The sequence below is a fragment of the Artemia sp. Qi Xiang Cuo genome, chromosome 5 (assembly GCF_049724085.1).
Source record: "Artemia sp. Qi Xiang Cuo chromosome 5, ASM4972408v1, whole genome shotgun sequence".
NCBI classification, from domain to species: Eukaryota; Metazoa; Arthropoda; class Branchiopoda; order Anostraca; family Artemiidae; genus Artemia; species Artemia sp. Qi Xiang Cuo.
In genome coordinates this window covers 84,554,343-84,626,431 of record NC_142798.1, presented here as the reverse complement: position 1 = coordinate 84,626,431, position 72,089 = coordinate 84,554,343, and the positions used below count along the sequence as shown (strand labels likewise).

At 34.8% G+C, this 72,089-nt stretch overlaps 2 protein-coding genes across 3 annotated transcripts; one reads left to right on the top strand and one right to left on the bottom strand.

Moving 5' to 3' along the window:
* Window positions 1–36,099: 36,099 nt before the first annotated feature.
* On the bottom strand, window positions 36,100–64,517 carry LOC148952646 (uncharacterized). Of its 2 annotated transcripts, XM_089089053.1 has the most exons (4): window positions 64,478–64,517; window positions 43,136–43,415; window positions 39,988–40,108; window positions 36,100–36,355 (listed from the first exon to the last, which is right to left on the bottom strand). In XM_089089053.1, exons 3-4 carry the CDS (start codon window positions 40,103–40,105, stop codon window positions 36,213–36,215), a joined length of 261 nt encoding a protein of 86 aa, XP_088945179.1. In that variant the 5' UTR covers window positions 40,106–40,108; window positions 43,136–43,415; window positions 64,478–64,517; the 3' UTR covers window positions 36,100–36,212. The 2 variants fall into 2 exon arrangements, with proteins under 2 accessions (XP_088945179.1, XP_088945178.1); XM_089089052.1 differs by lacking the exons at window positions 43,136–43,415; window positions 64,478–64,517 and adding an exon at window positions 41,518–41,649.
* On the top strand, window positions 58,672–63,431 carry LOC148952647 (uncharacterized). The gene is made up of 3 exons (XM_089089051.1): window positions 58,672–58,742; window positions 61,802–61,922; window positions 63,250–63,431. Exons 1-3 carry the CDS (start codon window positions 58,722–58,724, stop codon window positions 63,384–63,386), a joined length of 279 nt encoding a protein of 92 aa, XP_088945177.1. The 5' UTR covers window positions 58,672–58,721; the 3' UTR covers window positions 63,387–63,431.
* Window positions 64,518–72,089: the final 7,572 nt, after the last annotated feature.

Sequence of the window (72,089 nt, the reverse complement as noted above, 5' to 3'; positions counted from 1 at the left end):
TCATTCAACCACCTTCCGCACCGTTCATGGACAGCCTTCTTTTCCTTTAGTCCTAGACGGTTTTCCAAAATAGTGGTCTTTGACAAATTGTTATCCTTCATTCTGAATGTATTATTGCTAACTCAGTTTGTGCTAAGGATTCTTCTTACATGTAAATTTTTGATTGTGTTTTGGTCACTTCCTATCTGTCTTTTTTTTCAATGACCTGGAAGTGGGGTAGGTGATGTTCAAAACTTAATTAGCAATGTTGATAAGTATAATAGAAACTAGCCTGGTAAATATTTCTGTAGGTAAAGAAGGAAAAAATATTTGGATTTTTCGCTTTTGGTGAGTTGTCAACCCATTTTCAACTGAAAATGGGCTACTATATACGGTGACAAGTTTTATTTCTTTTAAGTAATTGATCAGTTGATCAATTAATTAATTGATCAGTTGATCAATTAATTAATTGATCAGTTGAGGCAAATTTTTGGCACTGGATTGACTTAATTACTAGGCTATGGGATAACTTTTAGTACATTTTCAATGAAATGCTTCATTGTACAGCCGGATGCGGAATGGGGCAGACCAAATTACAGGGTAATGACTAGAGGTTGTCTCACCTTGTATATACAAAATCACTTTCTAATTACTATAAAAAATTAGCTTCAAGTAAAGGGCTTGATGAGTCCTTGATTATTGATATAAATTCTAAAGCGAAGATTTTATCATGCGTAATATGTTGCGATCTCCAATTGGATCTCTTCATTTCTTCAGACTTTTGACGATCTTTTAATACCATATGAGTTGCTCTGTGTGAGCTTATCAAAAAAAAAAATATGTAACCTGAGTTTATAAGATCTTGCTTCTTCTGTCACAAAGGATTCTCCATCAGCTTTGCTTGCAGCTGAAACTTTATTAACAGTATGTACACCAGCATTTGTAACAATAATTAGGTGTTTTTTATCCAAAATACTTTATTCTCTCTCAATTTGGTGCAGAATTTTGTACTAATGAGTGATCTGGTGGACAATTTTCCAGTCTTTTCTGTGTTCAGCTCTAACAAGAAGGAAACGAATCGGGATACCCCTACCTTAGTCTCAGCTGCTTTTAAATTTGCTGAAATTGAGTTAGCCATTCTCGTATGGCAATTACAAGAGACTTCACGGAACAATTTTGACAAGGATATGAGTTTTTATTCACAGTTCGAGTTGTTTTTATGAACCAGAGGGAAATTATTTACTTTATTTTTTTTTTGGTTTCAAGCTAAAAAAATTTACACCTTGAATCAGTGGTTAACAGAGGCTGAAAAAGAAAAATAGTCGTTTTAAACCTTACAAGTCAATAAAGTCAATGCAGCTGCTGCTCACCTTAAGTTTTCTAAAATATAAGTAGAGAGGACCCTAGTACTCCCATTGCTCACCCCTGCTGCCATCTAAAATTTAGTTCAACGCTGACAGTACATAATTTATGGTTTTTCTCACTGAGAATGAAAAAACAGGATTTTTCTCACATTTATGTATGTTTCTTGGATGGTTATGACTGTTGGTCAATTTATTTGTTGTTTTTCTTGGATGTCAACAGTTATTTACGTCTGTTTTATGTTTTTTTTTTTCAATTGATTACATAATATCTTCAACGAGTACAGCAATTTATGGATGTCTTATGGTTTTTCTCACTGAGAATGAAAAAACAGGATTTTTCTCACTTTTATGGATCCAGGAATGGGAAAAAGGAAGTACATACATCCTTCTAAACCAATTAGAGAGTCGGTTACATCTCCTTCTAAGCCAATCAGAGGGTCTCTTACATATGGTTTCCCCGTTACATCGCAATTCGCCCTTGAGATTTCATATATAACGGACCTGCATTGTGATTAAATTATCAGACAATTCTTTGACACTATGGGTACAACAATGAATATTATTGATGAGTTAGAAGCCTTGGCAACCTCAATTTATCATGTGAGTTCTGTTTTAGTACATTTTCATTTTTTATTTTCAAAATAAAATTATTTTCCTTGGTCACCCTCCAGTATATTCAGGTAAATCCCCCCTCCCTTCCACTCCAATACAAACTCCACTATGCTATCTTTATAGTCGTTAGAAGACTATAAAATATACTCTTTTTTACCGTGTAAACCCCAAACTGTTTACAACTTCAATTCTTTCATAGGAAATAATTCTCGTTTTTCGATAAATTCTTGCTTTCTGCATTGTGATCTAAAGTGACAACTGACTTCTGTCAGCTATTAATATAAAGTTTCCATTTAAGCCTTCGCCCTGTCTTTTATCGGTTCCACAAATATTTAAATATGGGTTAATTATCGCATCTTGTCAATGCTCATCCGGTATCTACGAAACCAGGGGATTAAGCTTTTTGTAGGTTTCACAGACAGAAATTTTTTTTCAGTCGAATTAGCGATAGGGTAAATCTTATAAATTGCAAGGGGAGCTGGTAACAGTTATGATAAATAGTTTCATATAGTATTTGTTTTTATTTTGAGTACTCAGTGTTTATATGGGTAGGAGTGGGTTTAGGGTTACAATGCCTCGCTTCTAGCAGCTTCGCTGCAAGGTGAAAATAAACAGTTTTTTTTTATTTATTTTCTAAATGACAAAAATAGAATTTCTATGCTTTTTGGGTTTTTATTTCTCACAAGTTGTGTATTTAATTTTTTCTCAACAAGGTAAAAATAGGAGCATTTCTCGTAAATTTTACTTTTTGCTTTGCATTTGGCTTAGGAGGAGGGGGCTTCTTAGAGATAAATGCTTTCTATACAAAATTATGGTTAGGGGGATGGGGATACTAATTTTTCTTCTGTAAAAAACGGGAAAATTATTTCAATACTAACTTTTTCTCTTCTTTAAGGCAAACTATGAAGAATGTATTGCGGCCCCTCCATCGAAGAGAGCAAGGGAGGATGATGCAGCCCCTGCGAAGGTGACAGTTAAGCAATATGGTCACTGGCCGAAACCCCCCAAACAAGTGTTGCCCGCCCAAGCCGCAGCCCAATCTGCGCTCGCTTGCCCATCCGCTCTCCATGGACCTTTAATAGCTGCCCCACCTATGCTAGGTCATGATGTTACCCTCCAGCATGCGATGCCAGGTCCATCCGGTACCCAAATACAGCCTGAATTTGCAAATGTAAGTTTAAATTTTATTTCTCGTTATTTTTTCAACCTGATAAAATATAATGTTCTCTCTTTGAATCATAACAGGTGCATGCATTCAGTCTGCTGAATTAGGTTAGCGAAGCCAAATAACAAGTGCATGCATTCAGTCAGCTGAATTAGGTTAACGAAGCCAAAAAAATGTACTATATCCCGCTCATAATAAGTAGCAAAATCCTTTGCGATATAAACTGCTTTATTAACGATTGGTTCACCTTGCCTCTACAAATATTATAAAAACAACTTTCTATTGGAATGATAATAATCCAATTTTTTAAAAATAGGGTGATTTAGACACATTAAAAATAAGCTATTTTTCATTTATAGGTTGTCCTGGTTCCATACTCGCCATCTCCCCCCTGCTCGTCAGTTGGAGAAGGAGACAACGCACCTATGGAGCTCTACAACAATGAAATGTCACAGCAGGGTACACTCGTTAATTCACTTGATTTTAATACTAACGATTTTTTAAGTGATTATTTTAATGTAGATAATAGCACAGTTGAGCAGGGGGACTTACCTTTGCTGAGTCCAAACACCTTGCAGCTTTTAGATGATTTTACCCGGGAATTAACAGGGAACCCTCCAGAAGCCCCTGATAACTTACTTCCACTTCAATCGAATGAAGTGGCTTCCCAGAGCCCAAATATTGAACAATGTGGGGGAGGGGGTGTTGATAATATACACGCGGGGAAGGAGGGGGGTAATATCCAATTTACGACTTTTCCCGAATTTCAGCTATCAAACACAATATTAAATACAATAGTTGTCTACACTGCAACTTTTGGAGATCCTTTTAAGTCACTTTTGTGTGGTAATTTTGTTGTTGACCCCGTTGAAATTGTGCAAGAATACGTGGATAGAGTTCAAGCACTTCTAGAGAGCCAAATTCAGATTTAGGGTGGTAGGGATTCAATTAAGGTTTCTATTGTTTTAAAGGTATTCTATTTAAATGATAGAAAAAGTAACGTTTACCATCATTATGCACTTACCGAGATGCGTGTGATCTATCCAAATTTAGAAAATTTTGAGGGTGCTTTTTCCGAGTGGGTAGGTCATATTATTACGCATCTTGAGAACTTTAATGAAATTGGGAGCGGCTCTGTAGTTCTATATGTTGTAAATTTAAGTGTGAATATTTGTAAATTTAAGAAAGATTTTATTTTAAGAGGGGAGGACAGGGTATGATAGGGATACAGTTTTAAATTATAATCCAGATTTAGTAGCTTGTCGTGGTGTCCAACGAATTTGTTTTGGAACAGGTCAAAAATGTTTCAAGTATGCTTACCTAATATCAGTATTCGAGCCTCTAGCACGTGACGCTACCAAGACGAATTTAGATCACTGGGCTGTACATGGGAAGGAGGGGTCCAATTTCCCCATTGTAGATTTCACTTGTTTAATGGGAAAATAGCCAGTAACGCTTAGGTCCATTGATATTTTTGAAAAGGGCCAATGCCCATTTAAATATCGGCGTTACTGTGGTTCAGTATGAAACTGCATTTGAAGATGGGGTTCGTTCTAAAAAGAACGGGGTGGTGTTCCCCGTAAGAGGTTAGTCGATTGAATTGGTCAAACACTGGGTTTGGTTGTTGTATACACCACTATCTAGTGACTTTGCCAATTCAATTGGCCATTTCAATCTAATTACAGACATCCGTAGAGTTCTGGGGGGGGGGGTCAGAAAAGGGAGGTATGTTTTTACTGTCCGACATGCCTGTCTCGATTTTTGACAGAATTAAATCTGTAAAGTCATACGAAGCATTGTAGACGGCATGGCTATCAGACAGTGCAAGCAGTTCCAGAGAATAGGGCTATCTTATTCTTCAAAAATTGTCAAAACACCCTCCTCCAGAGCAACAAAATCTCATTGGATTGTGAGGCTAAGCTGGTGGAAGTGAACGATCCTCGATTTGCAAACCGAATCAAAGAACATCAAGCTATTGCAGTGTCCTATGCCCACGCCCAAAGAGACAGTTCTAACACCATTTAGTTGTTAGAAATAGTAGAAACATTGGATGAGGGAGAGTGCATGATTAAGGCACTGACTAAATTAATTGGCACCGCGAATGGCGCTATTTCTCGTTTGAGAAACACGCATTATCCTATGGTCTTGTCTGCAGAGGATCGTCTCGCGATTAAAAATAAAAAAATATGCTGGGTTTGTAAGGGGGAGTTTGAAGAGGGAGTAAGGGGAAAGGGACTAGAGGGAAAAGAGGGGGAAGGGGAAAGTCAGAGACCATAATCACTTGTGGCAGGAAATATCCTCTGGGGGTAGTAATTTTAGAGGAGTTGTGCATCGATCGTGTAACTTAAACGTTAGCCAACAGTATGGTTTTCCAATTTTTATCCACAATGCAAATTATGATTTAAAATTTATTTTACCGGCACTGGCACGTATGCACAGGGAGGGAGGGGGAGTAGATAGTCCATGGGTAAATAATTCATTTATCTATAACATCATTCCCAAATCGGCCAAGAAGTTGGTGCTTCTCGAGCTGAAATGGAAGGTAGTAAATAATGGGCATACGTGTTGGAATAAAATCAGGTTTTTATATTCCTTTAGTTTTTTTCCCAAGGCATTGAGTCAATTGATTCAAGTGCATAAAAGTGATAATTTTAATAGTTTTCCTTTGCTTAAACAACACTTTGTGAAATGTATGACCTATTGACCTGTAAAGGTGTATACGCATACGACTATAACTGTTCTGGCGCTCGCTTAAGCGAGGTGAAACTACCTCCAATTGAAGCTTTCTATAATTCACTCACCAACAGTGAATGCACAGCTGAGGACTATGAGTTTGCCAAGAAGGTGTGGTCTAAGGGGAACTGTAAAAATGGGTGGGATTATTGTAAACTGTACTTGACCAGTGACGTTTTAACTCTGTTAGATATAGTCTGTAAGAACACAGACCAAATCTATTCAGAGTTCGGGCTAGATATAGTTTATAATTTTTCTACGCCACATTTGGTAATGGACTTGATTTTAAAAATTAATAGGGAGGAAATAGGCTTAATCACTGATTTAGATCAACACCTTTTTGTAGAGCGTTCAATGAGGGGAGGGTATTTTTTTCATGGGGATCGCGTCTTGTCAACACATCCAAGCGAACAAAACAGCACCGGTGCAAAGTCAAATGCAGTGTTCTTGGACATGAACTCATTGTACCCTTCGGCAATTTCTTACTAATATTGGCCGTATGGTAGCTATCAATTGCTTTAAAATCATTACATCTCCCCTAAAATTACTATCATCTAAGACAAAAGACTAAAAGTATAGTTCTTTGATATTGATGGGCATATTCCACTGACGCTTCACGATTCAGTCAGAGATTTTGCTTTTCCCTGTGTCAATCGACGAGTGAGCAGGGACTCACTGAGCCCCTACAATCGATCATTGGTTGAGGATATGGTGATGCACTGGACCCCCTCTAAGCAAAAACTAATTGCTGATTTGGACCCTAAGGAGAATATTGTTATTCATAATTTGCTTTTGCACTGCATTTTTACCAGTGCTTACAAGAACATCAAAATACATAGGGTCTTGTAGTTCAATCAGCAACGCTACTTAAAGAAGTTTCTCGACACTTTTGTTGATAAACGCTTTTAAGCAAACACCCGAGTACAGACGGAAATGAACAAATTCATTCTAAATTCAGCGTTTGGCAGAATGTGTGAAAGCATACGCAACAGATCTCGCAGCGATGTCGTGACTGACCCTCTAGAGTGTGCACGAATTATTGCCGACCCCAATTTTACATCGTTCACGAGCAGAGAGGCTGGCCTGGTCCTTCTACACAGGAAAAACCGAAAGGCGGTGATGAGCAAGAACATAGCACGAGATAGTTCAGTGATAGAAATTTCCAAAAAGCTCTGGCTGGCGTTTTTTTAAAAATTTTGAAATGTGCAATGTCCCCGGGAGGGGGAGGTTCGAGTTTAAGGTGGGACTACAGTTTCTCTGCTGTTAAATATAAAAAACGAGGCTGTATTGGGTGATTTAGAAAATGGGGAACACATCAGCTCGCGGATGGATTTCACCAACCGGAATCCGTCCCTCTGCCCCGAGTTGGCAAAACGTCAAGCCCCCAACCAACTACTAATGTTAAAATCAGAGATGGGGAGTGATTTGATATCCAGGGGGGTGTTCCCGGGTCCTAAAGTCAATTGCGTAGAAACTCATAATGGGGATGTAAAGCAGGCGTGTAAAGGGGTTCCTAAACAGTTTTTAAAGAGCAATTTTAACATGAGCGTGTACAGAGACCTTGTAAAAAGTATCTTAGTGCCGAGACCAAAAGTGCTTGCAATTCGCTCTCTACAGTATAAAAATTATACTGTAAGAGTGGAAAAGAATGCAATGTCATGTATATCTGACAAAGTCTATGTGCTCGAGAATGGTGTAAGTGTACTGCCACTTGGCCACTACCTTATTTCAGACCGGGTTGAATGCATAGACTATCGCAATCAACTTGGTCTGGATAAATTAACCTAGCCACTAACCCTAACCCAACCACTAACCACTAACCTTTCATAAATTAAATGCTCTAACCACTAACCCTAACCTTTCATAAATTAACTAACCCAATCTCACCTTAACCCAACCCAACCACCACTGACCCAACCTAACCTGCAGTGACGACGACTATTGTACTGTTTCACCCCCAGCGGCTCCTGGGGGGTGGGGGTGGGGCTGGCAGGGGGGTGGGGCAGCTTGTGGCCAGCCCCACGGCCCCAGAGGGGGGGGTCCCATTTTAAATTCATAAGGTTCAACTGTGCTATTTTTTTTTTAAGTTTATGTTCCAAGTGTTTTTTTTTCATGTGTTGTACAAATAGTGTGTGTGTTTGTTTGTATAAATATTCATGCTGGACAAAAAGTATTTTTAAGACAATAAGTGTTGTTGTTGTTGTTGCTGTTGTTTTTGTTGTTGTTCTTAATGAACAAAAGTGTTTTTATAATAAATGTTGTACATAAAGTGACATTTTTATGCTGTTCATGTTTGAACAAGTGTCTCCATTTTTATGTTGTTCATGTTTGAACAGAAGTGTTTTTTTTTGTTGTTTTTTTTGTTCTTGTTGAACAAGTGTCATTCTTATGTTGTTGTTGTTCATGTTGAACAAATAGAGTTTTCATGCTGAATAAATGACCATGAAATATTGTTTTTGTTGTTCTTGTTAACGACGTACTAGATAGATCTATTGGAAAATTATTACTAATACTACTTATTCACTGGACACATATGATTTACAGTTAGTTGTAGTCCGACTGTTGTCAACAACAGCAGCAGCAGCATGTATCAATTTAAAACACCCTTCAGATCGTTTCTGTGTGGTCCATCAATGTCAGGGGAAACCACACTTTTAGCTAAAATAATTCAAAATTGTCAGAAAATGTTTTTGGAAAAACCAAAGAAAATTTATTATTGCTATAGTATTTGGCAGGAGCCCTACGATCAAATAAAAGCCATTGCCACAACCATACCAAATCAATTCATACGGGGACTTGATGTTTTCAATAGTATTGAACCAAACTCGTGGCTGATTATTGATGATTTGGCTGAATCCATTGAACAGTTCTCACAGGAAATGCTACAGCTGTTCACCGTTCGCTCCCACCATGAACAGATTTCCATAACCCTAGTTCTACACAATCTGTTTCATCAGAACAAATGTATGTGAACCCTTGCTTTGAATTGCACCATCTATATTATCTATCGAGTTTTTCGTGATTCTAGCTCGCTAATAACTCTCAATAAACAGATATACCCCGGCGCCCCTTAATTTCTGCTGTCAGCGTACACTCAGGCGACTAATATACCTTACGGTTACATTTTGCTGGATCTTAATCAGAGCACGCCCGAGGATCTACGTGTAGTCACCGCCATTTTCAACAAAGAAATCACAGTATATCTTCAGGTGAACAGTAGAAAAGGCTATTAGTTGACATTATGACACTGAAGAAACTACACGAACAACGGCATTTATTTTCCGTTTTAGGCATTTCAAAACCTCCTCTCAGGAAGGCTATACTCAAACATGGTGTTGACAATGATTTCATTAATCTAATATTTGAACTTTGTTTAAATTTAACCGAGGGCAATGTTCAACTGCCAGAAGGTGTTAGACAACAGACAAAGCAACATCGTTCCACTGTACGCGCCTTGGCTTGTAAAAAAACGGAAAAAATTTTAAAAGAAAACGTCTCCTTCAAGCGGGCGGTAGCTTTTTCACACTTTTACTGCCAATAATTGCAGGACTTGTAAACAGTTTTCTCTAGAGAATGGCTAAACCCTATAAATTGACACCATTTGAACTTGTACTCTCGCCCGTCGAACATTTTGAAGACAATCTAAGCAAATTCATTAATGATCAGAACATTGCCGATGGCAAAAAACTGCTTTTACTTCAAGATGCATTGCGACGTGTGGAAAAGCATAAACCATGTCTTTAGAGACCCGCCACTGTCACCGATCTCTCCAAACAGGAAACATCTCCTCAAGAATTTGCAGCAGCAGTGCATTCAAAGGAGAAGGAATTGAACTCGATTGTATTAAAAATTGCAAAGCTACTGCCACTGACCTATCGAGAACAAGGTAAAAGAGTATTATCATACCTCATGTTGGAAACTGATGAACATCAAGTTCAAGTCGACAGCACAGGGAAACGAATTATAATTCAGGGAAAATGTTATAATCTAGTTGATTTAATTTGTGATATGGTGACGAATCGCAAAGAACTTTTATCATTTGACAATAATCTATACACCTTTCTAAGAGTATCAAACTTTCCCAAAAGTCTTATTGGCAATAGGCAAATTCTAAAGAAAAAAAGAGAATATAGTCCTCCAACAACACCAGCACCAACAGCATTTAAAAAAGAAGAAGATTCAATATTTGAAAATACTAGCAGAAGCAGCAGCAGCAATGATTTTATAACACCTGTGGCTGCTAGTCAAAAGCAAAGACGAATTGATTCACCCTCCAGTGTGCAAAAGGGGAGTGGACATTACACTACGTGTTTGCTATCAAAATGGATGAAGTTCTGAAACATGTCTATGAAAATATTGGTGAAGCAGGAAGTTTAAGTTCTCCAAAAACGCTTTCTATAGTTGTCTCTGGCAGCACATTATAGAAGTCAAAAGAGTATATACAGAATGAACCGACTTACACATTGCATCGGAGTCATAGGCTTCGTGGCAAACAATATCGACAAACTAAAGCCTTTTTCCCTCTGCATACAATGCAAACGGATCTTTTAACTTTAGACGCAATTCAACGGCGTCACAATGCACCCTACAAATATATTTTGGTGGCAATCAGTGTCTTTAGTCGCTATGCCTATGCCATTCCATTACGGTCAAAGAGAGGTGTTGAAGTTGCTCGGGCCATTGAAAGTATTCTTGAACAGGATTGCTAAAGAAAAATTTAATCGGATCGTGGTAGTGAATTTGTTAATCCCCATGTGCAAAAGGTTCTATTGAAATATAATACAGTACTTTATCATAGTCACAGCCGGATAAAGGCTGCATTGGCTGAACGGTTAATAATAACGATTCATCTATTAATTTCAAGATATTGTACACTGAAAAATACATCTGCTTTTATTTATGATTTAGATAAAATCATGCGAAAATACAACCATCGACCTCATCGATCTCTGTCCAGCTCAAGCCCTCGGGAAGTTCATTACAGTGAAAATACATTTGATGCTTTTCTAAAGCAATACTCCAATGGTGAAAAAGAAAAAAAAAATGTGAAGAAGAAATTCAATGTTGGTGATACTGTTCGAATTAATAGAACCACCAATATTTTTGAAAAGGGGAATTATTTATGAAGCACCGAACTTTTTAAAGTGTCCAAAATCCTGGACACCGAATCCACGACATATCGACTGCGAGACACTAAAGATGATGAGATTCTCGGCGGTTTTTATGAATATGAACTGCAAAAAGTTAGAAACACTAGTGAAATTTATCAAATTGAAAAGATATTAAAGAGTCATACTCAGAGGGGCAAGAGACAGTTTCTTGTTCGCTGGCTAGGATACAACTCAGATTTTGATTCTTGGGTCAGTGCTGAAGACATTAACAATGCCCAATGATTTCTATGTGACTTTCATGTCCAATATTTCTGATCCTCTCTACAATGACCTGAATAGAACAAGTGATTTTTGGCCGAAACTCTCCCCCACCATCAAATTCGACGGAAAGTATGAAGTGACTCTTGTCGACTTCATTCTCAAAAATACCTACGACATCCTGAGAAAGGATCGTAAATATGAAATAAAAATTAGACCCTATGATTGGCCGCCACCACCCTCGGGTGATCAAGAACAAATTCAAAAGATCAATTGGATGGATTATCCATATATTGAATTACCCTACGAAGAACTCACCTGTATGAATGATTTATGTCGTTCTATTAATAAAAGAATTTCCGCTCGTAAAAAAGGAGCTTTTCATTTCAACTATTCACAGGAGGAGGGCAAGATCTACATTAGTTCACCAATTGCCAATGAAAAGGTTATTCTCAATGATAACCTAAAGGATGTTCTTGGCTTTAAGCTCAATATAATCAACGGTCAAAGTGCCGGAAACACTAATTTCATTTTTGCTGACTACCCGCCTGCCTTCTCCACGGACACTTGTATATTTCTCTACGCCTCATTTGTGGAAACATCTCGGGTTGGTAATTCAAATGTTCCCCTCCTACGAGCTCTTGAATGAAAAACCAATCGAGAACATCATCACCACTACAATATAAAGCATCTTCAATATATTCCCGTAAACACTTCCTATTTGGAACTCTGTCAGTTAACACTAAGAACTGAAGTAGGTGATCCCATAGCAATTTCAAAAGGTTTGGCTGTGATTATATGCCATTTTCGGCCCATCGTTCAACAACAACAAGATTTCTAATAGGAAAGTGGTATTCACTTGTCCTGATATTGACTGCTAGGTTAATACGCTTGGCCCAAGACAACAGGGCAATGGAATGGACTATTACAAAGGGCGTACTACAATGTCTGGCTATGGTCTTGGCAGCTGGTTTGCTAAGCTGTTTCGCTCTTCGTTACCACTGGCTAGAAAATATCTTTGACCGGCTGTGACAGATTTTGTATCCTCTACACTATACGATTGGGGCTCTGGCAAGGATTTAAAAAAAAGTGCCAAGGAAAATCTTAGGTCCAGTGTGCAAACCCTTGGTAAGAAATTAAAACAAAATGGTAAAGGTTTAAAAAGGTAGAGAAACAGTGCATCATTCATCAGTCTCTACTCAGGTCGGACACGAAAGACATCACCCCTGTCAAAGAAAAGAAGGAAAAAGCCGACACGTACTGTAAGCACTAGTAGAAGAAGAAGACCCAGGAAGAGAATTGTTAGATCGAAACTAGATTTCTTTTCCTAAGATGTCCTTCCTACCGCATAAGGATTCTCAACCTTCAGTCACCGCCTCATTGAATCTATTCAATGCAGAAAATGTTGATGTGAGTGTCAAGCATGGATACTATGAACAATTTCATCCTCAACAACCCCTCACCGATAATATTCACTTTCAAATTTATTCTAATGAAGACTACTTTATGGACATGTTTTCGACATTTATAGAATTACAAATGAAAGTCCGGAAATCCGATAATACTATGACAATTCGGGGCGATGGAATAACCTTTCAAAATTGTATATTACATAATCTATTTAGTCAAATCAGTGTCTACATCAATGACAGACTGATGAGTACAAGCAACAATTTCTAAAGTTATACTAGCTATATGCAATTCATGCTGATGACACCCAAGTCATACAAGGAATTGAGAGGTACCTCCAATGGATATGAATATATTACTAATACTGATAGTACAGATGCACTTAAAAATGCTACAACTAGTGAATTACATCTAGTTGGGAAAATATATCATGAAATATTTAATATACCCCAATGGCTGCCACCCAATGTTAAAGTGGATATAAAACTGACGCTTGCACCATCCAATTTCAAATTGAGAAAAGAACTTGCTGCCAATCCTGATGTTAGTCTCTCCCTCACCTCGGCAATACTTCATGTACGCAAACAACAGGTCATGAGTTCTGTTGCTTTGGCAGTGGAAAAACTGAGAGCCAATAGAAATAATATTAAACTACTTGTTCCTCATACAATCACCAATCAAGTTCATATTGCAATGGGGTCACGCACCTTCACTGACTAATCCTTTATCAATGGTTAAATTCCGTCAAAACTCACTTTGGCATTTGTAAAAAGCGCTATTGCAATAGGATCGTGGACTGGATGCCCACATAAATTCGAGATGTTTGGACTTTCATCTCTTGTGTGCAAAGTAAACGGCATCCCACTCTACAATCTATCTTTTCATAAATCCTATAGAACATTGTATGAGTTTACCATGCAAACCGTAGATCATGATTCGCAACTATTTGAAAATAGTATAACCGAAGATATGTTTGCTAAAACGCAAGGTATCAATGTACTAGATTTTTCTGGCACACAGGATATAAGTATACTACGTACGGGGAGTGTGCGTTTAGAATGTACATTTTCCGACCCATTGGCTGAGGGTATTGTACTAATCTCACGAAATCTATATAATACCTATTGGGAAATCAATACCGAAGGCAGTGTTCTACTTGACTTGGCGCCAAGAGCACCAATCGAATAATCAATGTATTTAATATGGACCCCTTCATGTCACAGTACAAATCTTAATGTCTGCTCTTAAACTATCTGGAGAAAACTCAAAGCGCGAACAATACCTTAACTATTGTTAATAGCATTCTATCAACGTAATTGATGGGTCATTGGTTGTGCATCTTACAAACAATGAAGACGATTGATTTTTTTGATCCTCTTTGTCTACCCTATACATTTCACACACCCCATATAAGCAAATGTATTGAGAGCAGTGGGAAGAGTATTATTCAAAATCGAAAGAGAGTGCAGGATCTAAAGATTAAAAGCTGTGGCTTCCATGCACTACTATATTTTGTGTTCCGAAGTCGCGGCTATACTTACGAGCAGTACATTTATGTTGACAATCCACGTCTGAACGACTTTCTAGTGGAAAATATCCTCTCAGACCTATATAATATTGATTTCAGTGCCCTAAGAGTAAAGTGCTTAAAAAATGTTTGTAAATTTGTTTATTAATAAAATGCATATATACAACAAGGTCTTTAAATCTTCACTTTAGATTTCTTCATCGGTGTATAGGCAACTGTCGTGAACCACTAATGCCGGTAAATCATTTGGATTCACTGTATATTGATCTTGATTTACTGCAAAGTCAGGGTCACATTTTCTAAAGTACAATGAAACTTCAGTCTTGTCATATCTGTTTGTATAGTCAATGATACTATTTGTATTCATATTATGAAATTCACGAGTTTCAATCTGTCTATTTGAAGCAATATGGCATACAGTCTTTTCAAATGGTGAATCACATTCGGTAACTGCCAAATAAAAATCACTTGGCTTATAGTCATAATAGGCAGCGTTGTCACAACGATGATGTAGAAACCAAATTGTCTTGTTACCCCAACAGTTGAATCGTAGACCAGATTCCTCTTCCCAGAATAATTTAAATCCACGACGATACCAATCTCGTAGAAATAAACTAAAATCACGTTTGGGATTCTTTCCAATTCTAGCGGGGTAAGTATTCGCCCACTGATCATACTTATCACAGTGACACTTAGACCACAGATTTCCTCCAGGGTGAGAGTTACACAACTCTTCAAGACATGAATCACATCCTTTCATTTGTACTGCATATCCTATATATAATTTACAAGAATTACATAATTTACACTTTTCACTATAGTCATCAATAATTGTACAATTCTAACATTGAGTCCAACTGTCAAGAGTGTACATGCATAATGGACATGTATAGAACATTTTTTGGTTTCCGATGTCAACTCTCTCACAGCTAAAACAAAACTGATCGTTCCTGCCGACAGATAAATTCAAGGTGGAGGAATGGGGGAGGAGTAGCTCTGTGACGTCACCTCTTTCGAATGGTGGTGGGGAGCCATCTACAGTGAATGCATTGGCAATGTTTTCAAAAGTGTATCCACGATATGATTCTGCTTTGTTCCAATTAATACATCAATAAATTGAGTATAAGCATTTGAGTCACATCGGTAAAGCTTCATACAATAGTCCAATGAGGGAGAATTAGTTTTCATTATATTGTCAAGTGTTCCCCGAGAGATTATCCTGCGTTGAAGAGATAACTCAAGAAAATCGTCATCCAAAATCAAATGTTTTTCCATAAACACTAGATTCGATCTAATTCTATCTCTCTCAAATTTATTCATTTTTTCAATCCTTTCACTCTGACTGTTGAATATAGACTGACCATGAATCGTTAGCCCTAGCATTCTAACCTGACCCGAAAAGAAAGGGGACATTTTCGATTTCGAAACAATTTTATTGAATAATTACAACAACAATAATACTAAGCATGTACAATTAGCGATACAGTTTATTGTCTTCAATATGTTTCACTAATGCACTTAAAGCACATTGAAGTCTATTCACATGTGCTATATCTATTTTAGCAGCGAAACATAATTGATCCTCCATTTTAAATTTGCTCAAGGATATCACATATCTTGCAAATACTTCATCCCATTCCAGACAAAGTCGTGATCCTCTCGTGATTTCCACCCCAATATTTGGTGATCTTGTATTATTACCATCAACTCCACTATCAACTTCTAATAGGGTAAACATTCCACTCGTCATCATCATCAACACAAATAAATATCCAAATGAGTAAAGTCAAACTGTTCTTCTTCTCACTCCTATTAATTCTATTCAAGTACTAATAAAAACTACAGTAAAACTTAATTCCTTAATTTTTCGCCGAGTCTTTACAAATATTATTAACCCAGTCCTATTTGTGTATTAGAAATTGTAGTACTTTACTCTCTGATTGTCTTAAAAGGAGGCATTAATTTACTGTTTCATACTCCTGGGTCCATACAAGTGAGAAAAGTCCTGTTTTTTCATACTCAGTGACAAAAATCATAAAACATCCTCAAATTACTGTATTCGTCGGAGATATTGTGTAATAAATTGATAAAAACCATAAAACAGACATAAATTGCTGTTGACATCCAAGAAAAACAACAAATAAATTGACCAACACTCATAACCATCCAAGAAACATCCATAAAAGTGAGAAAAATCCTGTTTTTTCATTCTCAGTGACAAAAACCATAAATTATGTACTGTCAGCGTTACACTAAATTTTAGATGGCAGCAGGGGTGAGCAATGGGAGTACTAGGGTCCTCTCTACTAATGTATAGGAGTATCTATACTCATATAGTCTTCATACATCACTCAATCAATCAATCAATCAATTTATTCAATCAATAAACTCAACAAAATACACTTCAATATAAACTCCCCCGTAAGGCTCTATGGCCAGTAAAAAAACAGGGGAGAAACAAAAATGAAACAAATACAGAAAAAAAAAAACATTTTTCAACATCATACATTCACACCTTTAAGAGACTCGACACAAGAAAGAAAAAAAAAATCAATAAATAAAAAAAAATAATAAAATACAATGATCCACATAAAAATAAAGAAGCAAATAAAAAATAAAAAATCAAAAACTAAGCAGGGGACTAACAAGCAATCAATTTATTCCGCGTGGATCACCCTGTGATCAATCAATCAATCATTATATTCAGCCAATAAATTTACGACAAAAACACATCAATATAGAACCCCTCGTAAGGTTTTATGGCCAGGAAAAAAACAGGGAAAAACTTAAATGGCATTAAAAAAAAGAAAAATTCAATATAATGCATTGCAATTCAAACTTTCAAAGACGCAACGCACACACATAAAACAAAGAAGAGAAAAAACCGATAATTAAAAAACCCAAACAAAAAGCGATTTTACCCCCCCCCCACAAACAAAAAATGATGAGACCCCCCCCCCCCAAACAAAAAAAAAGATGTAGGACAATCCAATAAATTAAACCAAATTCTAAATATATATTTGAAACCAAACCACAAAAAATATTAGACAAACACAGTACCCCTCACAACAAATTTTTCCAACCCAGGATAGTATCACCCCCCCCCCCTCCCAAATAATATTAATAAAATTAACAGAAATATATTTAAACATGAAAAATCAAGACATTAAAAAATTTCTTAAGATTCTTTTGAAAGCACCAAACGAGTGAAATTCTTGAGCTAACTCAGGTAGGCTATTCCAAACGATATGACAGCGGTTAATGGATTAAAGTCAGACCTCACCGATGGAGTAAATAAAATATTAATATTCCTTTAATTGTGAAGATGATGCGAAGACCTATCAGTGACGAAAGAAGGAGTAGTTTGAAAGGCTGTGGGAACATCACCATGAATTTGATGAAAAGTGAAAGACGCACACGAAAGAATGTAGAGAGACTGCAAATCAAGTAATAGGCTAGTTGGGTTAGTTTTAGAACACTTTGTTCCCTGTTTCAGCTTTCTTGCCTTATCATATAACTTAGAAAGTGTTTTAAAAAATGAAGTGAAAGTTGACATTCATATTGTAGGGCAATTAGAGACGTAGGCCTGAACTAAGCAATGGAACACAATTTTTAAAACTGATACAGGAAAAATGTGTTTTAGCTTCCTCAAAATTCCAAGACTCCTTGAGATTTTCGTATCAATTAGTCCAATATGATGCTTGAATGAAAGGTTTTCATCGAGAAGAATACCGAGAAATCGGACATATTGATACTCAGGTCTACTGAGAGAGCCCATTGAAAGATGGACTTTCGTTACCATAGATCACGTTGTAGATATGCGGGAAAAAATTAAAAAACTATAATTGGTGCAGTTTTTGGCAAAGCAATTTGAATAAAAGAAACCAACAACTCTCTCAAAAAAGTTAGATAATTTGGGAAGTTTTTCAGACTCTGTTCCTACTACAGTACCCAAGGCCGTATCCAGGGGGGGGGGTTACCCGGTTTGAACCCCCCCACCCCGAAATTTTTGACCGAGTCGAAAAAAAGTCGAAAATTAGTAAAACCTAGGTAAAAATCAGTAAAAGTAGTCGAAAACTGAGTCAAAAACTAGTAACCCCCCCCCCCCGAAAAAAATCCTGGATCCGTCCTTGACAGTACTAATTTAACTGTCATCAGCGAAAGCAACGAAAGTGTCCACATCCTGCGAAAACGATGGATTTTTTTTTAGCATTGAAAGATTCAGGATTACATAGGCGACAACGAAATGTAGGTTTTTGATTCATAACCGCAACTATAAGGTCATTAATATAAACCAAAAAAAGAAACGGTCCAAGAACAGAACCTTGAGGAACACCAAACTCAACTTCAGACGAAAAGTGGGAAAGGGAATCTACGGAGATAGTTCTACCTGACAAATAGGAATCAAACCAAGCATGAGCCTGTCCTCTTACACCATTGTGTGATTGCTTATACAGCAGAATCTCATGATTTAAAGAGTCAAAATCCTTACGGACATCTAGAAATATAGCTGCAGGAATCAAAACAGAGTCAAGCACGGTGTGGAGAAAATTTAAAAGAGTTACACACGCATGCTCCGTAGAATGTTTAGCTCAGAAGTCAAACTGAAAATCATGAAAAAATCTTTTAGCCTCTAGAAAAGCAAGTAGACGGGAAAGCGGGAAAGCATATACACTCTCTATTCCTTATACCTCATAGTCTACACTCCTTATGCACTTTGATTATGAAGGGTCACCTTTCTATTTCAAGGAATGTTCAAGCTGTGGGAAGGATATTCAAAAAAAAATTGGCAAGAGGTTCCTCTTGCCAAAAGTGATTACACTTTTAAAAATTTGCTTCCATATTCTTGTATAATTCTACTTCTAAACCTTGTCCCCATATTCTTCCATACAATAAAAGGCTCAGAATATTCTGCTCCCCATTGCACACCCGCCAAGGAAATCGAATTTTTTTCTTCAATTATCTCTCGTATGACAAGACTTTCAGATTTGTCTTTCATATATTTTGTAAACAGAATTTTTCCCAGTTCCCTTCAGTATGCTCGAGTGAATAACTTCTATAAAAATAGAGTTTGTAGCAATAAAACTAAATAGCAACCATTATTTAAGTTTCTATATTTAGCTAATCTTTATAAAAGTGGTATATTTTCACAGTCTACTTACCTTTTCAGAAGTAATGAATTTTTTATAAATGCCATTTTGGCTTTTGAGCTAAGCACACATAGGCTATTCTTTAGAATTTTTTCAATTTCCGCCCTTAATTTTTATGGAGATCCTGACACTATATTTGTTGCCCTTGCTAACGTATAAAATTAGTTGTTTGGTTTGAAAGAGTAATTATATGGTTCAACGGTAACTTCCTGGCTCCAAATTTTACTGAGTCAAGCTTCTTGATTTTCTCTTGAATTTTCAGGCTTTCACTCAACAACTGAGAATCTTTTCTTAGAGAGCCCCACATTGAATTTTTTCAGTGAATTTTTTCACGTCCGACCCATGATCCACCAAAATACTACCATGCCACACCGCTGGTGCCTGTGGTGCCACCGGTGGTGCCTGCACTCCACATTGTGAATCATAGGCGTATTTCATTCAGTGCATTAGTCAGATTAGATTTCAGCACTCTGACTGTTTCAGATACTCTGCCTGATTCAGATAAAAGGGGTTACCCATTTGGTGACCTTAGAAAAATCTCATAAACTTTTTGGATTTCTATTCCCTTTTTTCAATGTCCCCATGGAGCGAAATAGCATAAAAAGATCTTCTGGCATCCAGTGTTTACTTTTAATTGCCATCTCCCCCCTTCCAAATTTTATTCCCGAATGTTAGACATATAATAACATAATTCACTTAAAATGTTTGCAAAGAAGTGAAAGGAAAAGAAACTTGTTTGGTTTAAATAATTTGGGCAAAAACATTTTAATGTAAAAAACTTATTACGTAATGAAGTTTAAACAATTATTACAGCATCAATTCTATAACAATTTGGATTATTATTTGTGACAAAGTAAATAATCAATTATTAGAGTGTATGTCGTAGATAATTTCGGAGACCACACTGCCTTTCCATGACGATAAATAAAAGTTCAAATAGGGATAAAATCCTTTTAATAGACAGTGATGATAGAAATTCACAAAAATACCAGATATTTCGGTCACATATACAGTGACCGTCATCAGTAGTAAAATCAGTTTTACTACTGATGACGGTCACTGTATATGTGACCGAAATATCTGGTATTTTTGTGAATTTCTATCATCACTGTCTATTAAAAGGATTTTATCCCTATTTGAACTTTTATTTATAGAGTGTATGTGTTAAAAGAATAGCTAATTCAGGCCTCTGGTGCTATAATCTATTTTAAAATAAAAAGGACATGGTTCTGAAAGCGAGTTTGAAAGGAATTTTTTGTGAAGATTAAAGATTGAGTTGCAAACATAAAAATTAGAAAACTAAATAACCGTCTAGACCCATTTTTGTCATTTTGTGTCATCTACGAGGTTTACATCTGGGGTTGTCAAACCCGCACCACCCTTTCTACACACTATTAGTCAGATGGGTATCTCTGTGGCAAGTTAAAATGCGTTTTTTGTGCTGTTTATTGTCCAAGGCATTTTCTTCTGCCTTGGTTCTTGCGGATAGTCAGTTCCTGGTATATGTAATTTCCCTTTTTAGTATGTGTGTTTCTTTTTTCTTTTCTTTTTCTTGCTCCCTGCATTCCTGGTAATCTAGCCTTGGGAGAGGGGGTAAATGATTTGTCTTATTTGGCCAAATTTATTTTTGAATAGGTCTACTATCTGTTGAAATTATAACTATTCGCAAATAGCCAAAAACTATTTGCAGTTTTTCTCATGAGGCTCTCCAGCCGAATTTTTTTTTAATTTCTATGGTAAAGAGCTACAGTTTGGTGTAAACTAGGCTCCAGCTTCTGCTGCAGCTTTTAAGTGAAAAAAAAAGACGGAAGCCACAACAAAGACAAACACAATTTCACAGAAATGAAAAAAAGCAGAACGATTTTGCACCATCTAAGATCGAAACTAAAAACTAGGGCGCTGGTGAGTGAAGCCTTAACATCCATCACCAGGAGAGTAGCCAATTTGATTTTAGAGTGTTGTATTTAAACAATTACTTCTAGCGAAAGAAAACTGTATTTATAAAATATGGGCGGGATGGAAATTTTCAAGATGGTAGATTGTAAGCCTCTGGCTAAGGGGTTTTCAACATTTCAAGCGTAATTAGTTGAATGGCATATTTTTCAATTTTATTGGCTGCCATTTTTGAGTGGTTTCAAGCTCGTTTTGAAAATTCACAAAACATATTTCTCATTATTAACTCTTAGCATTGAAACACAAATAACATTTGTTACTTTTGAATCGAGCTTACGTCTTTTGTTCATTGGGGGTTTATTTTTCAAAACACTTTATTCAACTTTAAATTACTGTAGGAGGATGGGGAGGTATCCTAGATTTGGAATCCTAAGCCCCAAGTTTAGGATATTACAAAAAAAGGATTATAATAATCAGCTTGTTATGCTTCTCATCCTTTCTCCTCAAGAACTGCCATCCCACCATATTTTATCCCCATTAGCGCTTTCATAAGGGATTATCAGGATTAATTTATTGCAATCATACGAATACAAGCATCAATTTTATATGAGCTTTTAAAAAGCTCTCTGTTGTGTTTTAGCTCCTCCATTTCGCAAGAAAAAAAAAAGATTAGTGATAAACAGACTAGAAGCTGATTTTCTTGAAAATTAGAAAATTGGGCACTGAAACCTCCATTTAAGCACTCGGATCCAGAACCAATTATGTAACAAATTACTATTAATCTGTTTTCACTATCACCTATTACTACTGTTTTTGCAATCAAAGCTCCTGAGACAACTTTATATAAAAGTTTGTCCCACTAGACTGTTTTTTTTTTTTTAAATAAGTTTTAAACTTAAGGTTACAACCAGCCGTGGTCTGCAATAAATTTTGATTCTAAATTACGCAGCAGCTTTCCGAAAAGGCCTTGATTAGCGATCATGTGATGGTTGCCACCAGCAAATATAAAGAATGAAACATTTCGAGAAAATATCATATTAAAACTGTAAACTGGTGAAAAATAGAAAACTTCAAACTGTAAAAATGAAGATTTTCGTCTCAATAGTAGGTGTTTATTCTTCTTTGTTATTTTTTTTTTTTTTTCAAATGAAAACAAGGAATGGCATTAAAATCTAGAAACCGAGATCATTCCACGCAGTGAGGTAACTGCCTGTCAGTTTCGAACTACTTGTATGAAAATTCAAATTTCTGACTTAATTTCTTAAAAGCAAGCTTTCATCCAGAGGAATTATTGGAACGAGACGAGAAATATTTTTAAAGCAATAAAAAATGTTAGCATATAGAACTTAGGGTCTCGAAACGAAAACACCCCTGACATATATAATTTATGTTTGTGCCAAGTTTTAATGTGGCTACTTACGTTTATTGAAAATATCTATATATTTTTTTTAAATTAATATCCATTTGTTTTTAACCTTAAACCCAAAGTTATAAATATGAGGTGGGCTACCACTCCTGAGAACCCACTCTTTAAATCAGAATACACATTCTCCAGAGCAATGCTTCTATTAAATAGGTTCAGCAGAAGATCAGTGGACCATAGGAATGGGAAACAAGGGGCAATACCTCCCTCCCTTGTAAGCAATCAAGAAGACATCATAAAATGGACACAAATATGGAAAAAATAAATATTCCTTTTTTAATTCTTAATAACAATAAAACTTTTCTTAGCAATTCCCCCCCCCCCAACCTTGCCTCTTCAGAACAACTCTGGAAGCACTATCTATCTCCTTTTTCTTAGTTAAGCAAATGAATTTGATCCTTTTTGGTAAGTAGAAAAAAAATATTCTTTCAATTAAAGGAAACTATCAGTCCACAGCACCCATATTAAAGGTTTAGTAGAAAGTATGAAAATGAAAGAAGCTTAAAGATTGGCTTATAAAATCCCCCCCTCTTCTATATCAAACTCCTTCTATATTCAACCGAAAGTTCACTGGAATTTAAAATTTTGCGAGGCTACAGGGACATCCCTCAACTGTACAAAACCCTTTGGCCCTGCTCAATAGAAAGTGATACACAAATATAGGCCTACACTAGCGTTGATAACTTTTCAAGCCTCAAATGAACCTACTTGCTTAAATAAAGCTTGAATACAAATATTTTGCGCTAAGCGTTTGTAGTGTTTCGACTGCCAGCATCCATAGCAGTGGCAATACTGTACTAAACTGAATTTTAGCGATTAAATGTGACTATTAGCTATCAAATGACATTGAACAGCTCTCTACGATATTCTTGTGAAGAAATAAAACAGAAAACGCACGACTTATCAGCGTTTCTAGTGTTACTAGCGTTGATAACTTTTCAAGCCTCATTTTGATACCGATAGATGCACCAAAAGAATCAGATTTTAATGTTGATTTCAAATATATAAGTTTCATCAAGTTTAGTCTTACACACCAAAAGTTACGTGCCTGAGAAAATTTGGCTGATTTTAGAAAAAAGGAAGAAAGACCCCCTAAAAGCTATAGAACCTTAATGAAAATCACACCATCATATTCAGCGTATCAGAGAACCCTACTGTAGAAGTTTCAAGAGCCTATCCACAAAAATGTGGAATTTTGCATTTTTTGCTAGAAGAATGATCACGGATAAGTGTTTATTTGTTTTTTTGTTTTTTTTTCCAGGGTTGATTGTATCGACCCATTTGTCCTAGAATATCGTGGGAAGGCTCAATGGAACTGAAATTAAAAGTTCTAGTGCCCTTTTTAAGTGACCAAAAAATGGAGGGCAACTAGGCCCCCTCCCACGCTCATTTTTTTCCAAAGTCTTTTCAATATGATAACTTTTCCAATATGATAACTATGTCTTTAAGAATGACTTAATCCCCCAAAATCCCCGGGGGAGGGCTGAAAGCTATGAACTTTACCCGATGTTAACATATAGTATTGGTTATTGGGAAGTATACAGACGTTTTCAGGGGGGATTTTTTTGGCAGGTGGGGGTGAATGGGTCGGGCGTTATATGGGAGGATCTTTCCATGAAGGAAGTTTTCACGGGGGAAGTGACATTGCTATGAAGGGGGCGCCAGATTTTCCAGCATTATTAATGAAAATGATCACAAATTAAAATAAACAACAATTTTTTCAACTGAAAGTAAGGAGCAACATCGAAACTTAAAATGAACAGAAAATATTACGTATATGATTGGGTTCACCCCCTATTCAATACCTCGCTCTTTAAGTCAAAGATTTTTTAGTACTTTCATAAGAGCTATTTATTCTAATTAACGGCCTTTGTGATTAAGGGGTCATTTTTAAAGAATTGGAACAAAATTCAAACTTTAGCGTAAAGAGCAAGGTATTGACTAGGAGGCGAACCTCCTAATTTACGTATTAAAAATCTATGAATACAGAAGTTCGTTACGTTAGTTAATTCGTAAGTTACGTATATTTATTACTAATAAAAAAGTTCGTAAATAAAATTAAACAAGTTTCGAGAAAGCCATTTAACCAAATAAAAGTAAAATATAAAAAAATTAATATACAAATTTTGTTTTAATTTTTCATGTACGGTGAACCAAAATCAAAACCTGCATTAATTCAAAAATGTTCAAAAATTAAATAAAAAAAAACAGGTTTTTTTTAACTGAAAGTAAGGAACGACGTTAAAATTTTAAAACGAACAGAAATTATTCCATATATAAAAGGGGCTGTCTCCTCCTCAACGCCTCGCTCTTGAGGCTAAAGTTTGACTTTCTCACAACTGTATTTTTTTTTAAACAATAAAAAACTTTAGCGTAAAGAGCGAGGCATTGAAGAGGAGACAGCCCCTTTTATATACGGAATAATTTCTTTTCGTTTTATGTTTTAACATTTTTCCTTAATTTCAGTTAAAAAAAAAAAAAAACCTTTTTTTTAATAGATTAAGAAAGATTACAGAGTGTAAAAATTTACAAAAGACCTACCATTGCATTACTGAAAAAAAAAATGACCGAGGATTTTCATTTTAATATACATAGCCTATACTGATATTTGGTCCTTAAATTTTGATGATTTTTTTATTAAAGTAAAAAAGTGAAAACATTTAAAATGTATTTTGTTTTCAGCAAAAGAATAAATCATGTTCCGGTGTCGAGAAGGTATGGGGGTTGTTAGCCCTAATCATGTTAATTTTACTCGTTCTGAATTTGACTCGGTTATTTATTGTAATTTCTGCTCGTTTTGGGTTTCTTTTGGTTGTTGACGGCGATTTGTGGTGGTTTTACGCTTGGAAGATTATTTGAAATTATTTTGGCTCGTTTTTGGCTTAACGGAGCTCTTTACTTTTCTTTGAAAAATTTGTTTTGTAAAAAGGCTTTTTAAATTAATTTTTGTTCGCTTTTAATTGAGATAGTCTATTTCATGGGAAAAAAATAATATTGATATTTTTTTTCTATAGGAACCCATAGTGTAGGTTGCTATTTGTAGCTTAGAGAAAATCTTTCAACATTTTTTAATTTGGACACAAATAGTACTGTTTAATTTAATTTTACACCTCCTCAAGTTGACCTGAAAAATAAAACTTAATATTATCCCAAAAACATTCTATAGATGCTCTTTGACAACCTGGATACACTTACACTCTTTTGATTTATTTAAATTATAAGAGCAGAAGTAGTAATAGTAGTAGCCCCGAAAGTTTCAACTCCATCCTCCCAGTCGTTTTAGGAATGTTGCTGAGGTGTCTTAATGGCAACCAAACCTACAGTGCCTTTTGATCTAGTTTTAAAGCAACAGTAAGTTTTAAATCATAATGAGTCAGATGTATATTGTGGGGGATTGACATACCCAATATACTTAGAAACATAGTTGCTGGATCGTTCTACTATGCTCAACAAAAATGGTGTGTGAAAATTTTGACTGGATGTGTTTGGGAAATGAATGGGCTTGGGAGAAGTGATGTTTGCCTTCCAATCTCTCTTTGCTCTTAAAAGTGGCACTGGAACTTTTAATTTTGAATCGACTTCGCTCCTTTAAAGGTTTCAATGATATTTAGAGCTATTCTAGAGCGGCGCTGCCTATGATATATCTTATATACCCTTTTGAAAACCTTTGTACATACATTTATTTTTTCGTTTAATTGAAACTCCCACTAAACGTGTCCTAAAAGTTTCACCTTAATACCCCTAGCGTCACGAGCTACAGTAACTGTAGTGGTAGCATTAATAGTATACACATAGTGCCTTTTCTTTAATTATAATATAAGCCATTCTTGAGATATTGCTTTGTCACCTTTTTGAAAATCCACAATCTAATTTTTTTTTTATTTAATTCACATCCTTTCAACTGCGCTGAACAAAATGACGATATCAAAATTTTGATCGGATGTGTTTGGTGAATTAATAGGCTTGGGAGGGTGGCTGGTTGCCCTCTAATCACTTTTGAATACTGAAGAAAACTAGTCCTTTCAATTTTAAATCGGATGAGTCCTTTTCGAAGTTTCTACAACAGCTCTTTCCATACGAAGTGCCCTGGTCTAAAAAACAAATAAATAACATCTTGTTCCCACATAGCTCTTTACTTAGGTAGCGGTATTGTGCTGCCTATCCCCGATTCCTTCTACATCTCTATAGAAACAAATTTCTAGAAGTTTATTTACCGACCACAAATTCGAAAATTTGACCTATAAAAAGGACCGGGCAAAGGAGATCAATTTCAAACAGATGAGCCAGATTTGTTCAACAAAGACAGAAGCTGCATGCCATTTTTAGTTTTACTTAGTTTATTTTAGTATTGTTATTCAGATCACAAGTTTTCGAAATTTCTCTCTCTCTGTCTTGTGATTTGTTTCAAATTTTCTGAAACATGTTGTGAGAGGATTAAAGCAAATAAGTGTATGATTTTGGACCACTGTTTGACTAGTGCTACATTTGGTGCTTAGCCAAACAAAAAGGGTTTTAAATAAAGGCATGCTTGCATAGACATGCTGTATGGACCCAACTCCCATTCCCCAAAGATATCTAGATATTTAAGCTTTTACACATTTCTCCTTTCCCCTACTCAAGATTTTAACCTCCCTGCAATGAAATTCTGCTTACGAGCCTCTCTAGGTGTAAAATGAAGATCTACAAAACACACATGATAAATGAAGCAAAATGCCAAAACGAGCGCAAAATCTGTGCGTTAAATATCTTGAATGTACTTGGCTTATCGAGACACAACTTTAAATATAGTCAATTCTTTGGAGCTCAGCAGAGGAGCCGAATTTCTATAAATTAACTTCGAAATTAAAATAGAAAGCAACTTTCTGGGCTGAAAAGTAATCCGGACATTCTCTCAGGTTCTTTTCTATTTTCTTGAACATCCTGTTAATAGGAAATAGTTTTAAGACTTTAAGAAAATATTATTAGAGTTAAGAAAGAATAACATAAAATGACTAAATTTTTTAGAAAGAGGAAATAAAGATGTAAATTGTTTTCTATTCTGCTCAGTGGTCGTAGGGAGATCTGCCGTTATTTGCAATAATTTTTTTCTGTTGATTTAGGAAACAAAGCAAGTGGAAAACAATTTGGATATGGTGGCTTTGGTGGCTATTCGCATGGTGGCTACGGAGGATATGGTCTTGGGGGCTACGGAGGCTATGGATACGGAGGCTATGGTGGCTACGGAGGACTTGGATACGGTGGTTATTACTAAATTTTAGATATTGTTACAGATTTGTGAACTTTATGCTGCAATTTTGTTAAAATAACTTTATATAATATATGTATATTTATTTACGCACATGCTTTTGCCCTTTTTGAAACACCAGCCAGGGGTTATTAAATGAACTAGATAAACGCCGTCAAACCTAAAACTGTACGCCTAAAAGGATATACCTTCTCAATAGATCTAAATTTCACTGCCACAGAATGATGGTTGAAGCGACAGCTGAAACTAGTAAAGAGTAAGACAAAACCCAAAGTATTCAAATTTTAAAAATAAAACAGTTCGTGGTAACAAACTGTAAGTAAGGAGTGACACGGCTCAATAGTGACCAAAATTCTAAAAAATGAGATGTTGATACCAATAGATATATCAAAAGAATTCAGTTATTATTCTGATTTAAAACATATAAGTTCATTAAGTTTAGTCTTACCAAGTAAAGGTTACGAGCCTGAGAAAATGCGTAGTTTCACGCAAGGTAGGTTATTTGATTTTATTTTTGCTCAATTTTGGTTTAACGGAGTTCTTACGTTTCTTTGAAAAACTTATTTTTTGGAAAAAGTTTTTCAATTAATAAATCAAAGCAAAGAGTTAATGTTGGCTAACAACAAGATTGACGAAAAGGATCGTTTCTCTTACCTGGGTAGTATCAGAGGCAACGCTATAGCGTTGCCTATAGTAAAGGCCATACGGCTCCAATGTCTTATTATTAATTAATTAGAAAAACTTTTTCCACAAAATAAGTTTTCAAAGAAAAGTAAAGAACTTCAATAAATCAAAAATGAGCAAAAATAAAATCAAATAATCCACCAAGCGTGAAACTACCACAAATCAGCATCGATAAATAAATGAAACCCAAAGCAAACAGAAATTCCAATAAATAACCGAGGCAAACTCGAAACGAGCAGAAATTAACATAAGATAAGATAAGATAAGTTTTATTCTTCATTAAATACACATACAGTATTAAAATTTATTAATCCCTCAAAGGCTCATTGGCCTGTACAAAGAGGGAAGACATATGAATTACAAACACAGAGATAAAAAAAAACAAAAGAAAATTTAAAATGATCACCTACTCACATATGAAGGAGAAGAAAAGAAAATATAGATAAAATGGAAACTATAGAAAAAATTAGAATACATAAACTAAATTAATTAATTATATTAAATAGACTCAAAAAAAAAAAAAATTATTACTATAAGCCTGTAATGGTGCGAAAGCAATAAAATTTAACCCGTCTTCATGAATGCTACTCCTTAGTGAACTATACAAATTTCAGCAATAAATATTGATAGTCATACCTGAGGCCTGGGAGTCAAAGCGCAGACAAGACCACCATAAAACAGAACTAAACATTCAGAGGACATCAACTCAAAAAAAAAAAAAAAAAAAAAAAAAAAAAAAAATTATTCATTTTGATTCTTAACAAAATTGTACTTAAGAAAACACTTTAAAGTGCCAAACGAGTGGCATTTATGTAATGAAGAAGGCAGGGAGTTCCAAACCTGATGACAAGCGATGAGGGGATTGAAATCTGACCGCACAGGGGGAGTAGGAGGAAAGCAGATATTATGTGACGAACGAAGGTTATATGGAGCAGAATCAGAAATAAACTGAGGAGTTTTTTGAAGAGATTTTGGAAGATTGCCATGAAGCTGATGAAAAACAAAAGAAGCACAAGAAAAAGTGTAGATAGACTGTAGATTTAGAAGCGGTCTTGGTGAAGAACGGTTGATGTCAATAATCAGACGCCTTGTTTTATCATACATGAAAAAAAGCGACCGCAGTGTAGAAGGAAAAGTAGACATCCATACTATGGGGCAATAAGAGACATATGACTGGACAAGGCAGAAAAAAAGAAGCTTCAGAATAGATCCAGGAAAGGTGTGTTTGAGTTTTCAAATGACACCCAAACTCCGTGAGACCTTAACCCTAATCATGGCTATATGGTGTCTAAGCTACATGATGGCTACATGAGTAGAGCTTAAGCCCCCTATGCCTTCTTTACTGAAAAAATATAAATGTTTTTACTTTTATAACTTTAATAAATCAAGTAATATTAACATCTTGATTACTAAATATCAGTACATGTATATTAAACTATCAATATATGTGTATTAAACGTTCATTTGTATTTTTTCAGTAAAGTGCAAATTATATTCTAGCCATGGGGAGGCATAGGGGTTTTGAGCCCGACTTATGTTAATTTCTGCTCATTTTGATTTTGACTCGGTTATTTATTGTAATTTCTGTTCGTTTTCGGTTTCATTTATTTATCGATGCTGATTTGTGGTAGTTTCACGCTTGATGGATTATTTGATTTTATGTTTGCTCATTTTTGGTTTATTGGAGTTCTTTACTTTTCTTTGAAAACTTATTTTGTGGAAAAAGTTTTTTTAATTAACTTCTGTTCGTTGTATATTGACAAAGTTTTTTCAGAGAAAAAGAAAATGATTATTTAAATATTTTTGTTTTTTTTAATACTTCATAGTTTGGTCTACTATTTGTATGCTGGAGAAAAATTTTCAGCAATGTTTAACAACATACACCCTTTTAAAATCTGGACAAAAATAGTAGTGTTTATTTTAGTTTCATACCTACTCTAGTTGACCCGAACTTGATACCGTTCGCAAAGAAAATCTGTTTATTTTCTTTAATAGCTTGGATACACTTATGCTATTTTGATTTGGTTATATTTTAAGAGCAGAAGTAGTCCTGAAAGTTTGAACATAATACCCTCAGTCGGTCTTAAGATACTGCTGAGATGTCTTATTGGGAATTAGCATTAACACAGTGCATTTTGATTTAATCTTAAGGCAACATTTAGTTTTTAAATATAAAGGCAAATGGAAAGGCGGGCGTGGGACGGGGATTAGTTACCCTCCAATCACTTTTGACTATTAAAAAGGGCATCAGCACTTTCTATTTTCTATCGAATGAGCCTTTTTCGAAGTTTCTAAGACAATTCCTTCGATACGAAGTGCCCTGGTCTAAACAGAAAAAAAGAAAACTATAATAATACATTGTAGCCAATCGTTCTTTAATATAAAAATGACATGCCTTCCAAGCACTTTCGATTATTAAAAAGGGCACTAGCCCTTTCAATTTCCAAGCGGTTGAGCCCTTTTTGAGTTTCTACGACAACGCTTTCTATTAACACCTTATATGCGCACAAGGCATAAATTATAACCCTTACCCTGAGGGCTGTGAGTGGCTTGTCATCCTCAAAGACCTAATTTCCAGAACTTTCAACTACGTTAAACAAAATGGCTATCTCAAAGTTTTGATTGGATGTGTTTGGGGAAATGGTAGGCGTGAGAGGGGCGTTAGTTGCTCTCCAATCACTTTCAACTATTAAAAAGGGCACTAGCCCTTTCAATTTCCAATCGAATATACTCTTTTGAATTTTCTACCACAACAATTAAAATAAAAACCTAATAAACCCCCCGGCCATAACTTACCGCCCTTGCCGGGAGGGGGGGGGGGGGGGGGGGTGTCATCCTAAAATACCTAATTTCTCGAACTTTTAACTACGTTGAGGAAAATTTCTATCTCAAAATTTTGATTGGATGTGTTTGGGGAAATGGTGGGTGTGAGAGGGGGTTTAGTTGCCCTCCAATCACTTCCGACTATTGAAAAGGGCACTAGCATTTTCCATTTCCAATCGAATGTACCCTTTTTGAAGTTTCTCCGACAGCGATTTTTATAAAAACCTTATATGCCCCAGGGCATAACTTACAACCCTTGACCTGAGGGCTATGAAGGGGTTGTCATCCTCAAAGACAATTTCTGGACCTTTCAACTACATTTAACAAAATGGCTATGTCAAAATTTTGATTGGATGTGTTTGGGGAAATGGTGGGCGTGAGAGGAGGGGGTTATTTGCCATCCAATCACTTTCGACTATTAAAAAGTGCACTAGCCGTTTCAACTTCAAATCGAAAGATTGTTTTTTTAAGTTTCTACGACAATGCTTTCTATAAAAAAAATCTTATATACCCCCAGGGCATAACGTACATTCCTTGCCCTGATGGCTCTGGGGGGGGGGAGTGTCATCCTCAAAAACATAATTTCCAGACTATTTAACTACGTCGAACAAAATGGCTATTTCAAAATTTTGATTGGATGTGTTTGGGGAAATGGTGGGTGTGAGATGAGATGAGATGACTTTTATTTTCAACTAATAATTTTGTCATACTTGACTAGCACTTACCGCATTTTTTAAATAAGATTATCAACAAACGTAGAAATGGTAAGAACGTATGACGTTTTATTAAGCCAAAAGAGGGGTGTTAGTTATCCTCCAATCACTTTCGACTGTTAAAAAGGGCACAAGCCCTTCTAATTTCCAATCGAATGAGCCCTTTTTAAAGTTTTTACAACATCACTATTATGTATAATAGTCTATGTATTATGTACAACATCACTATGTGTATAAAGAAGTAAATTTTGATGTCACTTACCTAAATTACATTTTGGAAAGATGTGACCTTCAAGGATTATGCTTCTCTTTAGTTATACAAATAAAAAAAACAAGTTTTTTAAACTGAAAGTAAGGAGCAACATTAAAACTTAAAACAAACAGAAATTATTCCGTATATGAAAGGGGCTGTCCCCTCCTCAACGCTTCGCTCTTTATGCTAAAGTTTTTTATTGTTTCAAAAAATAAAGTTTTGAGACAGAGTCAAACTTTAGCATAAAGAGCGTGGCGTTGAGTAGGGGACAGCCCCTTTCATATACGGAATAATTTCTGTTCGTTTTAAGTTTTAAAGTTGCTCCTTACTTTCAGTTTAAAAAACTTGTTTTTTTATTTAATTTCTGATCGCTTTTTAGTTAATGCAGCTTTTATTTTGGCTAACCGTCATTGAATAAGTAAACAAAATTTGCATAAAAATTTTACTTTTCTTTTGCTAAATGGATGTCTTTACAAATTAACTTACGTAACTAACTTCTATATTCGTATATTTTTCTTCTGGCAAAAAATACAAAGTTGCAGATTTTTGCAGAAATGAGCTTGAAACCTATGTAATAGGGTTTTCTGATACGCTGAATCTGACGGTATGATTTTCATTAAAATTCTTTCACTTGTAGGGGATGTTTCCCCCCTCTTTAAAAAATCGGATAAATTTTCTCAGGCTCGTAGCCTTTGATGAGTAATACTAAACTTAATAAAATTTATATATTTAGAATCAGCATTATAAACACATTCTTTTGATACATTTATTGACATAAAAATTCCGTTTTTAAAAGTTTCGATTACTATTGAGCCGTATCGCTTGTTTTTTTATTGTTTTTTTTCATTACGTATATGTCTTTACGTATATGAGGGGGTTCTCCCCTTAGTCAATACCAAGCTCTTTACTTTAAAATTTAAAAAAAAATTTGATTCACAAACCCCTTAATCACAAAGGCCGTTTAATTAGAATAGATAGCTCTTTTGAAAGCACTAAAAAAAACTGTAGCGTAAAGAGCAAGGTATTGACTTGGGGGAGAACCCCCTCACATACTTTATAATTTCTGTTCGTTTTAAGTTCTAATGTTGCTTCTTACTTTCTCAGTTGAAAAAACTTGTTTTTTTTTATTTAATTTCTGATAGTTTTTTAAATAATGCTTGGAAATCCGGCGCCCCCTTCATAGAAATGTCCCGTACCCCAAAGAAGCATCCTCCATGGAAAGATTCTCCAGAGCAACCCCCTCCTCTAGCCCCCCCCCCCTCCAGATAAAAATACTTCTTGAAAATGTCTGTATACTTCCCAATAACCAATAAATAATGCTGGCAAGTCCGGCACCCCCTTCATGGCAATTTCCCTACCCCCATGAAAACTTCCTTCATGGACAGATCCTCCCACGTAACCCCCAACCCACCCATCCCTCCCACTACCAGAAAAAACCCTCCTGAAAACTTCTGTATACTTCCCAATAACCAATACTATATATTAACATTGGGTAAAGTTCATAACTTTTAGCCCTTTCCCTGGGGCATTCGGGGGATTAATTCATCCTAAAAGACATAGTTATCATATTTTCGACCATGTTGAACAAAATGGCTATCTAAAAATTTTGATCGGGTGACTTAGGGAAAACAATGAGCGTGGGAGGGGGCCTAGTTGTCCTCAACTTTTTGGGTCACTTAAGAAGGGCACTAGAACTTTTAACTTCCGTTCCAATGAGCCCTTTTGCGACATTCTAGGACTACTGGATCGATGCGATCACCCTTGGGGAAAAAAAACAAAAACAAATAAACACGCATCTGTGATCCTTCTTCTGGCAAAAAAATACAAAAGTCCATATTTTTGCAGATAGGAGCTTGAAACCTCTATATTAGGGTTCTCTGATACGCTGAATCTGATGGTGTGATTTTCATTAAGGTTCTAGAACTTTTAGGGGGTCTTACCCCATTTTTTTGAAAATCAGTCAAATTTTCTCAGGCGCGTAACTTTTCATGGGTAGCACTAAACTTGATGAAATTTTTATATTTGAAATCAGCATTGAAATCTGATTCTTTTTATGTATCTATTGGTATCAAAAACCCGAGTTTCGGTTACCATTGAGCCGGGTTGCTCCTTACTTACAGTTTGTTAACACGAACTGTTTGATAAATTAAAAGAAAATTTACCTGATTTTCAGACACGAACTGTTTGATTAGACAATACTACGTATTAGTTATCTTTGTCAAATGCGCCTTAATTGCCACGTTTTTGTATAACTTATCTATATTGCAAGATCAGTATACTGAGTACCTATTTCTTTTTTTTATTTTTCTAATCGCAATTTCTATTGTTGATAGGGAATAATTCAGCATATCAGCCAGAAAGTAATATAAAATATCACCTTACTTTTTTGTTACTTTTTTGTTGCAAGTACTTTTTTGTTACATATTCTTTAATTTCCACTTTTATTTAATTCTCTGACATACCAGAGAACTGAGGAAAATATCTTTCTTGTCAATCCAGAGACTGAGAACAGAAAATTTCGACCATAAAAGCGCATATAATCAGTCGAAAAATGCCTCACTGTTTCAGATTTCGGAATATGGTGCCAAAATCTGTCAATGAAGACTGAATCCTACCAATTTTGAGTTCCAGTATTCTGAAAAGCAAATTCACACAATTTGCGCCTATCTAGTAATGTTGTCTCTGAATTCTTTTTTCTTTTTTTGTGCTCATCCCTGCAAGATCTAATTTACCTTGAATTTCAAACTCCACTAAAAAAATATATAACGAAAATATGCCGGTGGCGCATTTTCGCTTCCCTTGGTGCGCCATCTAATTTTAGGCACCTGGCATCATTGAGACGAATTGAAAAAATGAACAAATATCGATTTGACTCGTCTCGCCCACGCGAGTTCCAGTTTCAAGGCCCTTAGGCCCATATGGCGAAGCAAGGATTTGTCTCTACGGCTTAAGACACGACTTTTCAATACCATGGTCATCCCCATCGTAATCGACTCATGTGAAACATGGACGATGAAGGTAAATGACAATCGCCGACTCGCAGCATTTGAAACTAAATGCCTCCGACGCATCGCCGGGATCACTTACCTTGATAGAATCTCAAATTTCGAACTTCTCGAGCGCCTTAAAGTACAACAAATAATTCTCATGAAGATCCAGCTCCACCAACTTCGATGGCTCGGTCACGTACAACGGATGAGTCGTTTGAGACGTTTGTTTTTATATGTAGGTATTTTCTCTTGTTTTCATTTTATCTGTATTAGTTAATTGTTACTTTATAATGATTCTTTGTAGTCCAGATCATGTTTCTTATCTTTCAGTCAATTGTAACTGTGGATGATTAGTTTTTGGGCCTAGATTAGTTTTGGGCAAAGAAATCTCGCATTTTAATATTTTCAAAGACTAAAAATCACTATCCATAGACAGACGAAATTTATTCTTGTAGGGAACTGATTATATGTCAAAAATCAGTTATGAACTTAAGCACGGTGTAGGATGAATATTTAAAATCTAGTCATCATATTGATCATGATATGCTCTTGATTTAAATAAAGGACTTGACAACGACCTGTATCCGTGAATGACCCAAATGATAAATCTTTCAATAGACGTCATTTTTCAGGGTTACAATTGCTGTAGAATATGTAGAAATGAAGCTTACATATAGTATAAAGCACATCTGACTAGGTGATACTTTGGTGTTTTGTGACTTCCCTAAATCCCTTGTTGATGCTTAGAGAATTGGTAGAAATACGTATGAAATACTATGTATATTATATAAAATTATTATAACAAAGAAGTAACAAAATCTTTTGCTTGTAACAGCTAACAGGAGTAGTAACACCAAATATTTGACTGCCTTTCCAGTTTAGCCATAAAAGCCACCATAGCCTCCATAGCCACCGTAGCCTCCATATCCTCCAAGGCCATATCCACCGTATCCGTAATATGGATAGCCAAAGCCATATCCTCCATAAAATCGGCCCTTCTCGTCTCTATTTTGATTGTTTCCTAATTGGAAAGAAAAATGATCAGTTTTATTATGGTCACTTTACAAGCCCTGAACAGAAGCGACAAAAGTTGTCATTTCTCTTGTTATTTTCTTGGCTATTTCGCCATAAGAAGTTTTTTATTTTTGCTCTACTAATATTTTCTTGGAGTCTCAAAAATCTATCCAACTAACGCTCTTTCGAAGACAATTTAAAAATGCTGTGAAAATATATTATACTACTCCTTGTTTAAATTTTAACGAGGAAGGCTTTCTTCTACTTTATATTTTTCGAATATTCCCCGGTAGTTTGGCCCAAAGGTCGGCCTACTGATGGGATCCTAAAATGAACAATTTGTGCAATTATCAAGCACATTCTGAGTATTCTAATTGATTTTTTATTTGACACTTTAGTTTTATATTCCAGGAAAGTTTCTTTCATTATATATTAATTAAAAGTATGATATATTTGTTTAATTTTTAAGTAATAATAAAAATATATTCTTTTCACTTTTGGCGAAAGTAAACAAAAAGTTTTTTTTACTGTGAGGATGACTTTTGAGGAATTATACAAAACAATGTGAGGTATACATGATAGGGAAGAAGTGAATTGAAACAATACATGTAAAATCGTAAACATCTTGGACATCTTTAAGGTGATTATTTGAATAAGTACGTATGACAGCAATAGAACCTTAAAGTCTAAACCGGTGGTGGTGATCACCAATTTCGTGGCCCTTCAGCCGGTCTTTTGGGATGGGAGATTTTTGGAGTGGTATACGGTTGATTCAATACACCTTCTCAATGCAAATACACATACTTTTAACACAACCTACTGCTCAGGTCCTTTCCATATTTTTTCCTGAGCAGCAAAATACAACCACAAAACAACTTTTCAATGTGAGGAAATTTTCAAAATATGGGGTTTTAATAATTAAAAAATAACGCGAGTGGAAACTGAAAGAAACTGCAGCCTCAGTTTTGTTAAATTGAAAAAAAAAATAGTTTTCTTAAATGTCAGTAGAGAGAGACATTAAAATTTAAACACAAAGTAACTGTTTTGTAATTATAGGAATGCCCACTTTTCAGCTCCACGCTCTCTGTACAAAAATTCTCTAAGCGTTTGTGTAATGCTGTACTGTTTATAAATGTTCTGTAACTTTCTTAAAGCTTAGGACAAAAGTCAAACTTTAGTGTAAAAGTTAGCCCCCCTCATCTGCAAATAATTTCTGTTCCATTTAAGTTTTTAGTGAAGCTATTTAATTTCCTTTGAGAAAACTTATTTTGTTATTATTTAATGTCTGTTTATTTTTCAAAATTTACCAAGGGTTACCGTAAATGCGAGGAGGCCTACCTTCCCTCAAAGCATAATATTTAAATCAAATTTAACGTTTGCACTGTAATGCTTCCAGATAAAACTTTTTTTTAGCGTACTGGCTTTTCGAAATAAAGTATAATTATGCAATTTAAACTATTATATCCATAATCTCTGGGAGCTTTGGCCCCTTAGGCTTCATGATGTCCACTTCATCCTGCATTCATTTGCATACTACAGGTCACTATTACCGTGGTTTCAAAGGTCAATTTTTCAACCGAATTTTTTATTCAAATCTTCATCTTGGACACACGGTGGGAGAGACGCCCATTGGAAAAAGGATATTTACAATTTAGACGTGCCTAGCTTTTTCTATTTCTGCTTGAAAATTACGATGTTGAGTTTAAACAAAAAATTTTTACAAAATTTGAAAATTTAGTCAAGATTTTGTTGAAAAATCTAAAAATTGCTGAAAATTGTTGAAAAAGATGAAGATTTTGTAGTCCTAAAATATTCTTACTGAATAATTTTCAGTGGACGGACAGGAGTATTATTTTTCATATAGGAGCAAATTTTGGGTGACTCTTGATTTTCTACGTGCCTGTAGCAAACATGATAGGGTTGTTTGATATTTCAATGAAACATATACATTTAACCACATTCAAACTTTGTATATAATCAGGAAAAGGGAAATATTACCATTTAAAGTAGCCGAAAACAAAGCTCCTTGTAGCATTTGCCAATCCTCTCCGCCCAACCATTTCTATGGTTAAGGTCATAATGTCCCGCCTCGCCTTTTCCCCCTTTTAGGTAGGTATGTAAATTTAGTATTTCACGTTAAAGGTAAAACGATTGTCGCAATAAGAGGAGGGGGGGGGTTACCATTCATGGCCAATTACCACTACTAATAAAGGTTTAGACCCTAAACCTTTATTATTGGTGGTAATATGTTGTTGATGGTAATATATGTTCCTGGTAATCTATTCGGTCTACGCAGTCGATCAAATGCACAACGAGGAATTAATAAAGACTCTATACCAGATTATATATGCAATTAAAATTTAGATTAATATGCACATCCCTGTGTATAATCTTATAAAATATGAAGCAAATCAGTTCAGTTAAATAAAGCTTTAAAATCAATGCCAGAAACATTTGTTTCTGCAGGAGTAAGAGAGGTATCATCCCGAAGCACCGTTATTCAGGCCAATCGAAATGTAGGGAGATAAAAATTAATTCATAACCCTTTCTATATTTTTCTGAAAATTCGTAGAAAGAAAGAGAATTTAACAGTTAGAATCTATTATCTGAGGCATCTGCCCTACCTTCCGGCCTGCACCATGACTCACCATTACTAAACACAATTATAAATCACTAAAGACAAGTTCACAGGAAATCAAGTTAACAGAGGGGCAGTATAGACTAAGTGGCTTTTCTGAACGAGTGCGCCACTATGTGGCTTTAATTCTTCTAAAAATGGAAAGCTCAATATTAGATTATTCAATACTAGATATTGAAATAAATAAACGCACATCCGTGTTCTGTTTTGTGGGAAAAAAAATCTTAATTTTACATTTCTGCAGGTAGGAGCTTGAAACCTTTACCGCAATGTTTTCAGATAACGGTTAATTAGAAGGTGTGATTTTAATTTAGGTCTTTTCACTATTTGGGGATGTATCCCCCTTTCTTAGAAATCAGGCAATTTTTCTCAAATTTTTAGCTTTTGAACGAAATGAATTTTATATATTCGGAATCCGCATAAAAAGCCAATTTTTTTTTATGTATGTATCATTATCAAAATCCTATTTTCTAGAGTTTCGATTACTATTGGGCAAGGTTATTCCTTACTCATAGTTCGTTACCGCGAACTATTTGAACAAGGAATAGAACGCACACGTGTACAATGTACAATGACAAGAACAGTGTTTAAAATTTCTAGTTGGAGATATGTTAGTTGAAAAAGTGAAATTAGAATTTGGTAAGTTGCGAAAGTTGAGTATACTGACAAGTTCCAATGATGGTAAATCACCAACCATAAAAACTCGCGCTAAAATTCAAACCTCTTTCGGCTTAAAAAAAAGTCTTGTCTGGATTCTAAGGAAATTGCCAACAATTAATTATATCTAATTAATGTTTCTTATCATAAGCACTTTTGAAGGTTCTTTTTTGGCTGTCGTTTGATTGTTAAGTGAAAACTTGGGCAATTAAAAGTTAGATGGCAATTTTTTTTACGGGTAAATTCCAAAATTTATGAAGATCTTGGGTTATGAATCATGATGATTTTAGAATCTTGAATCTACAGCCCTCCCGTACCCATTGGTTCTGTAACTGATGCCTTACTTTCATCAGAGGCTTGTCTTCTTTCTGCAAAATCATCAAATTGTATTGCTCCAAAGTCTTCTGCTTTTCTTGGTCTGGCAGTGGTAAAACTGACTAGGCCCATTAAGAGGAAGCACATAACCTGAAAAGGAGTAATTTGATTATGTAACCCATTATTTTCAACATTCAAGTTTTGTTTGAAATTACACAATATATTACACATTCCGACAAAAATTAACTGCAAAGTAAATGTAATTAATTATGGGACGGTTGTGAACAGATTTGTTAATTCGATATAGTTACTGTATATAATACAAATATAATCTTCACAATCATGTGTGCAGAGCTTCCTTTTTCTAAGACAGTTAGGGACTATCAATTTAACTAAATCTGAAGTCCCAATAAGGTACCAACACCACCTTGCATATCGGATTGAAGCAAGAGACTTAAATTTACAGGTTAGCCATTTGTTTATTCCCTCCCCCTTTTCTGGTCTTCAGCTTTGTTTAGAACCAAGTCATTTCTATTTTACTATAAATATTATTGCCTGATAAACCATTTGATGTAATTTAGTTTTAATAACATTATTCTTATTCAATCAAATTCCCAAACATTTTGAGGACATATAATTCCTGGTAAACATTCCCCTGTAATACTGTTGCTCATTTAGTATAGTGTTTCCTGAAAAATTGCAAATTCCTTATCTTATATTCCACGATGGCTCATATATATTAGCCAAACCAGCTTTCTTTGGATGTTATGAAAGCTTTTGTATAGTTTATTGGGATGTTAGCCAATGCATTCTTTTATAGATGGATGGTACCTGGGGTCTTAAAATCCTTTTTAGGCCCATATTTTCAAAAATTTTATGACTTGGATGAATTAAATTAATGCTTAAAGGATTGTAGATTCAACTTATGAGATCCTTACATTAGGAGTAATTCATTTTTGGATTGATCTGCGATGAATCCTGCGACATGGGTGATGATGGAGGTGAAAGCTCTTCTTTCAGCGCGGAAATAATTCTTTATTTTTGAAGTTTATACTTTATTTCAAAAAGTTGTTGCACTAACTAAGATACTTTTGGCGAAGTACTGCAAAAATTCAAATTTGATAAAGAGTGTTCGTTTTGTTTTGTTTTTTAAGGCGGGGGGGGGGATTGGTAGTTGTGGTAGTCTTTTACACAGCAATAATAACTTTGGGCATGGGACTGGAAAAAATAATGCAATTTCAAAACTAATTTGCAACAAAACGTAAACAAAATTGCAAACAAAATTCAATTTCGCATTTCAAACCTGACTAAAAGGGAAAAAGGCTATTTTGGTGCTTTAAAAAGATTTTTACTCTATTTCAAGGGCCTTGGTAGTTTTAGCCGTCGTTTTTAGGAAATTGAAGCAAAATATCAAAGTTAAATAATTGTGAATTAAGGAAGGGCAACATCCTCCATAAAGAGAATAATACCAATCCCCTTTAAGTTTTAATGCCACTCAGTAATTTCATTGGTAGAAAAAATGTATTTTCTTTTTATTTAAGAAATTAAAGAACACTTACCATTGAAGCCAAAATCTTCATTTTAGAATTTTAACTTCTGTTTTTCACCACTGCACAAATTCAATCTGATATCTTCTCGCAAATTTTCAATCCTTATATTGGCTAATGATAACCTTTACATAATCTTTAATCAAGGTCTTTTAAAATAACTGAAGCTGAATCTTAAATCAAAACAATTTCATTTTCTCTTATAATTGTGGTTAAGGCAATTGCAGCAAAAAGCAAAATTGATAGTATAACGGAAATTTCATAAATAAGTTTTGAAATAAAAAACCTCCAGTGACAAGAATTCTTATTTAATTATGAATCAGGAATACCATCATGTATCTTTTTTGCTCTTTATTTGCAAATGAAAGTGAGGTCTTTCCCAAAATTTGCTTGTGAAAACAAACTCTAGTGATTTTTAAAGAAAAATTGATGTCGACCGAAAAATGAAGTATATTGAACCAAAAAGGGACCACTGGACTCATTATTGTCCAAATAATTCCCATAAGCGGTTAATCCCCCATTTTAAAAACCAGAAAAAAACAATTGTAAATTAGTCTGTGCATCATTGTTGTTTTGTTAATATACGCCACTAGTGGGGCACTAGAACACAGTCGAGATCCATTTAAGTGCTCTTTCGGAAACTATTGTATACAAGCTACCTAATTAAATATATTTGTGTTTGTAATGCCATAGTAAGGTGTCACAGGCCATCAAAGGGTTAAAAAGTTTATTTAGATGTGATTCAGGAATACTAAGTACTATCTATTCCTATCTTGACCGCGAGACTTATTTACGGACTGCACTGGTTAGAACAGAACAAAAACTGTATCATGAGAATTACCGCAGATGATTATCTTTAAACGGAGGTCTACAATCCCTCGGTCCTTTTAAAATACAACCAATTAGTGCATGAAGTCATTTTTAAATGTGACATATAAAAATCACTCTCCTGGTGATGAACTCTAATATGTTTGGTGCCAGAGCCCTAGACTAGTTGTAATTGTAGATGGTACAATCTTTATTTGATTTCGCAATTTAATTTTCAGGTTTCTCCCGAAAATGTAGTGTCATCCATCTTTTTTATTTTATAGTTGTAGCAGCAGCTATAACCTATTAAAAAACAAAAACCAACTATGTGTAACCGAAGTTTAAAGACAAATTTTAGAGTGATTATGTCATAAAATTTTACTCACAAATTCTATTTAGAGTCTTCGTTTTGGCAGAAAATTTAAACAGAAATCATAACCTTCAGTGCCAATTGTGGCACTAGATGAAACGTTATATTTGACATGTTTGTCAATATCTGCTTACTATCTTAAAGCAAAACAGAGAAATTTTATAAAAACAGACACAAAGAAAACAAATCTTTTGGTCACTGTGCATACAGTATCTGCCTCGTACTTAAATTATGGCTTACCAGAAAAGCTTCCTTCTGTATTTTAAAGCAAGTGACTGAGCCAGGTGAACGAAACTTTCTGGAATTTTCTCAAACATCAATTTTTTAAAATGGCTAGAATTTCTAAAATCAAGATCAAGTGACATAGATTCGTGTGTGTTATTATTTTTTACAATTAAATACTCGAATACTACTTCTTTTGGACTGGGTTTAAAAAGAAACATCATACATTACCTTATCAAGTCGCAGGAAAGCTGGTACTTTACTTTCAAATGGAGTTTACTGGGGAGGCATTAAGGACTTCGCTTCGTGTTTGAGAAAATTGTCTACCACAAAAAAAAATTAAACGATTCTTGTCCCAGATGTACTTTAGGAGTTGAAGATATGGCCAACGCTCTAGCAGGGTGCCAAAAGCTTTCTCTGTCCTTTTTTTATGATAGACTTGAAATCCCAGAAAACAAACAGATAATTTTGAAAAGGGCAATTGTTCAAGTTTGTAGATATGCTAATGAAGCTATAAAAAAAGGAGAAGATTTTAAGTTTGTGTTTTCATGTTGTTCCATTTGTGGTTGATAAAGGAGAGGTTTGCCGTTTTGCCGTGATGTCATTTTTGAGGGGTTTCAGGCTCCTTCTAAAAATCCCTGCAGATTTGTTTTCAAGATGATATTTATAGCTAAAACTAAGAAAATCTAATAATTACAAGTCCTGAATCAGCTATAATTGGCAATTTTGTTCAATAGATTGTTTTTCTCAGCAACGTGTTCTGAAACTCATAGTTACTTTGGATTTTTACTTTTTGGGGCCCCATTAAGGGTCTTAAAATTGAATTTTAAGCAGTCTAAAAAGGGGCCAATTGATGTGTTTACTCTCGTCCTAGCTAAATTATGTTGCAAACTACAAAATTTACCGAATTGACTTTCTATGGTTATGCCATTTAATGGGAATAGAGCCATGGAAAATTCGCAGTGCTGAAAAAAATTGCTGAATACAAGTATTGAACATTATTTGAATGTGTAAGGCTCCATTGACAATCAATATGTTACACTTATTGTTCCTGGAAGACCTGGAAGTATACTGGAAGACCATCAGCGGGTGGCTTTACTTCATTTATTCTGGAAAGTTTTACCACTGTAAATATTGCTAAGAACTTGCCGCAACGATTCTTAAGAGACCAACACGGTCACGCACGCTCCTCCTCTACCCTCGATTCAAAGCTTCCCTCTTCGTATCCTCCCAAAAAGTTTCAGTTTCGCTTCAGTCCTTCATTCAACCACCTTCCACACCGTTCATGGACAGCTTTCTTTCCCTTTGGTCCTAGACGGTTTTAAAAAATATCGGTCCTTGACAATTTGTTATCCTTTATTCTGAATGTATTATTGCTAACTCAGTTTGTGGTAAGGAGTCATCTTACATGTAAATTTTTTATTGTGTTTTGGTCACTTCCTATCTGTCTTTTTTTTTCAATGACCTGGAAGTGGGGTAGGTGATGTTCAAAACTTAATTAGCAATGTTGATAAGTACAATAGAAACTAGCCTGGTAAATATTTCTGTAGGTAAAGGAGGAAGAAATATTTGGATTTTTCGCTTTTGGTGAGTTGACAACCCATTTTCAACTGAAAATAGGCTACTATATACGGTGACAAGTTTTATTTCTTTTAAGTAATTGATCAGTTGATCAATTAATTAATTGATCAGTTGATCAATTAATTAATTGATCAGTTGAGGCAAATTTTCGGCACTTGATTTTTCAAAGTTCATTTTGGTTTTCTTTCGTTGAAATGCAAGAGTTGGAATATTTCAGTAGTGTTTTGTCGTGGTTTACCTTGTCACAGTTATATTCTCTTGATTTTTCAAACGTCATTTTGGTTTTCCTTCGTTGAAATGCAAGAGTTGGAATATTTCATTAGTGTTTTGTCGTGTTTTACCTTTTCACAGTAATATTATCTTAATTTTTAAAAGTTCATTTTGGATTTCTTTCGTTGAATTTCAAGAGTTGTAATATTTCAGTAGTGTTTTGTTGTGGTTTACCTTTTCACAGTTACATTCTCTTGATTTTTCAAACTTCATTTTGGTTTTCCTTCGTTGAAATGCAAGAGTTGGAATATTTCAGTAGTGTTTTGTCGTGGTTTACCTTGTCACAGTTACATTCTCTTGATTTTTCAAAGTTCATTTGGATTTCTTTCGTTGAAATGCAAGAGTTGGAATATTTCAATGGTGTTTTGTCGTGGTTTACCTAGTCAAAGTTACATTCTCTTGATTTTTCAAACTTCATTTTGGTTTTCCTTCGTTGAAATGCAAGAGTTGGAATATTTCAGTAGTGTTTTGTCGTGGTTTACCTTTTCACAGTTATATTCTCTTGATTTTTCAAACTTCATTTTGGTTTTCCTTCGTTGAAATGCAAGAGTTGGAATATTTCAGTAGTGTTTTGTCGTGGTTTACCTTGTCACAGTTACATTTTCTTGATTTTTAAAAGTTCATTTGGATTTCTTTCGTTGAAATGCAGGAGTTGGAATATTTCAATGGTGTTTTGTCGTGGTTTACCTAGTCACAGTTACATTCTCTTGATTTTTCAAACTTCATTTTGGTTTTCCTTCGTTGAAATGCAAGAGTTGGAATATTTCAGTAGTGTTTTGTCGTGTTTTACCTTGTCACAGTTACGTTGTCTTGATTTTTCAAAGTTCTTTTATATTTTCTTTCGTTGAAATGAAAGAGTTGAAATAGTTCAGTAGTGTTTTGTGGTGGTTTACCTTTTCACAGTTACATTCTCTTGATTTTTCAAGGATCATTTTGGTTTTCTTTGGTTGAAATGCTAGAGTTGGAATATTTCAGTAGTGTTTTGTCATGGTTTACCTTGTCACAGTTACATTCTCTTGATTTTTCAAACTTCATTTTGGTTTTCCTTCGTTGAAATGCAAGAGTTGGAATATTTCAGTAGTGTTTTGTCGTGGTTTACCTTGTCACAGTTACATTATCTTGATTTTTCAAAGTTCATTTGGATTTCTTTCGTTGAAATGCAAGAGTTGGAATATTTCAATGGTGTTTTGTCATGGTTTACCTAGTCACAGTTACATTCTCTTGATTTTTCAAAGTTCATTTTGGTTTTCCTTCGTTGAAATGCAACAGTTGGAATATTTCAGTAGTGTTTTGTCGTGGTTTACTTTGTCACAGTTACATTCTCTTGATTTTTCAAAGTTCATTTTGGATTTCTTTCGTTGAAATGCAAGAGTTGGAATATTTCAGTAGTGTTTTGTCGTGGTTTACCTGGTCACACTTACATTTTCTTAATTTTTCAAAGGTCATTTTGGATTTTTTTCGATGGAATGCAAGAGTTGGAATATTTCAATAGTGTTTTGTCGTGGTTTACCTAGTCATAGTTACATTCTCTTAATTTTTCAAATTCATTTTGGATTTCTTTCATTGAAATGCAAGAGTTGGAATATTTCAGCAGTGTTTTGTTGTGGTTTACCTTATCACATTTACATTCTCTTGATTTTTCAAAGTTCATTTTGAATTTCTTTCATTGAAATGCAAGAGTTGGATTATTTCAATAGTGTTTTGTCATGGTTTACCTTGTCACAGTTACATTCTCTTGATTTTTCAAAGTTAATTTTGGATTTCTTTCGTTGAAACGCAAGAGTTGGAATATTTCAGTAGTGTTTTGTCCTGGTTTACTTTGTCACAGTTACATTCTCTTAATTTTTCAAAGTTCATTTTGGATTTCTTTCGTTGAAATGTGTTTTGTTGTGCTTTACCTTGACACATTTACCTTTTCTTGATTTTTCAAAGTTCATTTTGAATTTCTTTCGTTGAAATGCAAGAGTTAGAATATTTCAGTAGTGTTTTGTCATGGTTTACCATGTCACAGATACATTCTCTTGATTTTTCAAAGTTCATTTTGAATTTTATTGGTTGAAATGCAAGAGTTGGAATATTTCAGTAGTGTTTTGTCCTGGTTTACTTTGTCACAGTTACATTCTCTTGATTTTTCAAAGTTCATTTTGAATTTCACTCATTGAAATGTAAGAGTTGGAATATTTCAATAGTGTTTTGTCGTGGTTTACCTTGTCACTGTTTACGTCGTGGTTTATCATGAGCTCTCATGATAAGCTAAGCTAACCTAACCTAACTTAAACATGGAGAAATTTTTACTAGCTAACCTAACCTAACTTCGCTAACCTAAACTAACCTAACACCAACCCAGACTTAAAAACAAATATATTCAGACATAGAAACAGATAAAGACATGCACTTTAGACATTCAAACCAACAAAGACAAATTCTTGGACTTGTAAAAAACCAACCCAGATACAAAACACTACTGAAATATTCCAACTCTCGCATTTCAATGAAAGAAATCCAAAATGAACTTTGAAAAATCAAGAGAATGTAACAGTGACAAGGTAAACCATAACAAAACACTACTGAAATATTCCTACTCTTGCATTTCAACGAAAGAAAACCAAAATGATCTTTGAAAAATCAAGAGAATGTAACTGTGACAAGGTAAACCACAATAAAACACTACTGAAATATTCCAACTCTTGCATTTCAATGATAGAAATTCAAAATGAACTTTAAAAAATTAAGAGAATATAACTGTGACAAGGTAAACCGCAACAAAACACTACTGAAATATTCCAACTCTTGTATTTCAACGAAAGAAATTCAAAATGAACTTTGAAAAATCAAGAGAATGTAACTGTGACATGTTAAACCATGACAAAACCCTACTGAAATATTCCAACTCTTGCATTTCAACGATAGAAATTCAAAATGAACTTTGAAAAATCAAGAGAATGTAACTGTGACAAGGTAAACCACAACAAAACACTATTGAAATATTCCAACTCTTACATTTCAACGAAAGAAAACTAAAATGAACTTTGAAAAATCAAGATAATGTAACTGTGACAGGGTAAACCACAACAAAACACTACTGAAATATTCCAACTCTTGCATTTCAATGAAAGAAATTCAAAATGAACTTTGAAAAATTAAGAGAATGTAGCTGTGACAAGGTAAACCATGACAAAACACTATTGAAATATTTCAACTCTCGCATTTCATCGAAAGAAATTCAAAATGAACTTTGAAAAATTAAGAGAATGTAACTGTGACAAGGTAAACCACAACAAAACACTACTCAAATAATCCAACTCTTGCATATCAATGAAAGAAATTCAAAATGAACTTTGAAAAATCAAGAGAATGTAACTGTGACAAGGTAAACCACGACAAAACACTACTGAAATATTCCAACTCTTACACTTCAATGAAGAAATCCAAAATGAACTGTAAAAAATTAAGAGGATGTAGCTGTGACAAGGTTAACCACGACAGAACACTACTGAAATATTCCGACTCTTGCATTTCAACGAAAAAAAAATCCAAAATGAACTTTTAAAAATTAATAGAATGTAAGTGTGACAAGCTAAACCAAAAAAAAACACTACTGAAATATTCCAACTCTTGCATTTCAACGAAAGAAAAACCAAACTGAACTTTGAAAAATCAAGAGAATGTAACTGCGACAAGGTATACTACAACAAAACACTACTGAAATATTCCAACTCTTATATTTCAATGATAGAAATCCATAATGAACTTTGAAAAAATCAAGAGAATGTAACTGTGAAATGGTAAACCATGACAAAACACTACTGAAATCATCCAACTCCTTCATTTCAATGAAAGAAATTCAAAATGGACTTTGAAAATCAAGACAATGTAACTTTGACAAGGTAAACCATGACAAGACACTAGTGAAATATTCCAACTCTTTCCTTTCAACGAAAGAAATTCAAAATGAACTTTGAAAAATTAAGAGAATGTAACTGCGACAAGGTAAACCATGACAAAACACTACTGAAATATTCCAAATCTTGCATTCCAACGAAAGAAATCCAAAATGAACTTTGAAAAATCAAGAGAATGTAACTCTGACATGCTAAACCACGACAAAGCACTAATGGTGGGAGGGGGAGCCAAAAGTTTACGGGATGGGGTCCTTTTGTCTCAAAATGCGCAAATTAAAAATTATTAAAAATGGGGGGGGGGGGCAAAAAATTTGGGGGGGGGGGGGCTGGGGGCTCTTTGGAGGCAGTGGGGCCTTTTGGGCCCGGGGGCCCTTTGGGGTTGGGGGGTTCCTTTGGGATTGGGGTAGGAGGGCCCTTTGGGGTTGGGGTAGAGGACCTCACAACACTGTTCAAATAGAACTTGTGTAGTATAACGACCACAGAGTTTCACCCCAAATCATCTTCTAAATCATAATCTAAAATGCCTCTAACTGTTTCGCCCAATTAATTCCCGAAAATGTCTAAAACGGTTTTGCCCAAATAATCCCCTAAAAGTAATTACTGCGTTTTCCTTTTGTTTTGGCATCCCTGCGCTGTCAAATTTGAAATTCCTAGGAAACCCTTTCCCGCGTTAATCTTTTCATCTCATAGATGTTCCTAGCTACACCATTAAGGTTTTGATAGAATATCAATTTATCCCTCTGACTTAAAGATCAAAGAAGCCGTATTTATAAAATAGAATATTAATATATCTCTTTAGACTCCCGTGTAATTCCAAGATAACAAGTGATGTCATTTCTAATTCCTGAAACTAAAGATCAACGAAGCCTTATTTAAAAAAAAAATATTAATTTTTCTCTCTGACCTAAAGAGCGTTTATCCCTCAGACCTAAGATCAAAGAAGCCATACTTGTTTCTTTATTCCCATTTTCGTAAATCAATAATTCCCCTAACGATTATGTAAATCAAGTTCTCAGAAATTCTCTCCCCTTTCGTGAATCAATATTTCCCCTCAACTATGTAAATCAATTTCATCGAAACCATGAAAATACATCAAAGTGAGAAAAATCCTGCTTTTTCATTCTCACTGACAAGAACCATAAAACATCCTTAAATTGCTGTTGACATCCATGAACAACAGCAAATAAATTAACAAACACTCCTAACCGTCCAAGTAACATCCATCAAAATGAGAAAAATCTTGTTTTTTCATTCTCACTGACAAAAACCATAAATTATGTACTGTCAGCATTACACTAAATTCTAGATGGCAGCAGGGGTGAGGGATGGGATCGATAAGGTTAGTTCTACTTACCCCTACCTTAGGCTCAGCTTCTTTTAAATTTGCTGAAATTGAGTTAGCCATTCTCGTATGGCAATTACAAGAGACTTCACGGAACAATTTTGACAAGGATATGGGGTATTACTCACAGTTTGAGTTGTTTTTATGAACCAGTTAGAACTTACTTACTGTATTTTTTTGGTTTCAAGCAAAAAAAAATTTACACCTTGAATCCGTAGTTAACAGAGGCTGGAAAAAGGAAAAATAGTCGTTTAAAACCTTACAAGTCAATAAAGTCAATGCAGCTGCTGCTCACCTTAAGTTTTCTAAAATGTATAGGAGTATCTATACTCATATAGTCTTCATATATCAATCAATCAATCAATAAATTTATTCAATCAATAAACTCAACAAAATACACTTCAGTATAAACTCACCCGTAAGGCTCCATGGCCAGGAAAAAAACAGGGGAGAAACAAAATGAAACAAATACAGAAAAAAAACATTTTCAACATCATACATTCACACCTTTAAGAGACTCGACACAAGAAAGAAAAAAAAAATCGATAAAAAAAAAATCATAAAATACAATGATCCACCTAAAAATAAAGAAGCAAAAAAAATCCAAAAATCAAAAACAAAGCAGGGGACTAACAAGCAATCAATTTATTCCGCGTGGATCACCCTGTGATCAATCAATCAATCATTATATTCAACCAATAAATTTACGACAAAAACACATCAATATAGAACCCCTCGTAAGGTTCTATGGCCAGGAAAAAAAAAAACAGGGAAAAACATAAATGGCATAAAAAAAAAGAAAGAAAAAAAAATTCAATATAATGCATTGCAATTCAACCTTTCAAAGACGCAGCACACACACATAAAACAAAGAAGAGAAAAAAACAATAATTAAAAAACCCAAACAAAAAGCGATTTTATGAACCCCCCCCCCCAAACAAAAAAAAAGATGTAGGACAATTCAATACATTAAACTAAATTCTAAATATATATTTGAAACCAAACCACAAAAAATATTAGACAAACACAGTACCTCTCACAACAAATGTTTCCAACCCAGGATAGTGTCACCCCCCCCCCCCTACTACTACTACTAACAACTCATCGCAGCACCAAGCCGCCTGAGGCAAACACAGCAACGCACACTCCTCCTCAACCCCAATCTATTCAAAGCCTCCCTTTTTACGACCGCCCACGAGGTTCCCATTTCCTTTAAATCTTTCTTTATGACGTCCTCCCACCCCAGACGAGGACGACTTGCTTTCTGTTTAGCTCTAGATGGTTGGCCGAAAAGAACAATCTTCGGCAATCTGTCATCCTTCATCCGAACAACATGCCCTAACCACCTCAACCTTTCTTTCATTATAGACCTAGAGAGCTGTATTAAACCCCATTTTTTCTGTCGCCTGTTGTTTGAAATACGGTCAGTCAACCGGGTACCCAGAACAATCCTTAAGCAATTTCACCGAAGAAAATCTAGAAAATCTTCCTTGGCTTTCCGGAGCGCCCATACTTCAGAGCCATATTTGACCACTGTCATCACTGTAGCTTCTAAGATTCTAATCTTGGTTTGCAGACTTATCTTCCCATTCTTCCAGACTTTTTTTAACTGTGAAAAAACACCCTGAGCCTTGGCTATTCTATTTTTTAATATCTTCACTGCTCCCACCATCTTTACTAATAATACTACCAAGGTAAGTGAAACTGCCCACCTGATCAATCTTTTCATTACCCAACGTCACCTTTTCATTTTCACTTATTCCTAGCCTTAGTGACTTAGTCTTCCTAACATTAATTTTCAAATCAATACTAGCACCCTGAACTCGCAAAACCTCTAAAAGTTCATTCATTTTGATCACACTTTCATCTAGAATACAGAGACCATCAGTATAATTTAAGGCTAGGAGACTTTTCCCTTGCTGTTTTATTCTGTGCGCTCCCATTACCTTTTTTTTGCTCATTAGGACGAAGTACATAAAAATAATCAAAGCAGAGAAGAATAAAACACAATCCTGCTTAACTCCTAATTTAGTACAAAGCGAGCTGCTAACCTCATTTCCTACCTTAACCGCAGCAGTGTTATTCTCGTACATAGCACTAATCACTTTAATGTATTTGTCTGGTATACCATACAAGGATAAAACCTTTACTAAAGCTCCTCTATCAACAGAATCGAACGCTTGCTCATAATCTATAAAACTGAGGACCAAAGGTGTTTGAAAACTTAGGCACTTCTCAATTATTAACCTAAGAGTGAAAATTTGGTCAACACATCCTCTACCTTTTCTTAAACCGCACTGCTCTTCTCTTAAAACTTAGTCTACGGCATCTCTCAGTCTAAAAAGTATCATATTCCTAAGCAATTTGCTACCTACAGAGACCAGACTAATGCCTCGATAACTACCACACTCACTTTTATCACCTTTCTTATAAAGTGGCTTAATTAAGGTTTTTCTAAAATCGTTAGGTACTTCCCCTTTTTCAAAAATCATATTCAGAATCTCCAATAACTTATTTCTAACCTCAGAGCCACCATATTTAAGAAACTCATTTACTACCCTATCAGCACCTGGAGCCTTATTTGTCTTTAATCCTTTTAGTACTGTTTCTAATTCCTCCTCACAAAACAAATCTTCCTTCACATCCAAGGTATCACAAACTTTTTCATTTTCCTCTATATTTTTTCCTGCAACTCTATCTCGGTTAAGCAAATTCTCAAAATGTTCGGCCCATCTCGCTTTAGCTTTTGTCTTATCGCTAATTGCCACCCCATTCCTATCTTTAACTGGGACAAGTCCGGATTGACTACTACCTCTCAATTTGTTAACGTGCCAGTACAATATTTTACTATTATGCCGTCTACCTGCATCTTCTAAATCCTCGGCAATTTTATCCATGGCCTCCCCTTCACACCTCCTTAGTTCATATTTCAATGCTTTCTCCACTTTCTTTACATTTCTTTTGTTTTCATGTGATCTATCACTCAGATAATTCTTGTACAAGTCCTTTCTCCTTTCTATTAAACTTAAAGCTTTTTCACTAATATTCTTAGCTGCAGTTCTAGCTTTCTTCCCTAATGCAGCTTCAGCAACTTCACAAATTATTTTTCTAAGATTATTCCAACCATCTTCCACATTATCAAATTTTAAACTCTCAAATTTAATATTCAACTGTTCATGGAAAGTTTCTCTCAAATTCTCATCCTGGAGTCTACTAAAATCATAACTTCCCGGGAGGTAATTACCCTTCCGATATTTTAGCTTTAAATTAAGCCTTGACACTACTAGATGGTGATCTTTACTTTTAACATCAATAACAGCACTCCTATATACCCTAGTATCTTGTATTGATCCTGCCAGTCTTCGGTTAACTATAACATAATCAATAAGATTTGCAGTCTTACCATCACCTGAGTACCATTTTATGACCAAACACCATATTGGTTATAACTAGATTGTTATACCTACAAAATTGCAAAAGTCTGTATCCATTACTGTTTTCTTTTCCTACATCAAATTTACCTAAGCTGGGATACCATCTATCCTTATTTCTATCAACCTGGGCGTTAAAATCTCCCAGCAATAACATCATATTTCTACCTGGGACCATGTCTATTTGCTCCTGTAACTGTAAGTAAAATTCATCTGAGTCACTAGTATCTCCATCAGTCGGTTCTACAGGGGCGTATACTACTATAAGTGATACCTTGAACTTTCTAGTCATAAAATGACCAATTAGTATTCTATTATTAATACCTTTCCAGCCTAAACAAGACCTGGCAGCTTCCTTATTCATCAGGAGCCCTACTCCCTGTCTATGTAACCCATCCTTCCTGCCTGAGTAAACAAATTCTATATCACCTAATTTCATGCTTCCTACCCCTGGGATATGTGTTTCTGAAACTCCTAATAGATCCAGTTCGAATCGTCTGAATTCGTCAGTCAAAATGTCGATATGATAGTCATTTTTTAATGTCATAACATTCCAAGTTCCAATTTTCATGTTCTTTAAATCATTGAAATATTTTTCACCTCAGGAAAAGCAATGATCCTGGATACCAGTGCAGGATGGGGATCACATATCTTCTCAAGTCTACACCAAAGTGCTTAAGCCGGCTTAGAACCGGACAGCAAGAAGTCCCTGGGACCTCCATGAATGGAGGCTTTGTGCACCCCCCCTCCCAAATAATAATAATAAAATTAACAGAAATATATTTAAACATGAAAAATCAAGACATTAAAAAATTTCTCAAGATTCTTTTGAAAGTAACAAACGAGTGACATTCTTGAGATGACTCGGGTAGGCCATTCCATACAATATGACAAGCAGTTAATGGATTAAAGTCAGACCTCACCAATGGAGTAAATAGAATATTAATATTCCTTGAATTGCGAAGATGATACGAAGACCTATCAGTGACGAAAGAAGCAGTAGTTTGAAGGGCTGTGGGAACATCACCATGAATTTGATGAAAAGTGAAAGACGTGCACGAAAGAATGTAGAGAGACTGCAAATCAAGTAATAGGCTAGTTGGGTTAGTTTTAGTACAATTTGTTTCCTGTATAAGCCTTCTCGCCTTATCATATAACTTAGAAAGTGGTTTCAAAAAAGAAAAGAAATTTGACATCCATATTGTAGCGCAATAAGAGACGTAGGACTGAACTTAGTAATGGAACAGAATCTTTACAACTGATCCAGAAAAAATATGTTTTAGCTTCCTCAAAATTCCAAGACTCCTTGAGATTTTCGTATCGATTAGTCCAATATGATGCTTGAATGAATGGTTTTCATTGAGAAGAATAACGAGAAATCGGACATATCGTTACTCAGGTCTACTGAGAGAGCCCCTTGAATGCTGGATTTTAGTTACTTCAGAGCACGTCGGAGAAATACGACGCACAATTAAAAAACTTGACTTAGTAACATTTACTGCAAAGTAATTTGTATCAAACCAAAGGACGACTCTCTCAATTGGGTCAACTAATTTGGGAAGCATCTCAGACTCAGTTCCTACTGCAGTACCAATGGTACTGTCATCAGCGAAAGCAACGAGAGTGTCCACATCCTGCGAAAACGATGGATTTTTTTTAGCATTGAAAGATTCAGGATTACATAGGCGACAGCAAACTGTAGGTTTTTTATTCATAACCGCAACTATAAGGTCATTAACATAAACCAAAAAAAGAAACTGTCCAAGAACATAACCTTGAGGAAAACCAAACTCAACTTCAGACAAAAAGTGGGAGAGGGAATCTACGGAGATAGTTCTACCTGACGAATAGGAATCAAACCAAGCATGAGCCTTTCCTCTTACACCATTTTCTGATAGCTTATACAGCAGAATATCATGAGTTAAAGAGTCAAAAGCCTTATGGACATCTAGGAATATAGCTGAAGGAATCAAACCAGAGTCAAGCGCGGTGTGGAGAAAATTTAAAAGAGTTACACACGCATGCTCCGTAGAATGTTTAGCTTGGAAGTCAAACTGAAAATCATGAAAAAGTCTTTTAGCCTCTAGAAAAGCAAGTAGACGGGAAAGCGGGAAAGCATATACACTCTCTATTCCTTATATCTCATAGTCTATACTCCTTATGCACTTTGATTATGAAGGGTCACCTTTCTATTTCAAGGATAGTTCAAGCTGTGGGAAGGATATTCAAAAAAAAATTTGGCAAGAGGTTCCACTTGCCAAAAGTGATTCCACTTTTAAAAATTTGCTTCCATATTCTTTTGTAATTCTACTTCTAAGCCTTGTCTCCATGTTCTTCCATACAATAAAAGGCTCAGAATATTCTGCTCCCCATTGCACACCCGCCAAGGAAATCAATTTTTTTTTTCTTCAATTATCTCTCGTATGACAAGACTTTTAAATTTGTCTTTCATATATTTTGTAAACAGAATTTTTCCCAGTTCACTTCAGTATGTTCGAGTGAATAACTTCTATAAAAATAGAGTTTGTAGCAATCAAGCTAAATAGCAACCATTATTTAAGTTTCTATATTTACCTAATCTTTATAAAAGTGCTATACTTTCACAGTCTACTTAACTTTTCAGAAGTAATGAATTTTTTATAAATGCCATTTTGGCTTTTGAGCTAAGCACACATAGGCTATTCTTTAGAATTTTCAAAATTTCCGCCCTTGATTTTTATGGAGATCCTGCCACTATATTTGTTGCCCTTGCTAATGTATAAAATTAGTTGTTTGGTTTTAAAGAGTAATTATATGGTTCAACGGTAACTTCCTGGCTCCAAATTTTACTGAGTCGAGCTTCTTGATTTTCTCTTGAATTTTCAGGCTTTCCCTCAACAACTGAGAATCTTTTCTTAGAGAGCCCCACATTGAATTTTTTCAGTGAATTTTTTCACGTCCGACCCATGATCCACCAAAATACTGCCATGCCCCTAAGCTGGTGCCTGTGGTGCCACCGGTGGTGCCTGCACTCCACATTGTGAATCATAGGCGTATTTCAGTCAGTGCATTAGTTAGATTAGATTTCAGCCCTCTGACTGTTTCAGATACTCTGCCCGATTCAGATAAAAGGGGTTACCCATTTGGTGACCTTAGAAAAATCTCATAAACTTTTTGGATTTCTATTCCCTTTTTTTAATGTCCCCATGGAGTGAAATAGCTTAAAAGGATCTTCTGGCATCCAGTGTTTACTTTTAATTGCCATTTCCCCCCTTCCTGATTTTATTCCCAAATGTTAGACATATAATAACATAATTCACTTAAAATGTTTGCAAAGAAGTGAAAGGAAAAGTAACTTGTTTGTTTTAAATAATTTGGGCATAAACATTTTAATGTAAAAAACTTATTACGTAATGAAGTTTAAACAATTATTACAGCATCAATTCTATAACAATTTGGATTATTATTTGTGACAAAGTAAATAATCAATTATTAGAGTGTATGTGTTAAAAGAATAGCTAATTCAGGCCTCTGGTGCTATAATCTATTTTAAAATAAAAAGGACATGGTTCTGAAAGCGAGTTTGAAAGGATTTTTTTGTGAAGATTAAAGATTGAGTTGCAAACATAAAAATTAGGAAACTAAAAAACCGTCTAGACCCATTTTTGTCATTTTGTGTCATCTACGAGGTTTACATCTGGGGTTGTCAATACCCGCACTTCCCTTTCTACACACTATTAGTCAGATGGATATCTCTGTGGTAAGTTAAAATGCGTTTTTTGGGCTGTTTATTGTCCATGGCATTTTGTTCTGCCTTGGTTCTTGCGGGTAGTCAGTTCCTGGTATATGTTTGTAATTTCCCTTTTAGCATGTGTGTTTCTTTTTTCTTTTCTTTTTCTTGCTCCCTGCATTCCTGGTAATTTAGCCTTGGGAGAGGGGGTAAATGATTTGTCTTATTTTGCCGAATTTATTTTTGAATAGGTCTACTATTAAATTATAGCTATTCGCAAAAAGCCAAAAACTATTTGCAGTTTTTCTCATGAGGCTCTCCAGCCGAATTTTTTTTTAAATTTCCATGGTGAAGAGCTACAGTTTGGTGTAAACTAGGCCCCAGCTTCTGCTGCAGCTTTTCAGTGAAAAAAAAAAATACGGAAGCCACAACAAAGACAAAAACAATTTCACAGAAATGAAAAAAAGCAGAACGATTTTGCACCATCTAAGATCGAAACTAAAAACTAGGGCACTGGTGAGTGAAACCTTAACATCCATTACCAGGAGAGTAGCCAATTTGATTTTAGCGTGTTGTATTTAAACAATTACTTCTAGCGAAAGAAAACTGTATTTATAAAATATGGGCGGGATGGAAATTTTCAAGATGGTAGATTGTAAGCCTCTGGCTAAGGGGTTTTCAACATTTCAAGCGTAATTAGTTGAATGGCATATTTTTCAATTTTATTGGCTGCCATTTTTGAGTGGTTTCAAGCTCGTTTTGAAAATTCACAAAACATATTTCTCATTATTAACTCTTAGCATTGAAACACAAATAACATTTGTTACTTTTGAATCGAGCTTACGTCTTTTGTTCATTGGGGGTTTATTTTTCGAAACACTTTATTCAACTTTAAATTACTGTAGGAGGGTGGGGAGGTATCCTAGATTTGGAATCCTAAGCCCCAAGTTTAGGATATTACAAAAAGGATTATAATAATCAGCTTGTTATGCTTCTCAGCCTTTCTCCTCAAGAACTGCCATCCCACTATATTTTATCCCCATTAGCACTTTCATAAGGGATTATCAGGATTAATTTATTGCAATCACACGAATACAAGCATCAACTTCATATGAGCTTTTAAAAAGCTCTCATTTGTGTTTTAGCTCCTCCATTTCGCAAGAAAAAAAAAGATTAGTGATAAACAGACTAGAAGCTGATTTTCTTGAAAATTAGAAAATTGAGCACTGAAACCTCCATTTAAGCACTCGGATCCAGAACCAATTATGTAACAAATTACTATTAATCTGTTTTCACTATCACCTATTACTACTGTTTTTGCAATCAAAGTTCCTGAGGCAACTTTATATAAAAGTTTGTCCCACTAGACTGTTTTTTTTAAATAAGTTTTAAACTTAAGGTTACAACCAGCCGTGGTCTGCAATAAATTTTGATTCTAAATTACGCAGCAGCTATCCGAAAAGTCCTTGATTAGCGATCATGTGATGGTTGTCACCAGCAAATATAAAGAATGAAACATTTCGAGAAAATATCAGATTAAAACTGTAAACTGGTGAAAAAGAGAAAACTTTAAACTGTAAAAATGAAGATTTTCGTCTCAATAGTAAGTGTTTATTCTTCTTTGTTATTTTTTTTTTCAAATGAAACCAAGGAATGGCATTAAAATCTACAAACCGAGATCATTTCATGCAGTGATGTAACTGCCTGTCAGTTTCGAACTACTTATATGAAAATTCAAATTTCTGACTTAATTTCTTAAAACCAAGCTTTCGTCTAGAGGAATTATTGGAACGAGATGAGAAATATTTTTAAAGCAATAAAAAATGTTAGCATATAGAACTTAGGGTCTAGAAACGAAAACACCCCTGACATATATAATTTATGTTTGTGCCAAGTTTTAATGTGGCTACTTACTTTCATTGAAAATATCTATATTTTTTTAAATTAATATCCATTTGTTTTTAACCTTAAACCCAAAGTTATAAATATAAGGTGGGCTACCACTCCTGAGAACCCACTCTTTAAATCAGAATACACATTCTCCAGAGCAATGCTTCTATTAAATAGGTTCAGCAGAAGATCAGTGGACCATAGGAATGGGAAACAAGGGGCAATACCTCCCTCCCTTGTAAGCAATCAATAAGACATCATAAAATGGACACAAATATGGAAAAAATAAATATTCCTTTTTTAATTCTTAATAACAATAAAACTTTTCTTAGCAATCCCCCCCCCCCAACCTTGCCTCTTCAGAAAAAATCTGGAAGCACTATCTATCTCCTTTTACTTAGTTAAGCAAATGAATTTGATCCTTTATGGTAAGTAGAAAAAAAATATTCTTTCAATTAAAGGAAACTATCAGTCCACAGCACCCATATTAAAGGTTTAGTAGAAAGTATGAAAATGAAAGAAGCTTAAAGATTGGCTTATAAAATCCCCCCCTCTTCTCTATCAAACTCCTTCTATATTCAACCGAAAGTTCACTGGAATTTAAAATTTTGTGAGGCTTCAGGGACATCCCTCAACTGTACAAAACCCTTTGGCCCTGCTCAATAAAAAGTGATACACAAATATACACTAGCGTTGATAAGTTTTCAAGCCTCAAATGAACCTACTTGCTTAAATAAAGCTTAAATACAAATATTTTGCGCTAAGCGTTTGTAGTGTTTCGACTGCCAGCATCCATAGCAGTGGCAATACTGTCCTAAACTGAATTTTAGCGATTAAATGTGACTATTAGCTATCAAATGACATTGAACAGCTCTCTACGATATTCTTGTGAGGAAATAAAACAGAAAACGCAAGACTTATCAGCGTTTCTTGCGCTTCGAGCTTAAAAATTTCCAGAAATTTGTTTGCGCAATAAACTTTTACTTTGAAAATGAACTCAAATAATAATCCTCATTCCTGAATAAGCATCAACGGCAAGTTTTCGATAGTGTTTTTTTAATGTATTTTTACGATTTTGTTACCTATGGGCCCTTGTTTTTTTCTGTACTAGGGTGCAGCTGCTGCTGCAACCATGACCTTCAAATATGCTTTAGCCTTGGACATGAAAAGCTTAGCTAATTTTCAAATACATATGACAGAGGAATAAAATGTTTTTTTTAGATGAAAAGGGATAGTTTTAAATTGAAGCTGTATAAAATACAAAAGAAGTAACCAATAAATAAAGACCATTTCATTCAAGTCAGCTTTTGTCATCTCTGACAAAACGGACTAAATCATATTTTCTAGTTTAACTGTTGGTATGAGGAGGTTTGCCTTTGGTTTGAATGGGGGTTAAGTCAGACAGGTTTAAATTAAACAAGAGTTGAGTTGGATGAGGATTAACTTAAATGAGAGTTGAATTGTATGGACGTTGAGTTCTATGGGGTTGCAATAAATAAGGGGAAGTGGGGGTTAAGTTGTATGAGGGTTGAGTTAAAAAGAGTTTGAGTTGACTGAGGGTTGAGCTGAATGGTGTTGAGTGGCATGGGTATTGAGTTGAGTGAGGGTTTAGTTATATTGTGGTTCAGTTGAGTGGGGCTCAGCTAAATGGAAATGGTTAAGTTCAGTTAATAGGGAGTCGAGTTGCATGAGGGTTCAGTAAAGGGGGTTGACATACCACGAGGATTCAGTTATGCAGGGGTTGAGTTTCATGAGGGATCAATTGAGCAGGGTTGATTTGCACTAGGGTTCAGTTTAACGATGGTTGAGTTCTGCGAGGGTTCAAGTATACGAGGTTTCAGTTGCACAGGAGTTCAGTTATACTCAAGGCCATACCCAGGATTTTTTTTGGAGAGGGTTTTACTCAAAGATTTTTTTTGGGGGGAAGGGAGGGGTTTACACAAAAAAAAACCTCAAACAACGCATACAAAATTTGTTTATGTCCATTTTTGTTACGTTTTTATGAGTCAAACAAACATTTAGGGGGGGGGGGTTCAAACACACTTAAACCCCCCCCCCCATCTGGGTATGGCCATAGTTATGCTTGGGGTTAGATGCACGAGGACTCAGTTACAGGAGATTTAGTTACACGAAGCCTCAGTTGCAATGGAACCACAAGATGAAATTGCAACGACGTTATATATTGAACAAAAGGTGTTGTATTCACACAATACTTTTCTCTAGTGTAAAATATGCCTACTGGGTGGTGACTCAAAGAGATACCCGATAAGAGATATACAAATAGGTAACGGCCTTTTAGCTATATCTATATTTGTATATCTCTTTGGTGATCCAAAGAGATATACAAATAGGTAATGGCCTTTTAAGTTTCCTTTAGGTGAACACACATAAACTTTGAATGACATAATTCTTATTACCGCCACATAGACATCATGATCTTGGAAATGCCTAGGTGGGGCATGGCCCAAAATTGGCTAGGAACCATGAGCCACTGGTCTAATACATTGCGTATGGAAAATAGAATATAACCGCTGAATTATATATATATATATATATATATATATATATATATATATATATATATATATATATATATATATATATATTATATATATATATATATATATATATATATATATATATATATATATTATATATATATATATATATATATATATATATATATATATATATATATATATATATATATATATATATATATATATATATATATATATATATATATATATATAAGAAACAACACTTTTTCAGGTTGTTTATGTCGCATTAATTTGCCTGTCCAGTTTTGCTGCTGCCCGGCCAAGAGGAGAAAATGGCTTTAGAATAGATCACTTCGATGATTTTTTAACCAGAAGACAAGGCTCGGAAGGAGGTAAATCAACTTTGGTATTTGGCTACGATCACGGGGAGGTTTGCACACTTATAATGCTGGGGTATCCAAGATTTTCACAAATTTTGAATTTTAAAGTTTCCTTATAAATGATGCTGTCATCTACTTTTGAACTTCCTCGAAGCAGTTGCTCTCATTTGACAATCTGCTGGCAAACCCCAAAGGCCTCCAACATAGCCAGTAATTGAGGATAATTTACCAGTAGCAGATGATAAGAAACGCCAATCTGACCCAGTTTACCGTTAGAGTGTTAACAAAAATTTAAAGCGCTAGGAACTTCTATATTACCTTCTATATTCATGATTTTCTTATGCTAGAAGGCCTAGCATAAACTTAATTTTAACCAGAGTCTTTTGTTAATAATTTCATTGAACTCATCAGTTTGTCGCTGTATTTTGTGACAAATTTCCAACTATAAATTTAAATGCTGTTTTTTTCATCGTCCAATGTTATTGTCAAAATAAATAATTATCTTAATCAATTTCCTGATCATAGATCAAGGGCTATAAGATAAGTTGACGCTTTTGATAAAAATTGACATTGCAGTTTCTTTCCCTATTTTGAACCCCTTTCTCAAAAGCTCCTTACTTCAGAAAGATCTTAGTTTAACTTCTTTTGAATTGTTTTCTTAGAGATTTTCAAACAAGAAACATTCTTGTCTTTTTTGCTATACTTGGCAAAAGCATTCGAGCCAAGTAACAGGTATATTAAACGCAGACATTTTGATATACAGAGGGTATCTTGATCCTCCCATTCCCCCAAGATGTCCAGATGTTCACGGTGGAAAATATATTATTTCATATCCTCCCCCAAAGTCAGGCTTTCTTGAGTATGTTTTTACTTATACTCTCTAGTTGCAGAGTAAATACAATTTTATAACAATCTAAAATTTTAACATATATCTGATACTTTTAGTGATTTCTACAAAGAATACCTGGGCTATAAAACAAAAAAAAGCAAAAAGTTTGCTCATCAAAAAGGTACTTAGAGAATCATAAAATTCTTTGGTCAATTTTCTGAAGCTTGAAAAAGGAACTAATCTTCGGGTGAAACTCCAGGAAAAAAAAATATAACTATTTGACCCAACCCTAAATAAAATACAATGGAAGACATTTTTGCAGCCGTTTTTTTTTTTTGAAATGAAGAAAGTGAGACTTATTTTTAAGACTTCCAGAAAATGCTAGAAGTATTAGAAAACACATTATCTGAGGACTCAATTTCATACAAAGCACCAACAGAAATGTAAACTTGTTTTTGGTTTTTGGAAAGTGATATCCTATAATTACTTTGGATTTTTCTTTTTATTTAGGAAACAAGCCAAACAGAGATGAGAAAGCCAGATTTTATGGAGGGTATGGCTTTGGTTATCCACCCATATATTATCCGTATATTGGCTACGGTGGATACGGCTACGGAGGATATGGACCCTATGGTGGATTTTTGTAAACTATAAATATTATGATATAACTGTGAAATTACTGTTATTTGTTTGTTAACCTAATTTTATATAATAAATTTATAAAAAAAAAAATTTTTCATACGCACTTTTACCGTTATCTAAACATACTGCTACTACTACTACTTACGACTCACAACAACACCAAGCCGCCTGAGGCCAACGCAGCTACGCACACTCCTCCTCCATCCAAATCTATTCAAAGCCTCCCTTCTTACACCCTCCCAGGAAGTTCCCATTTCCTTTAAATCTTTCTTTATGACGTCTTCCCATCTCAGACGAGGACGACATGTTTTCCTTTTAGCCCTAGTCGGTTGGCCGAAAAGGACTATCTTTGGCAATTTGTCATCCTTCACCCACACAACGTGCCCCAGCCACCTCAAATTTTCTGTCATTATAACCCTAGAGAACGGTATTGAACCACATTTTTCGAACAGTCTATTGTTTGAAATACGGTCAGTCAGCCGGGTACCCAGAACAATTCATAAGCAATTTCTCTGGAAAACATCTAGCATATTTTCATCCGCTTTTCGGAGCGCCCATGCTTCAAGCCATTTCTGAATACCGTCATCCTGTAGCTTCTAATATTCTAATCTTGGTTTGCAGAATTATCTTCCTGTTCTTCCAAACTTTTTTTTTACTTTGAAATAACACACCGAGCCTTGGCTATTCTACTTTTAACATCTTCACTGCTCCCACCATCTTTAATAATACTACTACCAAGGTAAGTCAAGCTACCCATCTGATCAATCTTTTCGTTACCCAACATCATCTTTTCATCTTCTCTTATTCCTAGCCTTAGTGACTTAGTCTTCTTAACATTAATTTTCAAACCTAGTCTAGAACCCTGAACTTGCAAAACCTCTAAAAGTTCATTCATTTTGCTCACACTTTCATCAAGGATGCTTAAATCATCAGTATAATCTAAGTCCAGGAGACATTTTCCTCCCCATTTGATTCCGTGGTCTCCCATTGCCTTTTCTGTGCTTCTTGAGACGATCTCCATCAAAATAATCCATATAAAAAGGGATAGAACACAACCCTGCTTAATTCCTGATTTAATACAAAACCAGCTACTAACCTCACTTCGTATTTTAACGGCAGCAGTGTTATTCTCGTACGTAGCACTAATCACTTTAATGTATTTGTCTGGTATACCATACAAGGATAAAACCTTTACTAAAGCTCTTCTATCAACAGATTCGAACACCTGCTCATAATCTATAAAACGGAGAACCAAAGGTGTTTGACAACTCGGGCACTTCTCAATTATTAAACAGTTTGAATACGAAACCAGCTGCTAACCTTATTTCCTTCCTTAGCCGCAGCACTGTTATTCCTGTACACTGTACTAATCACTTCAATGTATTTGTCTGGTATCAAACAGTTCGTGGTAACGAACTGTAAGTAAGGACTGACCCGGCTCAATAGTAACAGAAACTCTAAAAAACGGAATTTTGATACCCATAGCTACATCACAAGAATCAGATGTTTGCTGATTTCAAATATATACGTTTCATTAAGTTTAGTCTTATCCAAAAAAGGTTAAGCGCCTGAGAAAATTTGCCTTATTTTCAAAAAAAAGGAACAAACACCCCCTAAAAGTCATAGAACTTTAACAAAAATCACACCATCAGATTCAGCATATCAGAGAACCCTACTGTAGAAGTTTCAAGCTCATATCTGCAAAAATTTGGAATTTTACATTTTTGACCAGAAGAAAGGTCATGGATGCGTGTTTATTGTTTTTTTTTGTTCCCAGGGATGATCGTATCGACCCAGTGGTCATATAATATCGTGAGAGGGTTCATTCGGACGCAAGTTAATTCCCCACAGTTCCCGGGGGAAGGGCTGCAAGATACAAACTTTACCCATTGTTTACATAAAGTATTGGTTATTGGGAAGTATGCAGACGTTCTCAGGAGGGATTTTTATCCAGGGGGGGGGGGGGGGGTCAGAGTAGAGGATTACGGGGGAAGATCTTTCCATGGTGGATGTTTCCTTGGGGGAAGGTACATTTCTATGAAGCGAGGGGGCAGATTTTCCAGCATTATTTAAAAAAACGATCATAAAATTAAATATAAAAACAAGTTTTTTCCAACTGAAAGTAAGGAACAACATTAAACTTAAAACGAACAGAAATTATTACGTATAGGAGGGGGTTCTTCCCCCTATTCAATACCTCGCTCTTTATGCTAAAGTTTTTTTTAGTAGTTTCAAAAGATCTATCTATTCTAATTAACCGGCTTTTGTGATTCAGGAGTTTCTGATTCGAAAAAATTTGAACTTTAGCTTAAAGAGCGAGGTATTGACAAGGGAATATACGTAATAAAACACACGAATATAGAAGCTCGTTACGTAAGTTAATTCGTAAGTTACGTCAGAACAAAATTTCGAGAAAGCCATCTAGCCAAAAAAAGGGATTTAATATGCAAATTTCGTTTTAATTATTCATGTACGGTTAGCCAAAATTAAAGCTTCATTAATTCAAAAACGTTCAGAAATTAAATAAAAAAAACAAGTTTTTCTTAACTAAAAGTAAGGAGCGACATTACAACTTAAAACGAACAGAAATTTTCCGCATATGAAAAGGTCTGTCGCCTCCTCAACGCCTCGCTCTTTATGCTAAAGTTTGACTCTGTCTCACAACTTTATTTTTTAAGACAATTAAAATCCTTCAGGGTAAAGAGTGAAGTGTTGAGGAGGGGACAGACCCTTTCATATACGGAATAATATCTGTTCGTTTTAGGTTTTAATGTTGCTCCTTACCTTCAGTTAATTAAATAAAAAAACAAGTTTTTTTTAACTGAAAGTAAGGAACGACGTTAAAACTTAAACAAAAAAAAATTAGTAATCATGTGAACGGGGTGCCACTCTCATCACCGACACGAACATTACTATTAATTTTTTTATTTTTTAAACAAGATAGATCTTTGAGACAGTAAAAATTTATCTAAAGGCTCGAGGCGTCAAGGCGGGTAAACTTCCTTTCATATACGGAAAAACTTCTTTTCGTATTAAGTTTTAATGTCGCTTCTTACTTTCAGTTGAAAAAACTTTTTTTTAATTTAATTTTTGAACGCTTTGTAATTAATACAGGTTTCGATTTTGAGACACTGGACATGAACAACTAAAACGGAATTTGCATGTTAATTTTACTTTTATTTTGTTAAATGGCTATCTCGAAACCTGTTTAATTTTAATTACGAACGTTTTTATTAGTAATAAATATACATAACTTACGAATTAACTTACGTAACGAACTTCTATATTCATCGATTTTTAATACGTATATTAGGGGGTTCGCCCCTTAGTCAATACCTTGCTCTTTAACCTGATTTTCGAATTTTGTTCCAATTCTTTAAAAATGACCCTTAATCACAAAGGCCGTTAATTAGAATAAGTAGCTCTTATGAAAGTACTAAAAACTCTTTGGCTTAAAGAGAGAGGTATTGACTAAGGGGTGAACCCAATCATATACGTAATATTTTCTGTTCGTTTTAAATTTTGATGTTTCTCTTTACATTCAGATGAAATTTTTTTTTTATTTAATTTCTGATCTTTTTCTTTAATAATGACAGGAAATCCGGCGCCACCTTCATAGCAATGTCCCTTCCCCCATGAAAACTTCCTTTATAGAAAATTCCTTCCATATAACACCCTCCCATCTACGAGAAAAAATCCACCCTGAAAACGTCTGTATATTTCCCAATAACCAATACTATATGTCAACATTTGGTAAACTTCATAACTTTCAGCCCTCCCCCCGGGGATTTTGGGGGATTAAGTCATCCTAAAAGACATACTTATCATATTTTCGACTATGCTGAACAAAATGGTTATCTAAAAATTTTGATCGGGTGACTTTGAGAAAAAAATTAGCGTAGGAGGGGGCCGAGTTGCCCTCCTTTTTTTGGTCACTTAAAATGGACACTAGAACTTTTAATTTCCGTTTCAAGGAGCCCTTCCACGATATTCTAGGACCACTGGGTCGATACGATCACCCCTGAAAAAAAAATAAATAAACACGTATCCGTGATCTTTCTTCTGGCAAAAAATGCAAAATTCCCCATTTTTGTTGATAGGTGCTTCAAACCTCTACAGTAGGGTCTTCTTCTACGCTGAATAAGATGGTGTGATTTTCATTAAGGTTCTATAGCTTTTAGGGGGTCTTTCCCCCTTTTTTCGAAAATCAGCCAAATTTTCTCAGGCGCGTAACTTTTGATGAGTAAGACTAAACTTGAAGAAACTTATGTATTTGAGATTAGCATTAAAATCTGTTTCTTTTGATGTATCTATTGGTATCAAAATTCCGTTTTTTAGAGTTTCGATTACCATTGAACCGTGTCGCTCCTTACTTACAGTTCGTTACCACGAACTGTCTGATAAAGAAGTTTTTTTTATTCAATTTCTGAACGTTTTTGAATTAATGAAGCTTTGATTTTGGCTCACCGTATATTAATTGTAAAAACGAAATATGCATATTAACTTTCTTTTTTTGGCTAAATGGCTACTAAGAAAATTTAGCATAGTACAACTTCGACGTATTCTACAACACTGAAAATCATGAGAATCAGTGTATTGGTAGAAATTCGTGACAACAAAATAGAGTACAATAGATCTAGATATATTTTTCCCAAATTTTAATTTTAAAAAAATTCCGAAAAATATGTTTTTCAAAGAAAAGTAAAGGTAATTTTAAACTTAAGCACAGAATATAAAAATACTTGTTAAAATTCAAACTCAACACGACCGGAAATTAAAATTAAAGTAAAAATGAAACCCAAAACGAACAGAAATTAAATAAACAGTCATAGCAAAAAACATACAACAAATAATAATATAAATGAATAAATTGATCTTAAAGCGGGTAATGCCTAGATTGAATCAAAATATTTTGCTATTTATATAAATGAAAAAAATAAATCTTAAAACGAGTGAAACTTAAATTGAATACGCAAATCAAGCTTGAAACGGACAAAAATCGCTATAAACAAGAGTTTGGGTATCGCCTCCTTCTGTCACCGTAAAAGTCTAAAACCTACTCCGTCATTGGCGCTTAACTAAAAACCAATTTTATGACAAATATTTTCTTTTGTACTTAATATTGAAAATAAATATTAAAATTATAGTAAAATTTTGAAGTGATGAGCTTTCAGCAATTAATATCATTATACATCAAATATTCAGTTTAATTTATTAGCTCTTTCTAAATTTGTTCAAGACGAATTTAGTTTTACTAAACACAAGATTTTGGATACTGCCACCTTCACCTTCCATAACTGTAAATTAAAATCAAAAGCCTACTGCGTCAGTAGAATGCTAATATTGAATTCTGGGACTTTATGTTCCTTGGCACCTTTCCAAGGCAGATTACCAGACTGGCTATTGCTATTGATATCAATTGCACATGGAACTTTGGGGAGATTACGTTCCTTGGCACCTTTTCATAGCATGTACTTATGGATACCTTTCCAAGCAACGTGATTAAACACCCTTTTACAATCGGAATTGTTTGATTGACATTTGCAAAAAGGGATAAGGAATTCGCAAATTGGACACTATGAACGATATTAATTAATGTTTGAATAATAGGAGTGTGATTGATTCTAATTAGTGATTGGATAATTTTTTAACAAGAAATCTCTGAATAAAATATTTTTGGAGAGATGGGAGAGAGTTTTGCTTGCCTTTCATTGGTACCTTTCCAAGCGATCGGGGATTCCCCTCCGGTTCCTGAACATTGCAAAAAAGATAACAGTATGAGCGGGGATTCCCCACACAAGTTTGTTTCAACTCCAAGTTTTTCAACCAGACTGTTTTTTTTTAGCTAACATCCGTTTTTTAGGAGCCAATCACCTTACGATTTAATTTTCATTATGATTTGATATATTCTAGATAATACACCGAATATTATTAACTTTGGAACAATGGATCCGTCAATTTTCAATGTAAGTACAGCTTACTGAATTTCTTAATTTATTTCCGAATAAAAATTATTTTACCAGTAAATTCAAATTTCAGGGGAACTTAGCCTCCCCTCTCCCTCCCAACAATACGAACCCATACATTAGTATAAGTATACTCGTTAGAAAACGCAAAGTACGCTCTTTTTTCTATTATGTAAACAAAACCCATCCCCCACTGCTCTGTTTACGAGCATAATTGTTTAGAAATAGTTATCTCGTTCAAAATGTCCCTTTTCCCAATTGTGCATTTAAGATTTGTTCTCTTTTTTTTCCGATCTAAATAGAACCAGCCGTGTTATAAGAAAACGGTTGGTTTTGGAAAACAGACTTGGGACGCTCGTGTCATCACCGAGATTAGTAACACATGTCTTTGTCTGTTTCAAGACATGTTAAAAATATAGATTAAGGTTGTTATTAAAATCGTTAATTAAAAGAATAGTGCACTAAACTTGGAATTTATATACATCCAAATCGTATTCAAAAATTTTGGAAAGAAAGTAAAGTTTTGTATAAAAAGGACATAGGGCGCTACAAATATCAGAATCGACCTTAGGGGGTAATTTATATTATGGGAAGATGTTTTTGAAATCTCCCTTCCCTCCAAACTCAAATTTTCCAAAATTCTACATTAGAAGCCTTTTTAATTATTTCTAAAGCGCTAAGACATAGAGTACTACAAACATCAGAATCAACTTTAGAAGACAAATTATGTTATGGCAAGATGTTTTTGAAATCCCCCTTCCCCCAAACTTAAAATCACATCAGAATCGACTTTAGAGGACAAATTATGTTACGGTAAGATGTTTTTGACCATAAACTCTAGTTTTTAGTAAAAAAAAATTATAGAAAATAAATTTCTCTGGCTTAAATCTGACACTTTGGTTAGAAAAAACTCTAGCTTTGGTTCAAAAATAAGCTATTTCCGTAAAATCTGAACTAATAAAGGATTTTGACCGTAAACTCTAGTTTTTTTTGTAAAAAAAACATGGAAAATACATTTCTCTGGTTCAAATTTGAAACCTTGGTTAGAAAAAGACCCGTTTTGGTTCGACAATAAACTATTTCCGTAAAATCTGAACTAATAAATGTGTTTGACCGTAAACTCTTGTTTTTTGTTAGGATTCCCCTGTTAGTCGAGATATAATTGTATAGAAAACGTAGTTCTAGGTTATATTTTCCTTTTACCTCTTTAGATTTCTTGCTAACATAGTTTTAAAACCTTATGATTTTATAGGTATTCAAAAGAGATACGGTAGTGATAGCTACTTATAGAGGAGAAGTCGAATCCCCCATCTCCCAAGGACATTTCAAGTATCCCATATAAATTTTTAAGGAAAAAAATGGTATCAAAACAAATTTTATGGAATGCTATAACAAACTAATTGGATACCATTCGCTTTTGTCCCAGTTACATATTCAAGTCGAGACTGTATTGAATGTAAAATTGTTGAAAAAACAGATTATATCACGATAAATTTTGTAAAATACTGTAGCGTTAAACTTGCATCATATTTCAATTCCGCAACCGAAAGGATTTATCATCGGTAAGGAAAAATGAAATAATTAAAACACTAAGTTAAGCAGAATTTAAGAAGTTTTCACAAGAATGAGAAAAGACCTTTAAAATTATTTATGAGGAAATGAGGTAACTATTTTGTATCTTTTTTCAATCCTCGACAATATCAAATTTGAAATGAAAGCGAGCAAATTTTCGTACACAATATTCTTTTTTGTAATTTTTGTTCGTTTTAGATTCCAATTATTTAACAAACGATTTGTGAATTTTTTTTTCTCAAATATGGATTCTTTGAATTCATTGACTTATTCATAATCCTTAATTTAAGAGTAAAGAACTGCTTATTGTCACCTTGGCTGATATCCCTGCTATTCGACGCGGCTTAAAATCACGCTTGGACCCATTAGAGTCTGAGAGAACTATTGTGTTAAGAACCCTGGCAATTCAAGAAGAAAAGAAGACCAATAGTGTACCTGTCGAGATGGAGCGAGTCGTAACTCTTACCGAAGATATTAATCAAGATGTTATTCTTGTCAAGGAACTTAAATACATTAACCTAACAGGAGCATAACTTTTGAAACTTATATTTAATATTAAACTTCAATAGTATATCGAATCTGTATTGTCCCATCTTATGTATATGTAATTAATAAGTTTTCCCTCCCCCTCACATTTAAAGAATAAAAATCTACTTTAGAAAACTTTGAGCCAATCCCGTTAAAGGTACTGCTAATGAAGTGAAAAAACTGACAAGAGACATTTATTTTAGCCAAAAAGAGTGTGTCTGTTTAGTACATGGGGTTTTCGAGTGAATTGCGGCATAAGAGTATCAAAAATAGAAGTAAGTTTACAGAAAATTTACGTTTGAACAGTTATCCGACTTTATTTCTCCACATCGCTGATTTAATGTAACAGCTTCTTAGTTTTACTTGAAAAATATCAATTGTGGAAAAAAAGTTTCTACCACCCTATCAAATACAAAAATAGAAGTAAGTTTACTGAAAATTTACGCTTGAAAAGTTATCCGACTTTATTTTTGCTCATCTTTTATTTAATGTAGTAGCTCTTTACTTTCACCTGAAACAATTCTTTGTGGAAAAAAGGTTTCTGTCACTCTAACAAATATAGCAATAGAAGTAAGTTTACAGAAATTTAGGTTTAAACGATTATTCAACTTTATTCCTGCTCATCATTGATTTAATGTAGCA

Coding starts and splice junctions, on each gene's coding strand:
- LOC148952646 (XM_089089052.1), bottom strand. CDS start 41,538: ATGAAGATTTTGGCTTCAATG. Junction 40,109..41,517: donor TGAAGATTTTGGCTTCAATG/GTAAGTGTTCTT, acceptor ACTCCTTTTCAG/GTTATGTGCTTCCTCTTAAT. Junction 36,356..39,987: donor AAGACAAGCCTCTGATGAAA/GTAAGGCATCAG, acceptor CTTTCCAATTAG/GAAACAATCAAAATAGAGAC.
- LOC148952647 (XM_089089051.1), top strand. CDS start 58,722: ATGAAGATTTTCGTCTCAATA. Junction 58,743..61,801: donor TGAAGATTTTCGTCTCAATA/GTAAGTGTTTAT, acceptor ACACTTTTTCAG/GTTGTTTATGTCGCATTAAT. Junction 61,923..63,249: donor AAGACAAGGCTCGGAAGGAG/GTAAATCAACTT, acceptor CTTTTTATTTAG/GAAACAAGCCAAACAGAGAT.